Below are 70,940 nucleotides of genomic sequence, written 5' to 3' on the forward strand. Positions count from 1 at the left end.
GCTCCCTTCCCCCATTTTCTCTCCCAATTCCCTAACCACCTCCTGGCTCCTCTCTCCTCCCCCAGGTCCCAGTTGTCTCCTTTATGCCCTGGTTGCTCAGAGCCAATATTCTGGCTTGGGGTCAGAAATTCCAGTCCTTCAAGGTGGACAGGTGGGGGTGAGACAGAGAAATGGCTGGAAGCCCCCAGTGTCCTATATGAATCAGAGTGGGTCACTGCAGGGCCTGTGGGGCAACTGGTCGCTTTAGGTAAGGGTAAGAAAGGATAGAAGAAAGCACAGGAGGGAATTGATGGGGCCATCAGGATGTATACACTGCAGCATTTAGGACTCATAGCCCCAGATCTGTGGAGGCAAGGGATGGGCCAGGGATTTGGGCCAGAGTAATAAAAGGCTAGGAGACTGAGTGAGAGAGGTTCATTCATTCAATAAACATTTATCAAGTGGCTACTTTGTGCACTGCACTAAGCTGGCTGTGCAGAGAAGGGGGCAAAGAGAGAAGAGTCAGAATATCAGTCCCCTTGTAGAGGCCAAAGACCTTCCCCTTCTCCATAGGATTTTGTTACTTGCCCTCCCAGTGCCTTTTTATGGAGTCAGAAGTGCACCCCACCCCCTATTCATGTGTCTGTCCTGTGAGAGGGAGGCTAGAGCATTTCCCTTGGCAAGCAGGGCTAACTGGGGCATCTGTCCTTTCTTTAGGACAGACAGCAGGACAGAGCTTTTCTCTCTGGAGGTGAGGTGTTCTCCCTGTGTCCAGTGTGGGGGCCATGGCCAGGCAGGGCTTGCTTGGGCTGGGGCTCATTTGCTGGGCTCTCCTGGGTGCTCCTGTGGCCCCCCAGCCTGGCTCCCCAGTTCCTGGTGCTTTTTTAACAACCTTGGCCCCACGCCCTCAGAGTGAAGCCTCCATGCTCTCTCTCAACCTGGGCCTCAACTTTAAGTTTCATGTTCGGGGACCTGGATCTGCCTGGGGAGGACTTGCTACAGAGACCCAGCCTCGAATCCAAGTTCTGGACCAGGGGCCCGATGACTTGGTCGATGGGCTGAGAACGGACACTGTCCCTGAATTGTTGATGAGTTCCCCAGAGTGGGGGTCTGCCGAGGGCAGTGCGGTCTCCAGTACCTCCACCCTGCCTTTGCAGTCCACCTCTCCTGACCCTGGGCCCAAAGATGGGCTTCCTCTCCTGGGCACGCTATCCCTGGACACTACCTTCCAAGCCACCGCTCCTCCACCCAGCACCCCATGGCCCCACAAGGGTGAATTGGAGCTGAAGTTTGATGTGGCGCTAAGAGCAGGGGCAGCACCCACACTTGGGCACAAGATGTTACCTTTGCTACCTAGTCTTCGAGCCAGCCTGGCAGAGATAGCAGGCCGCTTGGGTCCTTTTGGTGAGTACTGTCATCCTAGCCATGGGGATTTCAGAGATGGGATGTGGCAACCACTGTTGGGCTACCCTAGAGCCAACTTATTGGAAAGAGGACCACAGTTATTCAGTTCACTGCCTCTATACATCCAAACTCTTCCCATCCTTCTAGAGTGCCAACTACAATGAACTGTGGTTGTCTCAACCAGTGGCATGTAGACTATTTGCCAAATGGCTAGTGCCAACCCTATCCCATGCATTGCATCTGTCTTTCACCCCATTAACTCCCTCATGGATATGTCTTTCAAGAACACCTACCTGATTACTTAGGAATTGTGTAGAGGAGAAATTGCATGTCATGGATGGGTTGTGGTGTAGAAGAAAGTCAACTCAAAACACCTTTATTCTGATCTGAGTTCTCTGCATGAATTAGATCAAGTAATGTCTCCACTATTCCAGTTTTCTCGTCTCTAAAATGAAGACATTGGGTTAGATGATGTTCAGGGACCCTTCCTATATCCTATGCCATATCCTATGGGCCTCTGGGGCTTTCTCCCTAAGTCCTCTTGAAGTACTCTCATGAGGGTTTATGGGAGAGAAAGGCTGGTTCATCAGCCATTCCTGTCCCCTTTGCAGGATTCTTTGGCACTACTCTGTCCTCCCAGCTGGAGCCTGTGCAGGATAACCTCACAAATAGCACCGAGGGCCCAGGCTCCACCCCAAGCAATGATTCAGTGGGGAGTGAACCTCCAGGTAAGAGCTCGATATGCTTTCCTCCTCCTCCTCATCAAATCAAGCTATCCAGTCAACATGAATTCTTTAAGTACATCCAGGAACTGTGCTAAACTGGAGGACAAAAAAAAGCCAAGACTTTCTCTGCCCTCAAGAGAAATTTAATGGGGGAGACTTTATTACTGCTTCCTTTGTTGCTGTAGGAAGTCACATGGACACAGTACCTGCCTACTAGGAGTTTATAGTTTTAAAACCGGTTGTTATTAGGTCGTTTCAGTTGTGTCTGACACTTTGTGATGCCATCTGGGGTTTTCTTAGCAAAGACACTGAGGTAGTTTGCTATTTCCTTCTCTGACTCAATTTACAGATGAGGAAACTGAGGCAAACAGGGTTAAGTGACTCGCCCAGGGTCATATAATTAGGAAGTGTCTAAGGCAGGATTTGAATTGAAGAAGATGAGTCTTCCTGACTCCAAGCCTGGTGCTCTATCTACTGTGCCAGCCTAGCTGCCCTAGTTTAAGATTGATGCCATGAGGCAAATAAATATACAAAGAGACAAGTCGGGCAGCCAACTAAGATTTCTTATATTAGTTATTTCTACAGCTGCTGTACTCCCCTCCCTCTCCTTGCTTTCTATTAACACAGGCTGATTCAACAAATTCAATGGATACATATTAAGAAGCTACTGTTCTTAAGGTCTGTGAATCACCAAGCCTCAGTAGGTAGGGTGCTGGACTTGGAGTCTGAAAGACACGGATTCAAGTCCTGCCTTGGACATTTCTTAGCAGTGAGATCCTGGGATCATAGATTTAAAACAGGAAGGAATCTGAGGGAAGGAGGATCCCTCATCTGAGGATTGGAAGAGGATCCCTCATCCAAGGGTCACATAGGTACTAAGTATCAGAGGCAAGGTTTGAAATCTGGTCTTCCTGGTTCCAACTACAATACTCTACTCATTGTGGCATCCTTGGGCTTTATATTGGGCAAGTTACTTAACCTCTCTCTGATTTAGACACCTTTCCTAGATGTATCTACTAAATTCTAGCTGTTTGAGACCTGCAGTGATTGGAAGGGGTTTCTGTGCCAACAAAGTCCTAGCCCTTTGATGTATTGTCAGGCATCCAAGGCATAGTCTTTCACAGGTTCTAAAGCTGTGAGAGTCCCTAGAGATCCCTCTTTCCTCAGATAAAGGCCCTGAGGTCCCCTTCCCTCTTCCCTCTACCTGGTGTGCCATTGTCTCTCTCCTCTCTGTCCTGCTGTCTTTTTTTGCAGTAGGATCTGACATGACATGCTGTCAGGAGCAGACAGAGCTTGGTCCCTCAGGGGAAGGACGTGAGAATGTAGACTTGGAGCAAAAACAAATAACATGTGTGCACCATAGCATAGGTGGAGAACCTCAGAAGATGTGGGAAGCCCAGGCTCCCTTCTCCTTTCTTACTCCCCAGGAAGTTCATGACCTAGTCCTGGGGTTCAAGGGTAGAAATATCTCATGGCTGTGCTTAGACCTATGTACCTAGTGTGTACTTACTGCTTGTTGACTTGTTGTTGAATTGTAGCCAAGGTCTTGTGGACATGCACATTGCCAGGTCCTGTGTGTTCTGGTCTGTCAGTCCATGTGCACTTATGAAATGCCTCCTAAGTGCTAGGTGTTGTGCTAAACATTGGGGATACAAAGAGAGACAGAAGATAGTCCTTGCTCTCAAGGACTTCACAGCCTAATGAGGGAGATGACCTGCATATGACCAAGTCAAATAGATAAGCACAAGATTAATCAATGACAACTAAGGCATTAAGGGGTGTTGGGAAAAAGTTTCTTAGAGAAGGCATCATTTTAGCTGGGACTTGAACCCTCCAGATTACTGCTATGCAGTGATATAAACTGTAAGACATGTAGTGAAATGGCCTTGGGCCCTTTGAGATGAGAGATGAGGATGAGAGAGTGCTCCTTTTCTTGTATGTGCTGGGCAGGAAGATAGCCAGTTCCAGGGAGATCAACACTTGATTCCTTTGAAGCACTGACTACGGGTGTGGATTCTTGAGAGTACTTTTTCTTTCCTTTTGGAGGCAATCAGGGTTAAGTGACTTGCCCAGGGTCACACAGCTAGTAAGTTTCTAAGGTCAAATTTGAGCTCCAGTTCTCCTGACTCCAGGACCAGTGTGTTAGCTACTGCACTACCTAGTTGCCCTTTGAGAATACTTCTTAAAACTGTCTTGGGTACAGAAACCAGTTCTGAGGAGGATGGCATTCACTCCATGGCCCCCCAAGAGTGAGCTGAAGTTTGATGTGGCGCTGCACTAATGCTGGTTTTTATGTTTCCTGCTTTGGTCAAAGTCATAGAAATCCCCCTCAGGTGAGGTGCCAGCCAACACCAGTCTCCTGGTGACACCTTCCTGCTCTGTCCGTATGGGAAGGAAGAGCCCATCCTGAAGGTGTCAAGGAGGTATCTGTGGCCCTTAGGGTGGGAGATGGCTTGAGAGGATGCTGGTTGGCAGCCTGTCAGCCCAGGTGACAGCCTTTACCAAGATTGGCCTAACAACTCTGGACAGTCAAAGGGAGCTCAACTCAGTTTAGTTGGAGAACTCCTCCTCCTTCCCCCACCCTTTTCTTCCCTTACCCCTTCCCCTTCCCTCTCTCTCCTCCTCTCCCTCCTCCTCTTCCTCTCACCTCCCCCTCATCCTTCTCCCTCTCTCCTTGCTTGTGGCCCAGGGGAGCTAGTCTCTTCCTGTTTCCCTGGGACAGGCTCTGGATAGTTGGCATCTTTGGGAGAGGACAACTCGGATGGCTCAGGCGGCCAAACCCTTGCAGGAGAGGATGAATCCATTCTGATTCTCCCTAGGTCTTTTGGACCTTTGTGGGATTTGTGGATTGGCCTATGACTGTGTGTCCTTTTCTCTAGATATCTAGTGGGAATTTAATATCTCCTTGGATGGGGTTGGGGTGGGGATTATAAGGAGCTCCAGCCTCCAAGTCTTAAGGCCAGAGCAGCCCTTTCCTTAGTCCCTTTATCTGGACCACCTCTGGTTAAAATGGAATTGGCTTTTTCTCCAGACAAACTGCCTGGGTCCAGCTCCTGTCCCTCTCACCTCTTAAACTGTTCACTCGTGTTGGTAGTTTTTCCTTCCTCCCCCCACCGCCTTATCCACTGGAAGACTGGGCAGGAGGGAAACACCTCAGGGTAGAGTGAAGCAGAGGAGTATTGTGGAAAGAATTTGGAGGCAGAGAACCTGGATTCCAGTTCTGGGTCTGTTCCTTCCTGTCGGTGTGACTTTGGGAGAGTCACTTTGACCCCTTTTTGTGTCTCCATTTCCTTCTCTGTGATATAAGGCAATTGAACTAGATGATTTCTAAGATCCTTCTAAGCCAGGGGTTCTTAATCTGGTATAAGTGAACTTCTTTTCTTTTTTTTCTTTGTTATAATTTGTAAATATTTCTGTACCCTTGGTTTCCTTTGTATGCCTATGTATTTTATTCTGTGCATTTAAAAGCATTATTTGAGTAGGGATCCATAGGCATCTGCCAAAGGGGCCCATGACACAAAAAAGATTAAGAATCCCTGTACTAAGATCTCAGTCCTAGGAATCCATGAGATTCTACTCAGTGAACCTGGATAGGAAAAAGCAGAAAACTCCATTACCTTTTTTTTTTTTGATTTTTGAGGCAATCAGGATTAGGTGACTTGCCCAAGGTGACACCGATAGTGGGTGTCTGAGGACAGATTTGAACTCTTGACTCTAGGGCTGGTGCTCTAACCATTGTGCCATTTAGCTGCCCCCACCCCCTTTCCCTCTCCACTCCCTTTCCCTCTCTACCCCCTTTCCTTATTTCCCTTTATCAGGAAAGATGGGGAAGAAGGCCAGAATTTTTAAGATGCCCCAGGCAGGGTAACTGAATTCTGGCAAGAAGAAGGCTTAGAGACTGACATTAAAGTTACATCTATTCTGTGAGAGCAGAAACAGAGTTTTGTCTCTCTTTTGTAACTCCCCCACTGTTCAGGCACGAGTGCATACACATCAATAATACCTAGCACAATGCCAGGCACATAGTGGGTGTTGAGTGATGTTGATGACTTGAATTCGGAACCCTGGAGCAGTTGTGGAGGCTGAGCTTGCCAAGTAGAATTTTTTGTGCAATAATTTATGCAATTTTATGCAATAATTTCTCCCTCCTTCTTCTCTGGTGAGCTATGTCCCTGTTTCAATGCTTCTGAATCTGCAGAGGTTCCCTGTCTGTGTATGTGTATTGGGGATGGAATATCAAGGAGTTGGGGTGTGATGTTGGCTACATATTGGCATCATATCTGCCACCATTTGTATGGTACTTAAGGTTCATGAAGGGTGTCATATACATTATCTCATCTGAGGCATCGCTTTAGTGGGGATAGAGTTGGGCTGGCCTTAGACTTGGGAAGCCCTGGGTTCAAGTGCCACTAGTCTCATGTACTTACTGTGTGACCATGGGCAAATTACTTACCCTCTCTGAGCCACCATTTCCTAGTCTGCAAAATGAGGATAATACTACCTGTAGCATGTACCTTACACGGTTGTGGGGAGGATAAAATGAGATAACATTTGTAATTTGCAAACTCCATGTAAATATAAGTTGTTATTTTTTATTATTGGAACTTAGTAAGAACCCTCTAAGGTACATTCTATGCTGTTTTTTAATGTAATAGAATTCTACAATTTAAGGTTTGTCAAGTAATAAGCAGAAAGTGCCAGTATTTTTATTCCCATTGTACAAATGAAAGAAATGAGATTCAGATGAGTCAAATGATTTTTTCAAGATCAAAAAGTAAGAGGCAGAGGCAGGGCTCAGGGCTGGGTCTTCTTTTTCTAAATCTGGTGCTTTCTCCATTATATAGAGGGTTGCTGTTGGTGGTGATGGTTGGTGGGTTGGAGGCTAGACTTTTGGAAAGGATGCATTTGACTATGATAATGAAGGGAGAGAAGAGCGGTGAGTAGTTACAGGGTGCAGGGCAGGACCCAGAGCTCTTAGTTACCTAAGGGCCTGGTTTCCCAGGACATCCTAGTGAAAGGGAAGAATGGGGTCATTCTATTTCTTTTGGGGTCTGTCCAACCTGGGTTAGTTTTTTGGATTGTTTGATGTTCCATTCGAGGGAAAAGGTTAGTTCCTGTCCAGCTGCATGGTCATGCCCTCAGGACTAGGAAAACAAGATTACCCAGCTGATGGGAGCAGACGAAAGAAAGTGTGGGGGTTTTAGGGTTTCCTTCCTGTTCCTCCCCACAGCTTCCTTATGGCTTTTTCAGTGTTGTTGGCATGGGGGGGGGCCGCGGGGGAGGCAGGGAGAATGTGCTTTGTAAACTTCTAGACCCTATACAAATGTCTTTGAGCTGTTACTGAGGATGCTACAAGGTAGACTGGGGATGGTGTCCAAGAGAAAGCTTTATAGAAGCACTGGATTGGACAGAAAGGCAAGAAGAAACTGAAGAACAGGGAGGGAGGCCAGAAGAAAGAGAGACAGAGACATACAGAGAGACAGACAGAAAATATTTGCCCTGACTAATATCTAATAACCAATGAATATACCTCACTGATCAATAAATTAGGATCATAAGAGCAGGAAGGAACCTCAGAGGCCATTTTTTATAATTCCAAGATTTCTTCTAGCCCTGAATCTATGGTCCCTTCATTTTATGGAAAAGGAAACCCTAATAAGTTATGTCACAGCTGTCCTTCACCTTGTCCTCATTTCTCAGGTAATTAATAAGCATCCTACTATGTGCCAGGCTCAGAGCTCAGCCTAATGACTTATTTATTCACTAGATAGCTGAGATCTTCATTAAGGACTGATAGCATATCCAAATTGTTGGACTCAGTAAAGTGAAGCATTGTGTTCATGTTTGTTCATTATGCTAATTGGGATAATAGCTTTAAAGTAGAAGTGACCTTGAAGGTTACCTAGTCCAATCTGGTTTTTTTTGAGTTGAAGAAACTAAGATCTGTGTCTGTTGTCCTTTAAGTACTTTAGCTAACGGTTAATTTAGTCAGTAAGCACCTGTGCCTTCATGTTAAGCACATCCAAATGGTATTGGTTGAATTCAGTAAAGCCATGTACTGTGTTCACATTTATTCTTGATGTTAATTAGAATCATGAGATCGTAGCTTTAGAACTTGCAGGGAGCTTGGAGGCCATTTTTTTTTTGCCTCTCAATTTTAATATTTCTTTCTGCAATGTTGCATCCAACAAAAGACAAAGTAACTTTTTTTTAAAAGAAGAAGCAAATATATTCTTAAAGAACTAGATAAAAACATAGGATATATTTCAGTGTTTAAGTGATGTATCATTTGCAATTTTGAGAACTTATCTTGAGCAAACATCAGGATGGGGCAGAGAATTTTTGTCATGTCATTGTAAATAAAAAAAATCACATGTTTTGAGTTAATAGTTACTAATTTTCTGTGAAATATTAAATTAAGATGAAAAAACAATCCTATACCTTCCTTCTTCCCTTTCCCTAGGTTTTTTTTTTGAAAGTGAATAAGAATTTGCAAGTAAATAAGAAATAAAGTCAGCAACTGAGGTAGACTGAGGATCTCTCTTCTCCAATGCAAAATGCAGGAGTCCCAAAGTAAATACCTTAGGGGTCCTCCCTCTCCTCTGATGAGGGAACAACCCTATCTTTTTATAGATCAGGAGACTGAGGGTTAGTGACTTTTCCAAAGTCTCATAGGGAATAAATGGCAGAGTCAGACTTCCAACCCAGACCCTCTTGACTCTCAGTTCGGTATTCGTTCTTCTGCCTCCTGTACCTTTTGGAGGTGCTGAAAACCTTTTTCTTCTTTTCAAAAACAGCCTTCATAAAACACTAGAAGCATCGGTAAAGACACAAGGTACTGATTTTGCTGATGGATGATGAATATTAGACATTTTATAGATTTAAGCCCTGACATATATATGGCAGAGGGTGAGAGTAAGTTAGAAAGGGGGAGTGATTTAGGAAATGGGATTACACAGAGATCCCAGAGGACTCTCAGTTTCCATTGTGCAGCTGGAATTGAACTGTATGTATTTGCCCTTCTGATCTCTCCAGCTCTCACCCCTCCTGACCCCTCAATTCCTCTCCCCTCCCACCTGTCCAGCTCTCTCATTTGCCACCCACCTTAATCACCTTTCTCCTGACTTTTCTAACTCTTACCCCTCTCCTCTAAAAACCTCTCCAGTTTTTCCCCCCTTCTTCATTCTTCAAGTTCTTTCCCAGATTCCTGCCTTTTCCTTTCCTTTTCCTGAGCTCCCCTGAGACTGGATGTATACCAAGAGCTCTTCCTAGAGCTGCCTTGAGTGTATTCTTGGGGCTTTTCTTGGGTCGTCCAACTTTGACTTAGGAAGGTAATTGATGTCTTGAGTCTGGTGGTCAAGTTGCCCCTCCCCCTTCCTATTCACAGCTGCTTCCTGTCTATCCCACACTATCCTCCCTCCCTTCTCAGAGTGTCTCTATCTCTCATCTTTTTGGACCATGGTACAGCTGAGCCTGCTGGGTTGATGGGTGATCACAGATCCCAGTGCCCCTTCCTGACCCCTCTCCTGTTGTTGAATTGCAAAAATCTCTATTTCTGTAGCTTCTCAAACACAGCTCTGCTTCCTCCTGAACCTGGGATTTCATTGATGTGGGCATCTTCTCTAAGACTTTCATGTCTTTATCTAGTTCTATCTTCTCCAAGATACTACCCCAAGCACATAGTCACGAAACCAGTTTGAATCAGAGGCTGGACTCCAACCTAGGTATTCCTGATTCTAAGACCTTGATGCACATAGTAGGCACTATATAACTGCTCATTCCCTTCCCTATTCTTACCTCCCAAGAATTTGGGACCTGAAACGGGAACATAAGATAGGTGCTGAAGGGGAGAGTTTGTCAATTTAGAAGAGATTAGGAATTGAGACTCCTATTCCTTCCCATATTCCCGCCCCCTAGAAAAACATACTGGGGACATGGAGGAGTCTTCATCTCAGTCCTCCTCTGTAAAATGGTTCCAGTTCTGTTAGTCTGCCCTGAAGGGGACAGCCTAGCAGACTTTCCAGGATTTAGCTCCATTGTCTTCTAGTGGTTGCCAGGAAGACTTGGTGAGACCCTTGGGTGGTTGGCAGTTCAGTGGGCCCCAAATGAGAGTGAGGAGGTTGGGTTGTTATTGGAATGCCCTGGGGAGGGGAAACAGCTATCCATCCCAGGCTTATGGGGAATGGCAAGCAAGGGGGAGTGGTGGGAGAATGAGGGAGCTTTCCTGAGGAGATAAGGATATTGGGGGAAGGGTGGGGAAAAGGATGATCTATACTCTTGGGATAATAGAGAATAAGGGTTGAGAAGAAAGCAATTGGAGCAGCTAGGTGGCTCAGTGGTAGAGCTTCAGCCCTGGAGTCAGGAGGACCTGAGCTCAAATCCAGTCTCAGACTAGTTGTGTGACCCTGGGCATGAGATACAAAAATTGCCTCTAAAAAAGAAAGAAGGCCATTATGAGAGATACTCTTCTAGGGTAGAAACTACTCCCTATGGAGATCCCAGAAGACTTGGGTTCCAATCCCACCTCTGCCTCCAACTAGTGTTTAACCTTGGACAAGTCTGGTCTGGGCACCAGAACTCAGTTTAGTTTCTTGAGCTGTAAAATTAGGGGAGGTGGGAAGAAGGATTGGATTGAGAACCATCTCTGAAGTTAGAGAATGTGGATTCAAACCCTGCTTCTGACAATTACAATCCTGGAAACCTTGAGAGAGTGATTTACCCCAGAGGTGTCAGATACTCCAGCTCATGAGGCTTCTGAGTACAGGTCTAAACAGATTAAAAGATAATTGAAATATTTAATGTAATGTAAATTTTATGCTCATGTAAATGAAATACTTAATAAAATAAATTTAAAAATGCAATAGAACACAGAAAATTTTAATACAAGGCACATGGTCCACAGGGATTTTTATGTATGGTTTAATGGCCCCTGTTTTTGTTTGAATTTGATATCCCTAATTTAACTTCTTTGGCATCCAATGCCACACTTAGAAAATGAGTACCATTCTAGCCTTAGAGTTATGATCCTTGAAAGTCCCATTCTTCTCAAACATTTTAGGTTCCACGGAGGTCACAATGGGCAATGACAAGGTCAAAAATCTGAGGGGATGAGTTTGAATGTGACCTGGGGGACAAGGATTTGGGAACCAAGGCAGAAGTGAGACCTGAGGAGTAGACAGTGGACCACAGGGCAAGACAGAGCATGGGGGAGGAAGGTTTCATTTTTGATCTTGTTGTCTCCATGGCTTTGCACAGTGCTTGGCACATGGTAGTTAATCGATGTTTGCTTGCTTGTGTGACTGGGGAGTAGTTCCAAGGGTCTGATTTCAAGGGAGGAAAAGGAAAGGTCCTGGATAGACTGACAGACTCCTTCTGTCCTAGGGATGGGGAACCTGGGGTTTTGAGGCCACATGTGAGGACCTAGAGGGTACCATGTGACTCGAGGCCCTAGGTTCCTCACCCCTAGATTAGTGTGAAGTACCTAAACTGGGTGCTTAGTGGGCTGGAGGTCTGTGGTAGGGTGGCTTTACTAATTATCTATTTCCTGTGTCTATAGATATCACTCCTACCCCAAATGACCCTTCCCCAACCAGCCTGAGGAGCTCATCAGCACAGCCAGAGTGTGTGTCAGAAGCCTGTGGCACCATGGACCTGCCTGGACCTGAGAATCCTCCTCCAGTGGCCCCATTGCCCCCAATTTTTCTGAACCTAGAGGCTGACTGGGCCTCTGCCCGAGCCCGGTGGGGTCTGGCATGGGAGGCCCATGTGTATGGGGTGGGTGCGCTCTTTGGGCTGGTGGCCTTGTTGGCTCTGCTGAGTCTGGCACTCCTCCCCTGGCGTTGCCCACCGGGAGCCCCTTGCTTAGCTCTACTCAATCTTCTTCTGATCTCTGCTGGAGCTGCCAGGGCCTTTCCCCTCTTCTATGATGCCTACGGGCACAGAGAGAGGCTGCCCGCATTGATCCGTCTGCTCCTGCATGATTTGTCTTTGCCCTGCCTCTCTGCCTGTCTGGGGCTGGCCTGCCTGCTGCTGGCCCGCCCCCACCCTCCCCGCTGTCCCTGGGGCCTGGCCACCTTGCTCCTCCTGGTGCTGGGCCTCTCTGCTGGGGCCACTATGGCTGGAGCCGTCTCCAGGCCACTTCTTCCCCTTCTGCTAGCCTCCCGGGGCCTTGCTGCTCTCTTGGTGTCCCTTTTCTCAGGACTCTTGCTAGCTCTCTCCTGCCGGAGGAGCCGACAGAGGCCAGGGGTCCCTCTGGGGGGTGTTGGTCTCAAGGGCCCCACCCCAACCCCACTGATTCGGGGTCCTTTTGCCCTGCCCCAGTCATGGCAGAGGGCAGCCCGTACAGCCCCGGTGGCAGGGGCCTTTGGCCTGCTAAGCGGGGGTCTCCAGGGCTACATGGTGTTGTACACTTTGGGCTATGGAGGCCAGCTGGGCCTGGCAGGGCCCTGGCCCTGGTGGGCCTTTCAGCTGGGTGTGCGGCTGGGTGAGGTTGGTGTGGCACTACCGTTAGCCCTGTTGGGGCTCTACCCGGTACTCTGCAGCCCCCACCTTTCCCAGAGATGTTGGGCCAAGCTGTTCCGCTTATCCCCAGGTCATGGGGCCCCACTGTTGCCATCTGGCTGGGAAGCAGGGCCCCAAAACAAGGTGCCTCCAGGAAATGCCATTGAACAGGGTGAGGCCGAACTGTTGCCTCTGTGTGCCCTGACTGGGCCAGGTCCTGACCTTCTCCCCCCAGGCAGTGGCCTCCTAGGCATGGAGGGGGTGGCTGCCAACACAGCACCCTCAGCAGCTTCTTCCCTGGGCACCGGCAGTGACTGCACTGTGGACTTCTGCCCCCCCTCTCCAATCGACCTGCACCGGAGCATTGCTGAAGCCCTCTGCAGCGAGGTCCTAATCACTCCAAGCTTTTTCCAGGGTCCTGCCTTTAGGGATACCCTGCCAGGGCCTAACCTCTCTGGAACTAGCTCCAGTGAGGAGAGTTCTGGGACTGGGCGGAGTGGGGTAAATGGACAAGAGCTGAGCTCCCCAGCCCCTGTGCTTCCCTCCCCAGGGGCCTGGTTGGTGGGTAGCAGTGCCTCCTCAGGCTCCCTGTATGGACTCTCCAGGGATAGCTCCTCTATGCTGCTCTGCTCCAGCCCTGAGAAGCCTCCGAGATCATCTCTGGCAGGAATCTGCAGCACCCCGTGCCCTTCAGGAAGTGGCTGCAGTCCCCCTGCTCCCGGGTGCTACAGGGCTCTGTCCCTGCCCTCCTGCAATTCTCCAGAGAGGTCAGAGCTGGCCAGGGAAGAAGCCTTGCTCCAGAAGCAGTTCCTGGATGCTTGCCGACAGATTGATGAGCTCAGCATCAGCAGTGAAACCATAGACCTGTGAGGGTTCCTCCAGGCACTTGCACTGCCCATGACCTGTACACTGTAACCTTTCCCCAATCCTGCCTGGCTCAAACACCCCTTCCCCCCTGTTCTCTTCCCTCCCCTGGGGATGAGTGGGTTGGGGCTTAGTACCATGAATGGGGCCTACCAGAGGTAGGCACCAGAATGGGCTCTTCTCTGCAGCCCTGGGTGCTGATGCCTAATGCCCATCCTATGGGCAACTGCAGCCTGGCAGAGTCTGACTCTCCTTGGATTCACCAGCAATAAAGTTCCAAGGTGCTCCATTCCTTTTGATGACCCTGGGCTCCACTCAGGGTAGTAAGTGTCGTGGGGGGGGGAGCTGCTCTTTCAGAACCCCTGTGTCAGTTCTTACCTCCACCTCTGCCTTCCCAGGGATTCCATAGCTTTCGTGTGTGTGACATGGAGTCCCACCTCTTTCCTGCTCTTCCTTCCCCCCTGGATGGCACCACTGACCCATCTGGTGACTGGGAAGAAAGTGGCTACTTTTAGAGTTAATTTATCAATAAAATATTTTTCTGAAGAGATGCATCTGATTAATTGGGAGAGGTATGAGGGCAGGGATGGTGGTGAGAGAAGAAGCATGTGGTGAGAGAAGAAAGGCAATTATTAGTTTTATCCTGGACCCTGGCTCTGACCCTCTTGACTCCTGACTTCATAACTGGGTTTGGAGCTTCTGGTGGCCCGAGCTGCTCCTGGAAATGCCTTCCTGAGGATCTGATTAACTACATGGGGATAACAGTGTGGGGGTCATCTACTTTAGCTGCCCCATAGGATCTAATTCTGGGAGATTAATTTCTTGTAGGAGACAAAGATATGATCCCAATCAGCATGGGAACTGAGAGATGGGGCAGAAACATAGTTCTAGAAGGCTATGACCCTCCTTCCTGGGACATACATCATTGCTTAATATAGGGCTTCACCCAACAGGATCTCTGTAAATACCAGGAGGTTCTGACAGTCTATCCTCAAAAGCACTCTGAGATCAGGAAAGAATTAAGTCCATGGGTATCACCAGAGGGCTCAATAGGTTTGGGCTGGGACCCGTTGCTTCTGCTACTTGGAATCTCTAATCTGTGAACTCATGGATTTGAAAGGTCCTCTTCCCCCTCAAAGAGACAGATATCAACTTATTCATGACTGTCCATCCCTTGTGAAGCTCCCGTGAAGTTCTCCACTTGGGACCCAAGAAACCTTCTTTGATTTCTCCTGACATGTTGAAGACACCAATTTATCCCTTGTCACAACTGTTCTTTTCTCCCTAATGGCAGCTGGCATTTTTGTGGGACTTTAAGGTCCGCGAATGATTTTGTATGAGTATTTCTCATTTGAGTTTCATAGTGATTTTGTGAGGTATGGTTGTCCTTGTTTTACAGATGGGGAAACTGAGGCTTGGCAAGGTTGAGTGAATTCTCCATGGTCACAAATCTAACTGGAGGCGAGGCTTCAAATGTGCTCCCTCCTAACCTTATTATGCCATGTGGCAACCAGTGTATATACGTGTCAAAACTAAGTAACTCACATCTGTTGTTATATCCTTTACATGCCAACAGTAGCACAAGCACCAACATGGGGACGCCCTTTCTTCCTTCCCTCCCACCCACATGTGTAATAGGGGATCCTGGGAACATTTCTCTACCTGTCTCTCAGGGGCAGCATTACTCTCTCAACTTCCTTTCCCACTCACCAATGAGAAAGAAGTCATAAGGCTGAGAGACACAGAGGCATGCAAATACACAACTGCCAGGCATACTACAATTTCTATATTTGCTAGGAGGATCAGTTTTTGGGGACAAGGTACACCTGGCATTTTCCTGAAATACAGTAACAAGGACATTTTGACTTGTTTCTTCAGTGCATTGTAAATATAGTTGATCTGATGACATTAGAATTATGGATCAGGCATGTAGCAGGATTTCAAAAGCTAGCAATGCTCTTGAATAAATGCTTCGGGCTCAGGTCCAGCCGAAATGCATAGACACACAACACGCACGTTTATAGTTTTAGTTAAGGCCAAGGACTGACTTGTAGGGTGCATCCATAGGGACTTGAAATGTGAAAAAAAAAAGGAATTCAGGTTTTTTTCCTTCCTGCAGACTTTGAGAAATGGAAGAAAAGAAGAGGGGGAGGAGGGAAAAGAGAGAGAAGAGAATTTCCCTAAAGTGGAGGAATGAGATTAAAGAGTCAGAGCCCTGATCTCAGCAGATAAGGATCTGCTTTGAACAAGGGGTGTGCAGAACTCTGGTCTGGTTCCTTCAGGAGGAGGTGTCAGCAAAGGGGTGAACGCTGAGCAGCAGTGCTTGGGGGTGGGGATGATACAGAGAGGGATGGAGGAGGTGGGGGAGTGAGAGCTGTGACTGCTCCATCACCAAGGGCTTGGCTCAGACATCCTGATGCATCTTTACTTTGGCCTATGACCCAGAGAGCAGCCAACCCCTGAATTATAGACATTTCTCACCCCGACAATAGCAGAGGCAGAACAGGGCTGCTGGCTTGTTTCAGCTGCTTTTGATTAAAAGAATGGATTTTGAATTAAGAGAAAGCTTCTCTGATGTCCACTCGTGGCCTTCCTCAGTTCTCCCCTTCTCTTCCTGCTCTTAACTCCTCACCTCTGGTCTTCTCCCAGGTCCTATCTTGGTCAGTATCTTTTCACAAATAAGTGCACTCCTCTCCAAAGTTTAGGTATTTGGGCATTCATTCACTTTTTTTTTTTTTAAGCAGGAAGTACTTTTTTCTCTTGCTTATACACAAATTCAATGATAAGCACCTATTAAGTGTCAAGCACCCTCTAGAGGTTTTGGATGAGATACAAAGAGGAGTAAAACAAAACCCTATCCCTCAGGGAGTTTATACTCTAGCTGTAAATTTGATTACATACATCCCTGCCCTAGTCATACAAAGAGATAGAAGTTCTTAACTTGCGTTAAAAAATACATTTTGATAATTATTTCACCAAAATTCATTATTTTGTTTTGTGTATTTTAAAACATTCTGAGAAGGGGCCCATGATGCAAAAAAGGTAACAGATGATGGGTGGGGACAGTGATACAGGACAGAAGAGGCAGTCCATGATGGAGGCACCAAACAGTATGATACTGATTTAAACAAGTTAGTTAACTTCTCTGGACCTCAGTTTACTCTGAAAAAAATTAAGAGGTTGGACTAAAAGATTCCTGAGATCCCTTCTGAGCTCTATGAATCTCAGATCTTTCTGTCTGTGTATTTTTTTTCCCCTGTCACCTAAGCAAGAACTCTCCTAATTTCATTGACCCCAACGAGAGGTAGAAACACTTTGTTCTGCCTCCCTAAACTCACCCTTTGGGCCACATTCCCAGTTTCCTGCCCAAAGCAGCTTTTCCAGAGGAGTGTCTGATTTGTTTCCCAAGCTGGACTCTTTTGCCCCAAACGTCTGGGACTTAGAATGTGGGTCCAATCAGCCTAAGTTTCCAAAGGGGAATAGATAGAGGTTTATGACTTTGAAGATGATGATGGTTGGGAAAAGTCTCTGCCAGTCCCTTCTACTCCTAGATGGTGATGGATGAGAAGGTAACTCACTGTTTATTTCCCCTGGCAGCCTGGTGAGAATTGATGTGAAGCAGGAGTATTGCTGCTGCTGCTGCGATTTAATAAAAATACCCTGCATGTGTCCTGAGATTTATGAGTGAATATTCCCACCTGAGTGAGCCTTGTGCCCTGCCAGATCTGAAGCAGCAGGGGAAGGGTGAGACTAAGCAAGAGACTTTGAGGTCTGAGATGGAGAGCTTGGCTGTCCTCAGCTTGACTCGGGAAATGCAGGAAGAATTCCATTGGTTGTGATGTGTCAGTCTGTCCAGTACTGTGGGTAGCCACTGCCCTCTGGTGGACAATACAGCAAGGTCCTTTGACGAATAAGCAAGCCAATAGTGTCGATGGTGGCTTTATGCTCAGCACTAAGAAGAGGGAATAAGTGCATACAATATGCCAACTCATAACCATTTTCCAGGCCTGATTCTGGCCTTTAAAGTAGCGGAGTCTAGAGAGAAGTCACCGTGCTGGGTTTGAGCTTCTAGGCTTCAACCCACCACCACTACTTTGGTCATCCTCTCCCCTCAAGCCCTGATGGATCCAAGAGCCTTGGGTTGATATGGCCACTTAAACTATCAGACCTGCTTCCAGTTCATCTCCCATAGCCATCGCTTGGCGGTGAAATCATTGTGGAGAGGTGGTCCATCTTTGCTTCATCACCAGCAACAACTGTTGACTGACCTTCCACCAAAAGGCAGCTAAGCATTAGAGCCCCAAGAGAAGAGGCTACCCCAGAGCACCACTCCTGTTTCCAGCCCAGTTGTCACAGCCAGCATCTGGATGAGCAATTCTCCTGTGGAGATGAGTTGAGATATCCCCACCAATGTGTGCGTGCACACACACACACATACACACATACACACATACACACACACACACACACCAGTCCAAACAAACTAGCTAAAACAGTAAGTAAGTAAAGCAGTAAAGCAGAGTGGAAGCAGCATGTGCTTGGTAAATCACCACCCTCTCCACCTTGATCAGGATCTCCCCTCAGACCCCGATGGGATAGCCCAGGATCCTGAAATCAAGAGCTTTGTGACCAGTAATGCCCTCAACCATCATCCTGGAAAGCAACTTCCGTGGAGATGCTGTCTGGTAACCGCTCCTGTAGGGGCTACAGTCATCGCTGCTGAAGACCCAGAAAAGTTTTTGCTATCAAAGTCCTTGGTGGGGAAGGGATTAAGCATTTATACAGTACTTAGCATGCTTATTCATGAAGTGCTTTCCAAATATTATCTCATTTGATCCTCCCAGCAATCCTTGAGGTAGGTGCTGTTATTATCCCCATTTTGCAATTGAAGAAACTGAGGCACAGGTTATGTAACTTGGTCACACAGCTAGAAGGGGTCTGAGGTCAGACTTAGGTCAACTCCTAACTCCAGTCCCAGTGCTCTACGTACTGTGCTATCTAATTGCCTTGGTACTGCCAAATGGTTCAACACCTGCAGATTGTCTGACTATTTGTTTATTGGGGTGTATGGGGTGCTCAGGAGGACTAGCACCTCTGATGTGAGGGCTGCTGAACCCTTTTCAAGGCTGCTTATCCACCTTTGGTGTCCCCCTGCCACCCAATTCTCACCTGTGGCTCCAAGAAGCTGTGATGTACTCAGCAGCCACACCCCAATAAAACCATCATGGCAGAAGGGTTAAACCAGGTTGAGAGTGGGTGAGTTGTGGGGGTGTCACTCCAAGTGTGTGAAGAATGAGCAAATAAGAACAATTTGTTCCAACGGCCACAAAGGCAGCTGAAGCAGGCATTGTAGAGTGCTTAGAGCTTGATCAGGCCTTGAGGAAGCCAAGGTCAACCATTCATCCCAGGTCTCTTGCCTTTTGTCCTGCCTCTGGACTTTGATGACTCTGCAAGAGAGAGTGAGGTCAACTACTTTGGCCAACTCTGCCTCATTTAAAGCCAATTTATGCACAAGTCAAAAAAAAGCTATTTATGAGACTCTAAACTGAAGTATTTGCTTGTTTGGATGATTATCTTTGGTTCTTACATTCCCTATGATTTGACGTGATTTTATCAGTGGAAATGACATTAAAGAGGAGGTATTAACATCTGCCTTGCTGTGGCACAATCTGACTCGCAGCTGAACCCAAATGTGAGCTTCTGGAGAGCAGGGACTGTATTTTGTATTTGTCCCTCCATTACTTAACACTCTGCTAGAACTTAACAGATGCTTGATTCCTTCAGTGCTAGAGGGCTAGTTGACGTGTGTGCTGGGGATTTCTTATGCACATAGAATCTCTGGCTAATCCCATCTCCTCTATCAGACTCAAATCCACGTCTGTCCATCTCTTCTGATCCTGATTGTGACTATGTCGATTGGCGTAATCATCTATTTCACACGTCCTCTGAATAGATGGCATCTGAACAGAGGTTTGGTCATAGGATCGTATACTCAGAACGAATCCAGGGATTCTTAACCTGAGGGCTAGTTTACTTGTTTAAAAAACATTTTGTTAACTATTTCAGTATACTGTCTTCCTTTGTAAAGCTGCGTATTTTATTTTCTGCATTTAAAACCATGATTTTGAGGAGTTCATAGGCTTCCCTTGACTGCTGAAACGGTTCCATGACAAAAAAAGGTTGAAATCTGGTCTCTTGTGCGATCCCGGGGCAAGTCACTCAACCCTGATTGCTTCAAAAGAGAAAACAGGTTAAGAAGGAACCTCTGGTTTCGCTCAATCCCCTCGCTTTACAGAGGAGGAAACTGAAGCCGAGAGGTCTGCTTTTATTACATTTTAAACACTTTGGTTCAGAGCATCTCCCTTCACGTGTAGAACACTGAGTGTAACGGTCAACCTAAGGGATGCAGTTTAGTTTTCCTGAGCTGCTGCGTATTTTTCTTTTATCTTATTCTGTCATGAGGCATGGGGAGGGGGGAGGTATGTTGGAAGAGGTAAGGAACGTAAAAACCCCAAGATCCCGATGCAGACCTTCGAGGCACCAAACACGCTTCGTGCAGCCCCATGAACAGCCAGACAAGCTGCGGGCACCTGCGGTAAGCGAGTCAGCGCAGCCGGGATCGGAGGGCTGTGCGGGGCCGCTGGGCCCGGGGCGGGTGTGTGTGTGTGTGTGTGTGTGTGTGTGTGTGTGCGTGCGTGTGTGTCTGTGTCTGTGTATGTCTGTCTGTGTGTGTGTCTGTGTGTGTGTCTGTGTGTGTGTGTGTGTGCGTGTGTCTGTGTCTGTGTGTGTGTCTGTGTCTGTGCGTGTGTCTGTGCGTGTGTCTGTGCGTGTGTCTGTGTGTCTGTCTGTGTGTGTGTGTCTGTGTGTGTCTGTGTGTGTGTGTGTCTGTGTGTCTGTGTCTGTGTGTGTCTGTGTGTGTGTGTGTCTGTGTCTGTGTGTGTGTCTGTGTGTCTGTGTCTGTGTGTCTGTGTGTGTGTGTGTCTGTGTGTGTGTGTGTCTGTGTCTGTGTGTGTGTGTGTCTGTGTGTGTGTCTGTGTGTGTGTGTGTCTGTGTGTGTGTCTGTGTCTGTGCGTGTGTCTGTGCGTGTGTCTGTGCGTGTGTCTGTCTGTGTGTGTGTGTCTGTGTGTGTCTGTGTGTGTGTGTGTCTGTGTGTCTGTGTCTGTGTGTGTCTGTGTGTGTGTGTGTCTGTGTCTGTGTGTGTGTCTGTGTGTCTGTGTCTGTGTGTCTGTGTGTGTGTGTGTCTGTGTGTGTGTGTGTCTGTGTCTGTGTGTGTGTGTCTGTGTGTGTGTCTGTGTGTGTGTCTGTGTGTCTGTCTGTGTGTGTGTGTCTGTGTGTCTGTGTCTGTGTGTGTCTGTGTCTGTGTGTGTCTGTGTCTGTGTGTGTGTCTTTGTGTCTGTGTCTGTGTATCTGTGTCTGTGTGTGTGTGTGTCTGTGTCTGTGTGTGTCTGTGTGTCTGTGTCTGTGTGTGTGTGTCTGTGTCTGTGTGTGTCTGTGTGTCTGTGTCTGTGTGTGTGTGTGTGTGGGGTGTGTCACAGCTACAGACAGGGGATCTCAGGCCCAGTTTTCTCCACCCCCCACGCCGCGGCTACCCCGCGGACCCCACGCTCCGCTGGATTTTCTTGGGAAGGGCCCTGGAGTGGCTTCCCATTCCTGAACGTGGGAGTCACAGGACCCAGGGTGGAATCCACGCTCTGCCCTTGGACAAGACCACAAGACCTTTCTGGGCCTCAGTTTCCCCTCCCGGGGAAGGGAAGGTTGACCTATAAGGCCCTTTCTGGTTCCTCCCTTGAGCAGATGCCTGTGAAGCGGAAATACACGAGCCGTCCATTATACAGGTAGCGGGGAGGGTGTCGGTCCCAAGAACAGGCGAGTTACGACTGAGTTACAGAAAAAAAGCTCCGATCCGACAGGGGGCGCCCTCGCTGGAGCCCACCAGCGCGCCTGCGGCTGGAACAGCTCCCGGCGCCCGGTTAGGTCAGCGCCCCCTCGCGGCGGCCTAGGAGCCAGCCCAGGCCTTGCCGGAACTGCTTTCTCTCGGGCGCCGCGCTTCCACCCGGACCCTTTTCTTCCCCGCAACTTTCCGGGCCGGCTCACGGCCCAGATGGTGGAGTGGGCACGCTGAAGGCCGCTCACCAGGCGAGCGTGCTCCCCGGCTCGAGGCTCCCCGGCCCGAGGCTCCCCAGCTCGAGGCTTCCCGGCCCAAGGCTCCCCGGCCCGAAGTTCCCCGGACGGTGGTTCTGAGCAGGCGCGGCGCCAGCTTTTGTGCCCAATGGCGGGACAGACCCTGTTCGTGGGCCGCCTCCCGTCCTCGGCCAGCGGCCCGCAGCTGGAGCGTCTCTTCAGTCAAGTGGGGCCGGTGAAGCAGTGCTTCGTGGTCACGGAGAAAGGTGGGGAGGTGCGGGCCGCCTCGGGGCTGCAGGGGGTGCCAGGGGCTCGGGACAGCTCAGCTCCTGGGGGGCCTGTTAGGGGCAGGGGATGGCCGGGCAGGGAAGGCGTGCGCAGATAAACCGGAAGTGGGGGGGTGACGAGAACGGAGCAGGAGCGGGGCTGCCACCCCCGGGCTGGGTAAATCCTGGGCGTTTGGTTGTCCAGGCTTAGCATATCCTTCCGGAGACTGGCGTTCCCAGAAGCTGCAGAAACGGGCTTCATTTTTCCTGTTCTTTGTGTATTTGTTTTACTATTAGGATAACTTTTTGGGGGGGGGAGGCAATAGGGGTTAAGTGACTTGCCCGGGGTCTCAGTACGTGACAAGTGTCTGAGGCTGGATTTGAACTCAGGTCCTCCTGACTCCGGGGCCGGTGCTCTACCCACGGGGCACCCGGCGGCCCCCGCTCCCATGATAACTTGGAAGGGGGGAATTGGCGCTTGTGAAACAGTGGGTCTTGCCTCTCGCTTGGGGCTTGGGCTCCGTTTTCTTGCTGCACCTGGTAAGGAGTGGAGCCTCTGACCTTTGGCCTTTAACCTGTTTACCGCGTATACATACGTATATAGAGAGGGAGAGAGACCGCTAGATATAGCTACGCACAGCAGCGTGTCTATATACGTGTACGTATGTGTGCGTATATATACATGCACACATCCCCACGCACCCCAGGAAATCCTCTGTCCAGCCACGGTCAGTTTCCTCTCTGAGGGATTTTTTTCCTTTTCCAGAAAATCCTGTAAGACAGTGACCTTGAACCTAGCCCAGTGCCTAGCACTTTATAAGTTCTTAATAAATGGATCTCAGCTAGAGGTTGGAAACGCATGCCCTGTGGCTAACTTGTTTTTCCCCCCATCTTACCCCCCCCTTTTTCTTTGAACCAGGAAGAGTAGCCCATGTGAAGGAGAATAATTCTTTGATCCATCTTATATATGGGGCAGATTTCCCATATTAAATATCAGACCAAAAGCCTCAGCAGGTTCTCTGTTCCTTTTTCCAAAGCCATGAAACTCCTTGAATCAAGCTCCTGGACGGCTCCCAGCATCCTCTTTTCCTCTGTGCTAAGTGCAGCAGGCTCTGATCCTCCTGATCCTGTTTCCTTAATGGTGAACAACTTAACATGTGAATGTCTTCACATGAAAAGGAAACAAACTCTTATGTTGTGCTGCCAGGTAGGGGATTTAATTGGAATATGGGCTCCTTGTCCTGTTTGCAGGGACCTTTTATAGGATAAGCATGTAGTGCAACAGAAAAGGAAGTCGAGCACCTTTGAATTCTGTTTCTGCTCTTGAGGTTAGGCAAGATTGATGTGGTTTGTACCTTTCTGCCAGAGTTGACCTTTGGACAATATGATTTTTTATGCAGGTATTTAGAAACTTCTTCAATCTTCTTTTCATCGTTTTAGAGGAAAAGGGATGGAAGCTTATCCCAATTTAAAATGTCAACTACAAATAGGAGCATTTCAGTTCTTTCAGTCCAACTCTTCATGACCCTGTTTGGGGTTTTCTTGGCAAAGATACTGGAGTGGTTTGCCATTTCCTTCACCAGCTCATTTACGGATGAGAAAACTGAGGCCAGAAGATTTAAGTGACTTGCCCAGGGTCACACAGCTAGTAAAAGGTGTCCTTGACTCTAGACTTAGCACTCTGTCCCACGTCTATCACTCTGCCCCTAAAATATGTCATCTTTAAAATGACATGCAATATTTAGCATATTGATCACCAAAATTAATTTGAAAATTGTGTGTGATAATTTGCATGAAACACTAGTAAGTGTTCCAAAAAAGAGACAATGGTATTTAATTCCAGAAGAGACCTTTGTGATTATGTCACCTGACTCCCTCCCTCCCAACGGACCACAGAGACTAAATGGGTGGCTCAGGGCCATATAGAGAGACAATGGTTGGTATTCACACAGAAGTCTTCAGACTCCACATTCAGTTCTTTTTCTCTTATAAGACATAGATGTCTTCCTCTGCTTATCTCTTACGGTCCCCTTCTGAACCAGATCACTGAGTTAGATGCCTAACAGAAAGATCATGGTCCTGTCTGTCACGAGCTCACTTTGAAACCTCCGTTCTACAGGTCATTTATCCTTTCTGTTTCTTATTTGGGGCTAATTGGAAAAAAAAAAAAAGCTACCCAGTTTTCCTGATCTCTTCCAGCTGGTTCTTCTCCTCCTCAGTTCTGAGTCCAGTTCATCCATACTTGTTCAGAGTGTACATGCTGACTTCTAATTCATCTGGTTGCTTATCTAGCTTAATGTAATAATCTGGACAATGTATGCTTTTAATCCATTTTATTTTTTTCATAATGATGGATAGATACTTTTATGTTTTTAATGATTTCATTGAAGGTGATTTATAGTATTCAGAGTTTACAGAGTTAGGAGGCTGTCAGTGTAAACTGAAGAGCTTTGCTGTTAGTAGGACATCTTTCCCTTTTCTTGACTTTACTGCATGGGATCATGGGTTTAGATTACGTAATTATTTAGCCCTTTCATTTTGCAGATGAGGAAACTGAGCCCCAGAGTGGCTAAGCGACTTTTCAGGCTTGCACAGGTAATAAGTAGCAGAACTCAGGTCCTCTGACTCCAAATCCAGCATTCTTCTACTGTATTAAGCTGTCTGATGATCACCTTTGAATCTATATCTCTCTGTTTAACTGCTTTGATTGATAATGGTACTTCGTGGATAATTGAGCAGAGCAGTGTCTGTGTTTTGTGATGGATTCTTCTGTGATTTTGGTGAGAGGCATGATGGAGGAGAACTTTCAGTGCTGTATTTTGCATTTCTACTGTGCAGTTGTAAAAATTAATGAAACCATAGAGTAGGGTCTTATATTCTTTGTATGTCTTATTTGTGTAATTCTAAAAATGTGATATGTTTTCAAAGATTGCCAGAAAATTTCCTTTCTAATATTTCATCAATGATACCCTGAATATGTGTGTAAATAATTTTAATAAAGATTTTATAATACTGAGAAATTGGTTACATGGGTTAGAAATTGCACTGGTGTCTTCTTGTTTATTTTATTTTGCCATCTTTTCCTTTCTTTTGAAGTCTTCATTTCTTTGATATAGCTTCAGAATTAAAAAATGTTTAATTTTCACTGATATCTTTTTAAAATACAGTACTCTACGTCTGAACGTTTCTCTTTTCATGCAGTGAGCTATTCTTTGTAACAAAGGATTAAAAAAAAAGTTTGGCAAAACTGGCCAATTCATTAACTGAGTCTGATGTGAATGTGAAATGTTCCTCACCCATAGTCCTCTGCTTCTGCAGAGAAGGGACACAGAGTATTTTCTCGTTTCTTTGGGGCTGGCCTTGGTCATCCTAATGACATCCCATTTAGTGTTGTTGTTTTTTTAATTCTTTTTATTTTTGTGGTCATTGTGGGTTTTGTTTTCATGGTTCTGCTTTCTTCCTTCTGTGTTCTTACAAATCTCCCTTTGGGTTGTTTTTAAATACATTTTGTCATTATGTGCTTGGTCAGATCTAATTGCTCTTCTTGATTGTTAGGAATTCTTACTATTTTATTCATGTAGTCGTGCACAGAGATACTTTCATTGATTCTATCTTAAAGAGCTTACTGCAGATGTTCATTTCTTAAAAAAAAAGTTTTGATTCATTTTGTTTTGGTTCAAATGACGCTATCCAACAAACACTTTGTATCTCCTGCACTTAGTACAGAGTAGGCGCATAATAAATGCTTATTGACTGACTTATTCACCTCTCTTGTGAGTACTGTCTCTGAGAAAGTTAGTTACTAATAGGAAAAAAAAGATGTCTTAACTTTAATAGTATAGTGCTAAAATTGACTTATTTGACTTAAAGTTTTTTTTACCCCTCTGTAATGAATTTTTAAAATGCTGTTTAAATCCTTAAGTGTATTGTTCTTCTGGTTCTCTTTTCTTTATTCTTTGAAGATCTGTATCTTTCATGCAGATCTTCCTTTAGTTCTCTGAGTTTTTCATTTCTATCATTCCTTTTGGCACAATAGCATCCCATTACATTCATAGATGTGTTTGTCAGCTAGTTTCCAGCCATTGGGTACTCATTTTGTTTCTAACTTTCTCTTATCACAAATAGTAAAACACATTTCTTTAGCACAGCACTCTTCTGGCAATTCTTTATGCCTTTGAATCATAAAACATAATTTCTGAAAAATTTTTAAATAAGTTTATTTAAATAAAATGCTTGATTTGAAGGGAAAACCAGGCCCAGTTTCTTTGGAGCAATTTATCCATATATAAACACAGATTGCCCAACATGTATTACCTATGTACTAAGCATTATGATTTTATATTTGATTTTACTATAAAAGAAGAAGCCGAAAATTGTCCCATCAAGGAATGGAGGAATGCAATGGTTTGTTGGGTTTTTTTTTTTTTGCTCTGTTTTTGTTACCCATGAGAATAAGATAATTTATTGGAATATAAGATAAAAGCTGAATGGACATATTACTGATGGAAAAAAGGTGTATTTGCACAGATTCAGTTTGTTTTTCTCTTATCCCATTTCCATTTGATGGTTAAAATCCCCCCTCCCCCTAATAAGTGGTTCTTTTTTTCTGATCCCCACCTCCCCCCCACCCCACTACTGAAAAAAAGGAAAAAGCTTAATAAATCTACATTAACAAGCAAAGCAGATTTTTCCTTTGGGCATGTCCAGAAATGTAGGTTTCATTCTGCGCCTTGAGTGTCTCCCCTCTGTCAGGAGGCAGGTAGTGTGCTTCATCTTGAGTCTTTCAGAGTCTTGGCTTGTCATTGCATTGATCAGAATTCTCAAGGCTTTCAAAGTTGTTTTTCTTTACAGTGTCATTATTCTCTCGATTCTGTTTACTTTACTCTGTGTCAATTCATACATATTTTCTTAGCGTTTTCTGAAATCGTCATTTCTCATGTCATGGGACAATAATTTTCCTATTAAATTTATATACCAGAATTTGTTTAGTTCATTCTCATCTATCTGATTTTGCTTAACACATGCCATTGGCCGTTTAGTTAAAAAATAGCCTATAAGCATTATACCTGTACACATACAGCAACTTAGCATTGTGCCTGTGCACATGTAGCAATTTACTTTATGTACAATAAAATAATGAGATCAGAGAAAAATCAAAGAAGAGATAAAACTGTATTGGTGTAGTTAGGATATAGAAGAACCAGATCTTGTTTTTATAATTTCAAACATATCGTTTTCCTTGGGAGCAGAGTTTTGGGATGAAATAGAAAGTTGGTTTATTTGATTGTTTTTTTTTTTTTTTTGGCAAAAACAACTGTGTGCTGCAAGGACACATTGATTGGACCTTTGTCCTTCATTTCTACCTGTTCAGGTATATTTATTTCATTGTTTGGCTGCCTATCAAATTGGAATCTAATCTACCTTATTGACAAACTCTGTTTGCCATAGACTTTCATTAATTCATTAAGTATATGTGTTTCTTAAATTTAAATTGAACCACAGAGCCATCTTGCTGTACTCCTTTTAAATTCATTTTGTCTTGACTTCCTCTTCAGCAGTCACCTAAGAGTAGACTATTCTAAGTTTAGAAAGATTTAGAAATACAGTTAACACAAGGGGTAATAGAAAGGTGTGTGGTGGCTTTAAACAGGCTACAGCATATTACCAGCAGCAACTAGCATGCAAGAAATGGCACAAAAGATATTATCAAAGCATAATTGGATAAATGATCATGTAAGAATAAGAGGCCAGCAAGTGGAGTGCCACATTGGTATTTCCTGAAACACAAAAATACTAAGAGGAAGACAACATGGTACAGCGGGAAACTGTTGAATTTGGATTCAGAAGACCTGAGTTTGCAGAAACCTTCATCTGCCTCTATCTTTGTGACCTTAAGCAACTTACTTAACCTCTCTTGGTCAAAGTGCCCACTTACTGTGCACCACCTTAAAAGGAAGGGGGTTGGATCAGATGACTTTTGGAGTTTCTTCACTTCTAATCTATGGAACCTTGGGGAGATTCTTAATGGAGTCTTTATGGGAAGGTAAGCACAAGTATCCTACATGATGAAATAAAAAGGGGATGAAACAACTGCATTGATGAAGTCACGAATCTTCCAGAAAGTCAGAGTAGAATACTTTATTCATCTCCAGGACAGAAATATTTTTTCTTTTCCTTTTTTTTTTAGAATTTAGTTACTGCTTTGTCCATCTCACAGGTTTGTGTTAGAATAAGGCAGTAGATATAAATTGACATGAAAATGTTAAAAGTACACTCTAAAGGAGCTGTTAATAAGCATGCACATGATATCCCCTGTTGCAATACAGGGAGTTTATTTTGAGGGGTACCCTAAGAGAAATTGAGTGTTATTTATTGTGAGGGAACCACTCCTCAGTCATCATTTGGTTTTTATAAACAGTCTTCCAAATGCCTCTTTTCCTGCCTTCCTGCTTTTCCATTTTCTTCATAATTCTGGCATGTATAAAGGTTATGCTTCCTGTGATATGATTTCTAGCAGGTCTGTGGCCTTTTTATGAAGATGTTCCTGTGGCTTATAGCTCCCTTTCTCCTCCACCCTTTTGCCTTTTAGGCAGTAAGACATGCCGTGGCTTTGGCTATGTCACTTTTTCCATGTTGGAGGATGCTCAGAGGGCCCTCAAAGAAATTACCACCTTTGAAGGTTGCAAAATTAACGTGACTGTTGCCAAGAGAAAACTAAAGAACAAAACAAAGGAAAAGGAGAAGAAGGGTAAGTTATAAAGGGTGTCAGTTACTGTTTAGGATGAAGGGAAGTATTATGAAATGAAGAGCGGTATTGGGGCTTAGGAGAGTCTTTGGTAATGTCTCCAAAACTATCTCTAATTCACCCAGGCCTCGTTGGCTACCCACATTATTCCTTCATTCACTCCTGAAATTGAGAAGTCCAGTGTTCTGGGCATAGGCAGCTTCATGGAAGGTCTGTTCTGGTTTGATGCTGTCCTCAGTAGTAATCTGAGCTTGGATTTTGGTCTTGATTTCTCCTCAGTATGTTGATCATGCCTCAGTTACCTGTAGCTCCAGTGTTTTAGTGTTATGGTATTCATTCCTTTGACAGCTGTCATCTTATTTTCTCTTCCCATATTACCTTGTGCTTGGAATCCTCTGGTTTGTTTTTTTTTTTTTGTATAATCAAGGGCACATATTTGCTTCTTCCCTTTTATTTTCCAGAATCTTCAGTGACTCCACAGGAAGAACCAGAACAAGAACCAAAGCCCAAGCCTAAAAAAATGAAAGTACCTGACAAAAAAGCTAGACTGATCATTCGGAACCTAAGTTTTAAGGTAGGAGTGAGCAGCTGAAGAATCTGAGAGAATGTGATCTGTAAAACATATCTGTTGTCAGTGTACCATCTGCCTGTGATGGTGTTGATCACTTCTTTTCTTTTTAAAAATGAGTCTTAGCTCTAATGATGTCAAAAAATGGATCTGTTTAGGTGAGAATCTATAAAGAGCACTGAATACAGAAGAAGGACTACTTTGGAAGGACTTCACAAATAAACCTTCCATTATTTTTCATCCTTTCTGCCATAGATTCCTTGATGAAACACCCCCTTTCCAAAAATCTGATTTTCCATCCTCTAAAACCAATATTAGTATAGTATACTAATATATATTAGTATACGAAACCGTATATTAGTATACCAAATTCTCAAGAGTTGGTTTGCTTCTGTTTTGTTTGTGGTTATACTCCTTTCAGCACTTTGATTTTTCTCTGTAGTGTTCAGAAGATGATCTGAAGAGCTTGTTTGCTCAGTTTGGTGCAGTCTTGGAGGTGAATATCCCTAGGAAGCCAGGTACTGGTGAGCTTCTCTGCCCATCTTATGAATCAGAATGAAGTTTTAAAAATGTTTAATTAATACATGACTTCTTAATGTTAGGCACTGTCCAGAGCACATACATGAGGTTTTTACCTTTTCCTTTGGCTATTTCAAGATAGATTAGATATATTATTAGTCTTAGGAATATGGTTCTAAAAGATGTATCATTTGTCTTGAACTTGGGTCAAGGAGCCACACTCATTCTGGTGGGGGAAGTGCCATTTTAATCTGGAGAGAGGCCAATTTAAAATTCTAGTCAATTTAAAGTTCTTTTTCCATCTTTGTAACTTGTGTTTCTGTGTCCTTACCTTCTAACACTAATTACTCAGTTACTTGACTTTCTGTGTAACTATTTACAGATGGAAAAATGCGAGGCTTTGCTTTTGTTCAGTTCAAGAATCTCTTAGAAGCAGGAAAAGCCTTGAAAGGCACGAATATGAAAGAGATAAAAGGTTGGTCTGCTTTGCCTTCTTTGTCTCCCAAAGGCCTGGTGTTTAGGTAAATTGGCATAATAAATAAATTTTTTTCTACTTTCTGAAAAAAGCAAGGTTTTACATTAGTTAGTTTTCCTCGTTGGTGTTACTAATCAGCTTGGTGACATTTTGCTGACAACAGTTTCTCTTAGGGTTAAACTTGAAAGTACCTGAGGTTGCTATAAATATCTTTTCTCCTGCTTGTCCTCACTTCGTATGTTTTTAAAACTTTGGCTGGGTAAAGGACGTGAAACAGTTGGTGATGGATGAAAATTGGCATTGAGGTAGGATGGGAGTTTTCTGTTTTTCTCTTTAAGTTGATCTAATCCAACTCCCTTGGTTTGTTGTGAAAATTCAGATTTATTGATGCTTATTTTATCATGGTCATTTCCATGTATACCCCTACCTCTTAATGAGCCCCCCTTGTAAGAGGAATATCCCCAGATTATTAAGCAAAAGCAATTGACACAATGATGTCTCATTCTGAGTTCTGGCTCTAGGAGTGCTATCCCAATATCCCTGTCCTATTAAATTAACAGTGTACAAACACTGAAGACATTGATGATGATAATAACTCACATTTTTACAAGAATTTGAGGTTTATAAAGTACCAGCTACTGCGTGAGATTGCGATTTCAGATGTTATCCTTTGCCAACTCCAGGTCAGAGAATTGAATTGATTTGCCTAGGGTCCAAGACAGACTTCGAACAAATCTTCTGTTAGTCCAGTGTTATTTTTCCCCCCATTTATTTTTCTTTTCTAACATTTCACTTTCCCCTTTCCCCAGAAGCCTAGAGGTGTAGAAGGTGGGGAGGGGTATGTGCAGTGATGGGAGTAGGGACATTTCTGATTTCCTATAACCCTTTTTCTAGCCCTCATTGGGCAGCTGTTGTTGGAGGGTATATTATGTTGTTAAAACAAGGGTAGACCAATTCTAGGAGTTTTCTTCAGAGGGTGGTACTTCTCTGGGCTGGCACTTCTTGTGTCTGAAGGCTGGACCTTGGAGCCCTTAAGGAAGGAATAATTTTAAAGGAAGAAAATATTCTTTCTAATGTCCATTATATGTCTCACAGGGCGGACAGTGGCTGTGGATTGGGCTGTGGCCAAAGATAAATATAATGCAACACAGTCTTCTGCTTTTGGTAAGGCTTTAACCATTCTTTGGAAAGGGATGCTTTGAATGTCCTTTCTTACCCTCTCAAAATCCTGTTTAATTTCTGTCCATCTTTTAAGTACCTCCTTTTTTCACCTCATTACATTGCCAGTACTTTGTTTAATCTACTTACTCTATAATGTTGTGTAGTGTTGTACTTGTGTTTTATCTTTTCTCATCTACTTAATTTACAACATTACTGGGTAAGTGGATTAAGCAAAATGCTGGTAATACAGTGAGATCTGGGGATTAACAGACCACAACCTGAAGATTGCACAACAAATACCAGAGGGAATGTGAGAAAAAGTTACATTAATGCACTATTTACTGTGTTCCTGAGGTTTTTAAACTGTGCCTACTGTTTGACTCAGCAATACTACCATGACCTCTACACTCCAAGAAAAACAGAAAAGGAACCATATGTGCATAAATATTTCTAGTAGCTCTTTCCTTAGTGACAAAGATTGGAAACTGAGAGGATGCCTATCAGTGAGTAACAAGTTATGGTATGTGAAAGTGAATGGAATATTGTTGAGCTATAAAAAATGATGAAGGGATATGGTTTCAGAGAAACCTGGAATGACTTTGTATAAACTGATGCACAGTTAGCAGAACCAGGAGAACAGTTTTGACAATAGCAGCAGTATCATAAAAACATCTTTAAAAGACTCAAGAACTAATTAGTGCAGTGACTGAACTATTGATGAAGCTTATTGGCCTTCTCTTGACAGGGTGGTGACAGGACTTAGAGTACAAGTTGAGGCTTTTGGTTTTGGACGTGGCTAATCTGGGAATTTGTTTTAAGTATGCGTGTTTGTAGTGGGTCTTGTTTTTCTTGTTTTCTCAAGAGGGGTGGGGAGTAAGGAGGTGAAAGTGAGATAAAGCAGAACTAAAAATACAATAAAATTCAAAGAAAAAGAAGGGATAACCCAGAAAACAGAACTTGGTGCTTGTCTTCAATTTGGAAATAACATTTAAAATTGTTATTGATGCCTTTGGTTTTTACATCAGTAAGCCATACTATGTAACAAAGAATTCAAAAGAAAGAGCAAAAAAAGATTTCAGCAAAACTGACTAACCTATCGCTTGAGTCTGATAACACATGCAGTGTTCTAGACTAATAGTCCCCCTCCTCTGCCAAGAAGGAGAGAGATGTGTTTTCTCCTGTCTTCTATGAGGTCAAGCTTAGTAGTCAGAATTAATCACACAGCTTTCACTTTTTTCAGTCTTTTTTGTTGTTGTTCTTTCCATTTACACTGCTCTTATCGGTGTGTGTTGTGTTTTCCAGGTCCTGCTTCACTGCATCCATTTTGCCAGGTTTCTTTGAGCTTTTCATATTCATTTATTCTTATGATGTCACAATCACAGTGCATTACTTTCATGTTCCACAAGTGGTTTAGCTGTACCCTATTTAATGACAAAACATGTGATGTTCATGAGCAGCTTCAGAGAGCAGATTTCTTAGGGGAGTAAGTTATGTGACTGTGGTTTAGGATGGTGGTCTTTGGTTTGAACTTTGTATCAGGCCAAATAAGCTTTTTGATGTAGACCTCTTTTCTTTAATGTAAGCAGGAATAATCAGTATTTTGGTAGGAAGGGGTAGCTTTTTAAAACTTGAATGATGAGCCTCATTTTCAGTTTAGTTATTTTCTTTTCTTTTTCTTTTTCTTTTTTTTTTTTGTGATTTCAGGGTTGATTTAACACAAAAAAGATATGTGCAAAGCTTTTTACTCATTTTCTTCACTCCTCAGTCTAGCATTTGGATTGGTGACCTTGATGGCAAGCTGAACTGCTCTCTCAACAATGACTTTCCGATTCTTAGAGGAAACATTGTGAGCAGTCTCAGCACAGTAAGATCTGTTGCACATCAGAAGCACTTCTAGCTCTTTGACATCGTGCACCAAAAGCTTCCTGAATCCACTTGGTAGCATGTGTTTTGTCTTCTTATTGCTTCCGTAACCAATATTGGGCATCAAGATCTGGCTCTTGAATCGTCTTCGCACCTTGTTTCAGTGCCTCATGGTTTACGCCAGTTTCTCTTGATCTTGACATATCTGTCAGACTGGTGCCGGATGAACTTCTTCATCCTCTTCTGATGATTTTGGGCTTCACCAGGGGCCTGAGGGTGGTCATGGTGCCAGCGAAGAGAAAGTGGCTCCTCTGTGGGAAGGCCAACAGAGAGAGAGAAGGAAAGCCATTTAGTTATTTTCTTAGCAAAGAAAATAAACACTGAGAAATCTGCAGAGCTCACCGGGATGAGGGCTTTGGCATTGGTCTCTATGTCTGACCTAGCAGCAGCTTGGCTTTTTGTGCCACATCATCTCTACTTTACTTCACAGGTGAGCAACAAAAACCCACTGAACCCAGAAAGCAAGATGCAATTCAAGAGGAGAGCAGTGAGGATGAGGATGAAGAGGATGAAGAAGAAGAATTACAAGCAACCGAGTCATCGAAGACTCAGAAGAGGTGAGCAGCGAAGCCTTTTGTGAGCATGAAGAGGAGGACTCTAGTTTGAAGGTTCACCAACTATCTGTAGGGAGAGGAGGTGCCTCTCTGATGGTTTTGGAAACAGAATTGACTAAGGTGGTGGAGCCAGGAAAGGCCTTGTGGCTGGCCTTGATTCTTAATTGCTGATGGTTCACTTTTCAGGAATGGCAAAAGACCACTGACTTTGGCTGCAGAGAGCAGTGAGGAAGATGAAGACAGTGACCTGGAGGAAGGAAGTAGCAGTGAGGATGAGGAGGACCAAGATCTGAATGAGGAGGATTCAGATGAAGAAGACCAAGGTTTGCCTAGTAACAATTGAGTAAAGACTCATTAAGAAGTTAGGCCAGTACTTTAGGCCCCACTTTAAATAGGGCCTTCATATTTGTATAAAACTTACTTTAAGAAGACTATGTCCTGTTCTCTCACCTTCTTACTCAGGGCTCATTTTTAGAGATTGGAGTGGTAAATATATATGTTGGAAAGGTGAATATTCTTCCCTAGTGAACTGAAAACCTAAACTAAAATAAACACAATCCTACGTAAGTGAAATATTCAGGCAGAGAATCACAGCATAGACAATCAAAATGTTTCCCTGTACCTGCTGCGATAGGTGATGCACTATACCACATAAACACATATAACAGGCATTATGAGACCTGTTGGAACACTTCTTAAAGCTGTACCTGTATTTCCTAAACATGTTAGTGAGAGCTAGGAAGATATAGTGAATAAAGGGCTGAATGAAAGCTGGAATCAGAAAGACTTGAGTTCAAATCTTAATGCTGATGTCTACTGGCTCTGAGATCCAGGGGAGGGTCACTTAACCTCTCAGAACAAGCAGTTGGTTGCAGAGTAGTGGCTCATCTACAATGATAAGGGAAATTTCCTCACTGAGTATTTCCTACTCTAAAGAAATCACAGGTCTGGACCCCTAACAAAAGGCCAATACCTGTTATAACATTTATGTCAGATGCCATGGGAAAGTCCCAATCAGTTGAATTTAACCTTGAAAGCTTTTTTTGAAGGAGGCATTGTAGGCACAAAAGTTGCTGTGGAGTCAGTAGCCATGCCTTGCTTTTTATAGGGGAAGTGTTTTAATGGCAGCACTGTCCACCTCTCTTCTTCTGTGCTTGTGAGGTCAGGCTTAGAGGGAAATACAACTTGCTTCTCCACGAGGGGATGGGAAAGGAAGAGGAGTGGCCAGTACTGACCCATGCAGGCTGAAGGGTAATGAGACCCTGTTCCAATGCCTCATTTGTCTTTAGATATGGAAGTTCCAAAGAAGAACAAGAAGAGGAAGTTGCCATCTGATGTGAATGAGGGGAAAACTGTGTTTATCAGGTAGGCCATATTTCTTCAGAGTGGCATCATGTGGAGATCGGTGCTACAAATGACCCCAAAGGGTAATGCCCATGGGACTCATACCCCCACCTGAAGTCATAGGAACATACTGAGAAGTGAAGGAAAACAGAGGTTTCAATAAACTCGAAAGGATTTGTAGAGGTACCTCACATTCACAGTTATTTGTTAACATGCCTGACTTTGGTACCTGGTTTTTCCCTTCTCTCTCATCTGTTTTCAAGTTTTTCCTCATTTTTTCCCCTCCCTCTCTTCCTACAAACATTCTCACTAAGCCTCGAAAGCCTTGCTGTGGCCCTTCTGCCCCATCTAGCTCCCCTCCTATTTCTCTCTCTTTGCTGCTAAACTTCTTGAAAAATTTTTCTGCACCCAAAGTCTCCACTTCCTTACTCCCTATTTTTTTGTGTCTCCCCTTGCTGTTGGACTTGCACCACTGTGAGGTATGTATAACCCCCAAATCCACTCTCCTTTTTTCATGACTTATATTCTGACCTCCCTAGCTTTTGGTATCATTTTGGTATCATATCCTGCTAGACACGCTACCTTGGGTTTTAGAGATATTTGGTTTTCTTCCCACTCCTTTGAACACTTAACTCATTAGAGTTGCCACAGTGCACAGAGTGATGGGCCTGGAGTCAGGAAGACCTGAGTTCAGATCTGGCTCAGACTGGACTTCACCCTCAGATGCATGAAGTTCTCAGTTTCTTTCAGCTGTAAAATGGGGATCTAATAGCTTCTGCCCCTAGGGTTGTTGTGAGGATCAAATGAGGTGATATTTGTAAGAACATGGCAAGCACGGTGCTTGGCACAGAGTAGGTGCTGTTTGAGTGCTGACTCCCTTCCCTCCTTGCCTGCTCTAGCTTACAGATCCTATCATGTGGGTGTTCTGCAAGACACTGTCCTCATCTCCCTTTTCCTTTTTTATCTGCACTTTTTTCCTTTGCAGCCTCACTCCCACAGCTTTAACAGCTACCTTCCTACTGATGATTCCTAAAAATCATTGTCTCTAGTCAAGGCCTTCAAATTGGCCACAGACCAGCACCTAGTCAGTGGTCAGTAAACATTTATTAGGCACCTATTATGAGTCAGACACTGTGCTAAGTACTGGGGATACAGACATAAAAAAGACAGTCCCTGTTCTCAAGCTCACATTGCAGTGGGAGAAGACAAAATATAAAAGGGAGCTGAAAAGTAGTCGGGGTGGAGTGAATGTACGGATAAGATGTGGATAGCAAGGCTGATGGGGTCTTAGGAAATGTTGAAATTTCCCAGTGATGTTTACTTGGGTACATGGTGGAATAGCCAGAGAGGTCCAGAAGGAGTGAGTATGGCCCGTGGAGAATGAGGGAATGTCTGGGGACTTCTGGGAATGCTTATTGCCTTTCTCTTTAAACCTGCTTTGACTTCTTACTTGATCATTTCTCTCTATGATACCACTATTTACTGTGCCTCTCTTGTTTGGGTTATTTTTGACTTCTCTTTTAATCTGTCATATCCCATCTATACCAAGTTCTTCTGATCTCTCATCTATAACATCTCTGACTCTTTTCCCTCTGTTTATTTTTAAAATTACATCTTATTGTTTTGAACTAACAAAAATCCATTTTGCCCCCCTCATGTTCTAATAAAAAGATACAGAAAAACAAAACCCTTGTAATAAATATGTACGGTCAATCAAAACAAATTTCTGAATTAGTCATAGCCAAAAATATTTATACATCTCAGTCTGCACTTTGAGTCCCATCACCTTTCAGGAGGCAGGCAGCATGTTTCATCATTAGTTTTCTGGAATTATGGTGGTCATTGCCCTGGTAAGTTCTTAAATCTTTTAAAGCTGTTTTTATGATATTGTTATTGTAGAAATTGTCCTGCTCATTTCACCATGCATTAGTTCATATACATCTTCCCTGGTTTCTTTGAAACCGTATCCTTTATCATTTTTATAACTCAACAGTATTCCATCACTTTAATATACTATAACTTTTTCCCCATTGATGGGCATTCCCTCAGTTTCCAGTCTTTGCCACAACAAAAGGACCTGCTATAAATATTTTTCTTTGTTCTCCTTGGGGTGTAGAGGTCATAGTGATACTGCTGAGTCAAAGGGTGTGCACATTTTAAAAACTTTGAGGGCATAGTAACAGTATATTAATGTACTTGTTTTCCTATAGTTCCTGCACCATTTGTCATTTTCCTTTTTTGTCAGCTTTGCTAACCCAGTGGATGGGGGTTAGTATCTCAGAGTTGTTTAATTTGCATTTCTCTAATTATTAGTGATTTAGAGCATTTTTCTTATGACTTCTGATGACTTGAATTTCTTCCTCTAAAAACTATTTGTTCATATCCTTTAATCTTTTATCAGTTGGGGAATGACTCTCCTTATATATTTGAATCTGTTCCCCATTTATCTCAGACATCAGGCATTTATCAGAAGCTTACTGCAAAGATTCCCCCCTCCCCCAATTTCATTTCTCTTGTAATTTTAGATGAATTGGTTTTATTCATGCACAGATGCTTTAATTTTATGTAATTAAAATTATCCATTTTACCTCCTGTGAGTCTTTCTATCTTGTTTGGTCATGAACTCTTTTCCTTATCTATAGATCCGACAGGAAATTTTTGCCATGCTCCTCTAATTTGTTTATGATATCCTTTATGTTTGTGTCATGTGCTCATTTGAAGCTTCTCTATGTGGTATGTGATATGATATGTTGCACTCTATAACATCTCTGACAAGTTTCTACCACACTGTTTTCCAGTTTTCCCAACAGTTTTTGTTAAATTGTAAGTTTTTACTGCCAATATCCAGGATCTTTAGGTTTGTTAAATACTGGGCCACTGTGATTATTTCCTTTTGTATATTGAGTACCAAATCTGTTTGATTGATTGACCTTTCTGTTTCTTAGCCAGTACCAGATCTTTTTGATAATTACTACTTTGCAGAAGTGTTTGAGATCTGGTATTTCTAGGCCCCTTCCTTTTTTGCTTTTTTTCAGTATTTCCTTTGAGAAAGTTGACATTTTTGTTCTGCCAACGGAATTTTGTTATTATTTTTTTCTAAATCTACAAAGTAATCATTTGATTCCTTGTTTTCTACAATTGCGTTGCTGGAATAGGCCCTCATTATCTGATTTCTTTACCTCATTATGTGAACTATTGCAATTACCTTTTTATGGGTCTTTCTGCCTCTGCTCACTTGTTCCAGGCTATCTTTCGTACCAGTTCCAGGTAATCAACAAGCTTTTATGATGTACCAGGCACTATGTTAGGCACATTAGGTTCAAAACCAAAAATGAAACAGTCTCTGTCCTATCACAAATAAAAGGAGGGGGAGACAACATGTACATGTAAAAGTTATCTAAAATGAATGCAAATCACTTCCAGTCACAGACTTCTGTTTTTATTATTACTTGAGACTTCCAGGAGGGTAATTATATTGTCACAAAGGATAGCAGGAGGAAAAAAATATCCAAAGTCAGAAGTTAGTGCTCTCAGAACCAAGGAGACCATTTCTTACAAATTCTCAAATAGTAAATAATATGAGAAAGTAATCAACCAAATATACAAAGCATAGAGAGAATAGGGAGAGAGAAAATAAAGTGTGTCTCAGTATGGAATGCTGTCTGACACATACATCTGGATTCCTCTGTGTGAAATAATTGTGTGCAGAGTTTATGGTAGCTACTTAAGGAGAAAAAGTCATACTCTGTAGATTTATATTAAAACCCATTTTCTCTATTCCTGGAAGGGTGTGGACAGCTGGGGAAATAATGGAATTTTAATATTGTGTTGAAATATTAGAAAACAAATAATGGTTTCCAACATTCCTAAATCTTATCTAGAAAAATGAAGGGTTTGTAACAATTTTATTTTCTTTCAGTAACCTTGTAAATATCTTGTGTTTTAAGTCTGGAAGTTTATTATGTTGAAGCTTCTGTTATTTTTCAAAATTCCCACCAAAATCTGAATTTTTTTGCAGCTGCAACCAGATAAAATTGATAAATTCTGTCAGTTGCAATCAGATAAATCATAGCCATGTGAGAAACATTTCAACCAGTGCAGGTACACAGGATCTTGCATTTGTGATGGATCACTCTCTCATGACTTCTGATTGTCTTTTATAGAAACCTGTCCTTTGACTCAGAAGAAGAAGACCTGGGGGAGATCCTCCAGCAATTTGGGGACCTTAAGTATGTCCGTATTGTCCTACACCGAGACACAGAGCATTCCAAAGGTAACTAACTCTTGGCAGCTAGTTGGGCCCTTAAGAGATCTGGAGCCTACTGCTATTGCTATTAAACATATCCAGCTTTGATTGAATATCTGCTATGTCCAGAGTATGTACAAGTTGCTGAGAGAACTGCAAAGAAAAAGAAAGGCAGATCTTTGCCCTCAGTGGTGTTTTAGGATATTGTCATTTGAGGTCTTTTACTAAAATCACATTTTAAAATTTTATTTTGGTAGCATGTCTTATATAACATGACCCTATAAAATATAATTTTAATAAAATTATCTTATATGAGACCATAAGAAGTGCTGTTACGTGTCAGATTAGTGGTTTACTCCATGTTCTATCTTTAACAGAGGCACCGAAGGTTTTTTTGTGGTTGCTTTTCATGAAACTCATTTGGTATTTGTTACCAGCTGCCTATTAATAACTTATGAAGGGGTTCTCATCCATAGTTTTTCTTTCTGCACTGGATTTCTTAGTGTAACAGGTTTAATAGATTTACATTATTCCCATTAATTGAAAATACAGAAATATCTCCTGTATTTTGATAATTCAGTTGGTAATCTCATCTCTGTGGATTTGCTTTCTGGCAATGCAGATCAAAACCCATTCATACCTTCTTATTCTTTGAGAGTCTTGTCCAAGTCTTACTCAGCTTCCATGGAGTATCTAACTAGTGTTAGTAGAGGCTTTCCTCTGTGTCAGGGGCCCTTTACCTTTTTTACATCCAGGAACCCTTCAGCAGTCTGGTAAAGCTTATAGATCTCTTTCTCAAAATAATGTTTTTAAATATGTAAAATCAGGTACATCGTATTGCAAAAAAGAAATCAAAGGTTATTGAACATCAAGTTGAAATTTTTTTTCCATCCAAGTCCATGAACCTCCTGAAATCTATTGATGGACTGCAAGATAAGAGTTCCAACTAGATCTTTTAACACTTTGTGGATATTAACGTAACTGTTTGGTTGTCTGTTTATTAATCTGTGGATCTCACTACATTACCAGCTTTCCTCTTTTTCTGATCATGTATTTCCTTGTTGATATCTTTTCACTACTCCTTGTACCTAAGCAATTGCTGTCAATATGCTGCCCACTGTGCTTCTGTCCATTGCCCCTTCTAGTCACCTAAAGTTTTGATTCTTAAGAGATTTTGATGTGATTCATCATGTATGCAGAATCATCAGTAGAATATTGGTGTTTAAAATATGGACTGTTTTGTCAGAGGGCAGCTTAGGATCAGTGAAAGTACTGTATGACTTCTGAAGTGCAAGCTCCCTTTTGATTTGGAGCCTAGTTATTGTCCAATGACAACTCAGGAAAGAATGGGAAAAAATAGCGTCTCCTGCACGTTTTAAAAAATGTTTTATCGTTGCTTTTTCTTTTTAATATCAGTCATTTCCTGACATTCCATGGCCATAGAACTGTCCCTTTTAACAAAGGAAAGTAGTTCAACATTGGTCTGGTCTGCTAGTATATACAGTATTCCATATTCCCTGCTTCTTTGTTGAGAAGAGGAAAGTATGTTTCATTGTCTGTCTTCTGTGAATAAGACAGGTCATCGCTTTTAATCTGAGGTCATCTGCCTTTGAGAGTTGTTTTCACTACCATTATAATTATTATGTATATTGTTCTTCTGGTTGAACTTTCTTCCTAAATCAGTTCATATAAATATTCTTGGAATTCTTTACATTTGTTATTTTTATGACATAATAATCCAGTATGTTCAAATACTTCAATTTACTTAGTTATTCTCTAATTCAGTCCAATTCAGCAAGAATTTTTTGTAGTACCCACTTCTTGCAAGGCCCTTTTCTCATGTGGAGAAACAAAAGACAAGTGAAAAACAATCTCAAAGACAGAGTTGGCAGGATACAGCACGTAAACAGATAAATCTGTGTGATTATTTGGAGAGGGAGGGAGCACTAATCAAAGGGGTCAGGAAAGGAATCCAATAAGAGATGGCTGAACTTTGAAAGAAACTGGGGATTGTAGGAACTGAAGGGATTCAGGCCTATTCGATGGCATAGACTGGAAGATGGAATGTTGAGCTTTGGAAACAGCAGATAGGTCAGTTTGGCCTGGAGTGTAGTGGGGGAATGGGGAGTAATGTGAAATAAGCTTGGAAAAACTGGACTGGAGCCAAAATGAGAAGAGCCTTAATGAGGGTAGTGACATAGTCAGACTCGTTTGGGAAGATTATTTTGGTGAGTCCAATGAGGAGATTATGGTAAGAGTCTAGGTTAGATGGGATGATGGTCTTCTTTAGGACATTGTCAATAAAGAGGAAGAAATATTTGCGGGATAAATCTGCAGAAAGAATTGATAAGCCTTGGCAACTGATTGCATATAATGGAGATTAAGAAAGGAAATGGAGAGGAGGAGGGAGAGAGTTGAGGATGACTCCAAGGTTACCCTGAGTGACTGGAAGAAAAATAGTTCTGTCTGTAGAAGTTTGGAAGAAGATCAGGTTTTGGGGGGAAAGTTTTCAGCGTGTTGAGTTTGGGATTCCTATGGGATATCATCCAGTGTGAGAGGCTCACCAGACAGTTGGATTATAATTTCGGAGAGATGTTAGGGCTGGCTATATAGATCTGGGCATCATATACTCCAGGATGATAATTAAACAGGTGGTAGTTGGTTTTATTACCAAGAGAAAAGGTGTAGAAGGAAAAAAGAAGGCAGTCAAGGCCAGAACCGCTAGCTTAATAAGTGATTAAGGGATTTTGGTCCTAAGCCTGTCTTAAAACTTGGTCAAAAGAGATCATATGGGGAGTATCATCTGATTTCTGATAAGACTGAGGTTGTAGGTTATTGATTTATAAACATTTAAAGAATCATACCAAAAAACTGGGATCACGTTTCTTGGCTCAGACTTTACACTGTGTGGGCCCAACCACCCTATCCTATTCACCTGGCTTGGAAATGGAACCACCTAAAATATTTTTAATGCAAAAATTGATAAGAAGGTGAGAGGAAAGAAATGTACGGTACATTTTTTTGTTTGTGTCTATCTAAATATCAAGTGTCCTGGAGAACCTATACATCTACAGGACTGTTTGGACATTATGCAGCTGCCTTCTGTAAGAAAGGAAAATGACAGGATGGCTTGGTTGTAAGAGACTTTAGGGATACTGCATCCCAGCACTTCATTCTGTGTGCCAGAGTGAAGACAACAACATGGTGTAGGAGCAAAGAAAGTTTTTTTTAGCCAACCTGGATAAGCCAGCAGTTCTCTGGATGGAGAATGTTGGGTGTAGTTTTTAACATTTGTAAAAATGATCTGGAACAGAAAGGGCACGTAAAAATACTTATGCAGATGGCACTTATCTCTTAGAGGTAGTATGATGTCTCATCAAAAGGCATGGATTGCAGGAAGATTTCATCAGGTTGTGTGAGTAGGCAGGCAGAAAAGTAGCAGATGAGCTTCAGTGTTGGCAAGCGAAAAAATGCCATTTTGAGAAAAAATAATTTGAGTTATACCTATTAAGATAATCAGTTTCAGCTGTCAGGTACACCTTAACAGAGGTATCTCTTAGTCATTGTAGATTGTTCCCTAAAGATAATCTTCTACCCGTAATATTCTTGTAACTAAAAAGTTCAGAAAAATCAGAAGGAATGTTAGAAACAAAGCAGAAAGAATTATTTCACTTGCAGAAAGATAATGAAGTTTAAGAAAGGTCACAGGGAAGCAGATGCTTACTGTATTAAGTTTTTTGCTCTTAGTTGTCTGCAGACTTATCAAAAGATAAGACTTTTGAATAGCATGGTGTCTAGAAATTAGAAGGTACTAGAACAAGGAAGCTACATCCCGCTGGCTCCCTCATCTTTTGTTAATCATTTGCCATTTGTGATAGGCAAAACAGGTTAGCCAAAGTAGCCCAGCAAAACATGTATCAGGTGACTGCCACCACCTTGACCTTGCTTCCCCTCAGAACCTGGTAGTGACAGTCCAGGACCCCTTGCCCAAGAGCACTGGGAATTACAGGGCCTTCAGTTCCCTGGCCTTTCTTCCAGCTTGGCCCCTGCCACCCTGTGGCTCCCTCTGCAGGTGCTGCAGCCCATGTCTTCTCAGTAGCCACAGCTACTGAAGACCCAGAGACCCTGACTCTGTCAAATGATTAAATACTGGAAGTGTATCTGATTTTAATCACTGGAAAGAATGCTAAAAGATGTGTTACTGTCTGCTCTGCTACCTAGGGGTCAAATGAGATAGTATTTGGAAAGTACTTGCCTCACACATAGTAGGTGCTGAAGAGATGCTTGTTTCCTCCCTCCCCCCAGTCTTCCAGCCTTTTTATCTGACTTAAAGCTGAGCCTTTCTCTCTCTGTTAGCATGTGAGCCCCATGAGAGCAGGCATTGTCTTGCCTATCTGTGTATCCCCGGTGCTTTACAAAATACTTTACTCATATTAAGTACTTAATAAATGCCTCTTCAGGCATTTATTCATGTAAAAGATAGTTTGAACATACATGTAGGGAGCACTAATTTATACAGCAGAATCCCTCTATTAAGTCACTAATGGGGTCTAAAGTTTTTCTGATGTCTTCCAACTTTGAAAGGGGCAGTTGGTAAGTGACCCATTAATCTCATTCTTTCAGAATGATGGAATTAGCAGTATCTGTGAATCCTGAAAAACCACTTGGAATTATTCATGAAAAACTACTAAGCTGTTCAGCATACCCTTTGACCTACCAGTCCTCTCATGGGCATATACCCTAAGGAGGTCAGAGACAGAAAGTTTTAGATGTACACCACAGTATTCATGCCAATCCTTTCTATGGTGACAAAAACTGGAAATGAAGTGGGTAGGCCTTACTTGTGTCTCCCAGGCCATCTGCTACCCCTTTTCACACTCGGCAGTACTGAGAGACAGACTGGTAGGAGGGAGCAAAGAAGGAGAGATGGGACAAAGGGATGTGCCATAAGAGGCATCACTGGCTCAGTTCACTTCAGCCTCCACAATGTATTGGGCTTGACTTCTTGATGTGCCCTAGGAAGATGTTTCATTTCTGTTTCTTTCCAGGTTGTGCATTTGCCCAGTTCATGACTCAGGAAGCAGCTCAGGCATGTCTTGCAGCAGCTTCTGCAGAGACTGAGGTAAGACATTTTCCTTGACCTATAATTTGATAGAGTAAACACCTTTGATGATATTGTCAGCTCTTGGTTATCTACAGTAAGATGAAGTGCAGTGGATAGAGAGCTGGCCTGAGGGTTAGGAAGACCTGGGTTCAGATGCTGCCTCTGAAACAGACTGCTTGGGTGACTCTGGGCACATCACTTAACCTCGGTGTACCCTTGCAGCTTTCTGATAGGTTCCAGATGAGGTGCTGATTTTCATCCATAGTGAGAGTTTCCACATATACATAGATGAAATCTTAGCTGTGGACCTCAAAACAAGTATAATAAGTAGGATTCAAGAGACTCATGGTCTGATGGAGGGGGGAGAAGGAAGGGTTAAAACAGACACTAAAAATACTGTAATACAAGGTTGTCTAGGCAAAGCACTTATAAGGAATTTGAAGAGAGAGCTCACTTTCATTTGGGGTGGAGAGGTAAAGAAAGTTTCATGGTACTTCTACGCTGGAATTGAAGGGAGAAGCAAAGGATTACTTATCAGGTTTGGAAGATGGCATGAATAAAGGCAGATGATCCACTTTGGGAAGTTGTGTTATCCCTACCAGAATCTTCAGTCAGCAACATGCTTAGTCCAGGAAAGAGTTGGTGTCATGTAGGTGGGACTGTGTTTCTGATGGCGTTCCAAAGCTGGATGATTTATTGATTATCTGTTATTTTGTATCACCATGATTTCTCTTCTCATCAATAAAATGTATCCTCATTTGTTCTTATACGCTAAGGACTATTCAGAGTAATTACTAAGTAGTGGTTTGCTGTATTCAAGGTTGTGTTTGTCATTGGTTCTTAGTCTAGAAAACAGTACGCCTTGTTACCACCGGATAAGAATGTCCTGAAAGTGCATTTTAGACAGAAAGATTTGGATTACCCTTTCACTGTAGTGCTTGTTAAACGCTCAGTTACTTTTTCCTATCTGTCTATGTCTTTCTGCCCAGCTAAAGAGATAGAGGATTTATTTTATTGTAGGATGGAGGGCTAAAGCTGGATGGGCGGAAGCTCAAGGTGGACTTGGCTGTGACCCGGGACGAAGCTGAAAAATTGCGAACCAAGAATGTAAAGAAACAAACAGGAACCCGAAACCTCTATCTGGCCAGAGAAGGCTGTGAGTAGGGGGAGACATTGTGCACAATTCCATGGTCTGGGAGAGTGCCATATCTGCAGTGAGCTCTCAGATAACCTTTTAGTTGATGGATTTTAACAGCTTCATTCTCATGTCTCAGAAAAGATTTGGCAGTAATATATATTCTGGGCAAAATTTTGCATTAAAATCAAAAACTATTTAAATTACGTGAAGAGATTCATATGGTACTATATAGCTGCTAAGATTTCTTTGAAGTTCTAAATCTTGTGACCTTCAGGCCCTATTCATGTTATTCAGTTCAAAACCATTTATTCAGCACCTTTTATATGTTACTCTGGCTTTGCAGATAGTCAGCTTTGATTAGTGAGGAAATGACTTTTCCATGTTGTGGGGTCTTGTATCATCTTTGTGAATCTGCATTTAAACATTCTACCAGAGGGTGGGCAGGAGCGAAGAGGGAGAAGGAAACTCAAACCAGAAATCTTATCTTCTTGTCATCATTTCCACTGAAAGGTTTGGTGTGGGCCTCTAGTTTTGAACCAGTCACTAACATTATAATTTTGGATTCTTGATTCTTCCCTTTTTTGTTGTTTTCAGTCTGGACCTGTAATTCTAGCAATTTAGGGAAACTCTCAATATGAAAACTTCCTCTTCTCAGGCAGATCAGCAGTTCACCGGTAACCTCAGGTCTCAGAGAGTTTCCTGAGGGCATTTAGAATTTTTGTCTTTACAGTCGAACAGCTCCCAAATATCACTGGCAGGACTTGACTCCTAGGTTTCCTGACTCAATTGGCCCTCCTTGTCTTGAACTCTGCTGCTTCTCATCATTACAAAGGCAATGGAAAGTTGTCTCTAAAAAGCCAAAAAGCAACATTTCTAACAGCAGATCACTGCAAACAAAATCATGAAAACCCTCAGAAAAATCCAGGACTATTCCCAATGCCATGTTCTCCAAAAGCCATGGTTTGGACTTTACATTCTTTAATATTATCTGCTCTTGTTAGTTCCATATTTGGACATCTTCATGAATGGCTTTTGCTTAACTCCTCAGAGTGAAGACTAGCTACTAATTGATTTATTTGTGTACATGTATTCTTCCTATGTAATGTAAGCTCCTTGGGAGCAGGGGTTGCTTTCATTTTTATCTTTGAATCCCCAGAACTTAGCACAGTCCCTTGCACATAGAAAGCCCTTAAAAGTGTTGTTGAGTTTAACTTAAGTGAATGAGTCTGTCTCACTCTGTAGGTGGTAACTCCATAGCAGGGGCTAGGGAAGTTTGCTAATAGGTAATCTGGGTAGTACAAATCTTTGGGCACTACTTCCAGGCATCTCCATCTAACATTCTCCATACATACTCACCTCCCTTGTAGAAAGAAGATGTTCAGTGTTTTAGACACAGGGACAGTTCTGAGTCCAGAGAATTGTACCCTCTGGGTCTTGAATGCAGTTTGCATCATTTAGAAAATATTCCTCTGATTGCTCAGTGAAAACTCCCTTGGTGACCTCCTGGCCTTTTGCCCTCTTTTTTACAGTGATCCGTGCTGGGACCAAAGCTGCAGAAGGTCTGAGTGCTGCCGATATAGCTAAGAGAGAACGGGTAAGTATACCTGGAACAGACCAGCTTTTAGGTGCTGATAATCAGAAAGTGTTTGAGTGCTTACTATGTACTTAGCACTTTAGAGTATTAAAGAGGTGAGTATAAGGCAGTCCCTGCCTGCAAGGGGCTGACACTCGGATAAGGAATATATGTGAACCAGTTAATTGGACAAGTATTTTATTTATATTTACATATATCTGTATTATACAGCATCTCAGATGTTTGGGATTTCATTGGTGTATCTTTTCTCACTAGCAATGCAGGTCACAATTATGTGGTTTTTACCTTAATTATGTGATCTCCTGATGGCTATCTTAGGACCTACCCAAGATTGTTCTTTGCTTAACTTTCAAAAACCTAGAGTCATTTCTTCACCATGTTGAATCATTAGAGTAGGTCTTTAGTGGAGGGCCAGTTTTATATCTTAATATAATAAAGTACTGAATTGTACTGTAGTACAGAGAGTAGGATAAGATATAATCAGATTCTAACTGTGTAATACAGTTAATAAGTATAAAAAGAATTAGAGAAGATAGACATTAGTGTAGGCTGAAATCATCAGGGAAAGCTACTTGGAATATGTGGATCTTTGAGCTAGGTTTGGAATCTCGGTATTACAGGCACTAAAACGTATGAGGTGGCAACTGTTCGGATGTGTGGGGTAAGGGAATGTGAGGAGTTGAGGTTTAACGTTGATGTTATGAACCTAGGAATCTAGAAATGTCATGTTGCCCTCAATAGACATGATAAAGTTTGGTAGAAGTTTAATAGGAAGGATGAGTTCTGTCGTACACACAGAGGTAGAATTTGAACCCATGCCCTTTGACTCCAAAATCCAGTGCTCTTTTTACTATCCAACTATACTTGTGTTCAGTTCATAGCTTTCCATTTTGCCTATGATGATATCCTAGGTGGTATTTCACGGTGTGCTGGAGCTGTGTCATACTTGTTCACTAGAGCCAACTGTTAAAATTTCACTGTGAGCGTTTACACCTCAGAAATTAGCAAATCCTACAAGTCAGGGCTTGATTTATTGTTTTATTGGTAGTCTTAAGAAAGTGATGATGAAAATATTAATAATGCAGATTAAATTTAAAAGTGTGTTGTCAGGCATTTTTTCTTTCCTAGAGAGAAGGTCGTTAAACATTTACCAGCACACTCCTGAGTATTATGCTATGCTTTGCTGAAATCAAGATGTATTGTGTTCATGATAGTGTGTAGGCTAATGACCCCATCAAAAGAAAATGAAATTAGTCTGGCATGACTTGTTCTTAAGGAACTCATGCTAATTTCTGATGATCTTGTCTTCCCTTTCAAAGTGCTTTATAGACTCTCCTTTTAATAACCCATTCTAGAGTTTTATCAGAGATTTATGTTATAGGCCTATCGTTTGAAATCTCCATCTTGTTCCCCCTTTTGAAAATTAGGACGCCATTTGAAGAATGATTGGAGAGTGCCAGGGAAGAAGTGATGTCTCTTTCTTTATTTCCTTTTCTCTGGGGTGAATGGACACTGGATCACTCTCTTATCTCTCAGTGACAGGATTTTTTAATTGCTCATGAGATTATGTGATTTAGGAGGTTACTTAGTTGAGTGAGTTTGAGCAAGTCATTGTATCACTCAGTAAGCATTTACTAAGCTCCTGCTTGGTCAGGAACTGTGCTTGGTGCTGGGGAGGAAGGAAAGGGGAAGTAGGCAACTTGTATATCTATAAGATTGTGCGAAAGAAATTTAAGTACTTTTGGTGGGAGGAAGGGCTTCATATAAAAAGTGGCATTTTAGCTGAATTGTGAAGGAAATGAGATTCTAAGGGGTGACGAGGAGAAAGGAGTGTACTGTAGACATGGGGACAAGTAGTGCAAAAGCCTGGGAAAGGAAAACAAAGTGTCTGTGTATGAGACCCAGCAAGAGGGCCAGTTTGCCAGGACTGCTGAGTGCAGGAAGGGGAGTAATGCATGACAGGGTCAGACAGATAGATTGGAACCACGTTGTGGAGGACTTTATATTTCATCCTAGAGGCCCACTGGAAAGTGGCTAGGCTCCAAAAAAAAGATCTTAGTATAACTAGTAGTCTGAACATTATAAGCTGAAAATCAGTTGGGATAATGTAAAGTCTTACATTTGAGTAAAAAAATCAGCTTCACCAAGTATAAGATGAGAAGATGTAGTTAGCTCCCCTCAGAAAGATCTGGGGGTTTTAATTAAATGCATACTCAAGGTGAGTCATTGATATGGCAACCCAAAAAGCTAATTCAATCATGGGCTAAATTCAGAGGGGTGGGCCTCTTTAGGAGCAAAGGGGTACTAATCCCATTGTATTTTGCCCCCATCAAACCTCATCTGGAATGCTTTTGGGCAGTACAGTTTAAGAGAATGTTTGGCGATCAATAGCTAGGATGGCCAAGGGCCCTGGATTCATATCATAAAGAGGATTGGTTAAAGAACCAGGAGTATTTAGCTTTGGAGAAGAGAAGTCTCTGGGGGACATGAGCTATTGAGTATTTGAGTATTTGAAGGGCTATCATTTGGAAGATAGATAAGATATGTTCTGTTTGGCCCTAGAAAGCAGAACTCAGAGCAATAGACAAAAGTGGAAAAGAGGCGAATGTAGGCTTGGTGTCAATACAAGCTTGCTAATATTTAAAGCTGTCCAGAAGTACAGTCACTTCTTCTCGAGGTAGCTTTCCTCCTCCCTGGAGGTCTTCATGAAGAGCTTGGGTGACCATTTGTCAGTTATGTTTTGGTTTTGGATTCCTTTCAGCACTGGGTTGAACAATATGGCCACTAAGGTCCTTCCAGCTTTCAAATTCTGTGATTGTATGGAAGGTGCCACTGGAGTTTATTTAGTAGGGAAATGATGACATGGTCAGAACTGTGTGTTTAAGGAAAGTCTTTTGAGTATGGAGATAGAAGATGGATTTGAGTGACATGAAACTTGAGTCAGGGAGACCAATTAAGAGGCTTTTAGGATAGTCTAGATGAGAAAGAGATGAGGGCCTGAATTAGAGTGAAAGAGAGATGGGCACAGTATGACAGTGGATACAAGATTAGGTAACTGATTGAATGTGTGTGGTTCAGAAGAATGAAGAATCGGGGATAACACCACGACTATAAGCCTGGGATGTTGGAAGACTTGTATTGCCCTTGACAGAAATTGGAAAGTTTAAAAGAAGGGTGAGTTTGGGAGATAGATAATAAGTTATGTTTTGACTTGTTGAGTTTGAGATTCCTATGGGACATACACCTTGAAAAGTCAAGTGGATGGCTGGAGCTCAAGAGCGACACATGATCTTTACTCATAAAGTTTATTTTCTAAAATTCAGTTTTATTTTATTTCTGTTTCCACATTCTCTCATTGAGAAGCCAGGAAAAGCAAAAGCCATTACAGTTAGTTATGTATAGTCTACAAAACAAATTCCATCCTTAGCCACGTTCAAAAAAGGGGAAGAAAATAAAAATAAAAAATAAAATAAAATAAAATACGTTTACTCTATCCCCTTTCTCTCTGGAGGCAGATAGCATGTTTCATCATGAGTCCTTTGGAATTGTGGTTGTTTACTGTGTTGACCAGTGTTCCTGACTCTTTCAAAGTTCATTATTTATACATTGTTGTTATATAAGTTGTTCTCCTGGTTCTTCTCCCTTCACTTTGTAACAGCTCATACAATTTCCCCAGGTTTTTCTGAAACCATCCCCTTCATAATTTCTTAGAGAATAATTTTCAGCAGGATAATATTCCATCACATTCACATACCATAACTTATTCAGTCAAATTTACTTTAAAAAAAGACACAGCTCTAGGAGAACTTAGGTTGGTATACATGCTGTATCATAAGCCTAAGTTAATGTTGCAAAAAGCGATGAGCAAATAGATGAAATTCGGCACAGCATTCAAATACAGAGACTGTAACTTGTGTAGTCAAGTAGCCATACAGTACGGTTCTGGTGATGTGATTTTAAGCACAGACATTCCTTTGCCTCAAGATGGCAGAGTTGAATTTCCTTAACATCTCATCATTTAAGAAGATGTCTTGTACTTTCAGAACAAATCAGCTAGCATAGCGAAGGAAAGAACGCTATTTGCAACCAGGGTTTGAAGCCTGGGTTTGAGTCCTGGCTCTGTCACTTATTAGCTGTGTGACGTTGGACTCTTTCTCATCTCATCTCACGTTGCCTCACCTCTGATCTTTACCTGTAACATACTTGTACTGCCTTCTTCACAAGTCTCTCTTGAGAATAAAATGAAATTATGTAAAGTACTGTGCAACATGATGACTAAATGTCGTTAGCGATCCTCCTCGTTATCATTAATATTCTTTCTTGTCAGATTCTAAGTCTGCTGTTCTTTAGGCCAACTTGAGCACTACCAGTTTGTTGTTCGTTGTTCTTACAGTTTGAGCTGCTCAAACATCAGAAGCTGAAGGATCAGAACATCTTCGTCTCCATGACCCGATTGTGTCTCCACAATCTTCCAAAGGCGGTGGATGACAAACAGCTCAGGAGGTTGGTGCTGACCGCGGTGGGAGGTGGAAGGGCTGTGCGCCTGAAGGAGGTAAGAGGGTGCTCTTTTCTCCCTTTTTTCTTCCTCTCTTCCTTTTCTTTTTAAGTATCCCTTTGGTGTTCGGACACATTCATAGGTGTGTGTGTGTGAGGGGGTGGTTTGTGCCAAGATCGGTGACTCATTTGGTTAAGCATTGTATGCTGTGATATAGGCAGGGTTTGGGGTTCAGTCTCAGCATTGGTGAAATAGCTTTCCTCTGTTCTGTGATTTTAGACTACATTCCTAAACCTAGCCATTCTTTTGTAAATAAGTGCTGTTGGTCACAAGAGGGGTTTGCTGGGACTAAATCGATCCCCACAAATTTATTTCATTATCCTCAATGACTAATAGTATTGACTACCTGCCAGATATAAAGGATAGCATGTGGTTATGATTAATGCATTTTTAATTCGGTAGGTATTGAGATAATAACAGTGGATGCTTCTATAACGATTTAAGGTTTGTAAAGCACTTAGAAGCATCTCATTTGTTCCTTGTAACAACTTGGTTTCTGGTTTTACCTGTCATTTCACTAGATGCAAGGAATTTCTCATGTGGAAATTACCTTCACAGATCCTGATCAGCAACCCTTTTGTAGCTTAGAATCTTAGAGAATTCCCTGGAACCACTGAAAGTTTATGTGACTGGTCCATGGCCACATAATTAATAATATGAAGCCTAGTATTGGGACTCCAGAGTCAGTAGTCTTTCCTATTAGCATATTATTATTTGCTGATTTATATCGTTATTTAATTGTTTTGTGTAAATCTTGCCTCTTCATCAAGATTGTAACATCCTTGAAGTCAGTGACCATAGACTTTAAAGCTCCCAACAAGGCTTTGCACAATGCTAGGCACATAGGTCTTCAGCATGTAGGAATCCAACATCTTAGTGTCCTGAGATCGTAGTCCTTGCCATTATTTGGCTGTTACTTAGTATTATTTGCGTGTTGTTATCCAAAAAACTAGGAATGCCTTAACAAAATTTGAACAGAAAAAAACAAACTGAACTCTGAACCACACTGAGTCCTCTCTCCATTTCTCTGTGTCTTTATACTCTTCATGTTCTTCCTACACCTAGAATACCCTTCCTGTTCAAATCCAGGAGGCCACACTCCTTTCCTTCTTCAGAAGGGTCTTCAAGGGAGAGAGAGGTGTGGACATGATACAGTCCTGCAGTTTTTTCCACCTTCAAACACATAAACACTGAAGCTGACCAAGGTTATATGCACTTTAATATTTCAGCAATCTGTAATTTCGTCAGTGTGGATACTCGTTCTTCTAATGCAAATTGCTGTCCTTCTGGGAATGATCTTTAAGAGCTGACTGTGGCCAAAAAGCTTGATCACCCTTTTGGCAGCTTGATGATGAGCTGGCTTCCTTCCTATCAGTAGTCAAGGCATCTCTTATCAACGCTGTTCTTGAATGCTTTCCTACCTAGGAAAACTTAGAGAATTTGCACTCCATTAGCATAATATTTTAACAACCAAGTTTACCTGTAAGCCAAGACAAAGCTTTGGTGTAGGGCACTAGTAAAATAAAGGACTACCTATTATTGAATTGTTGTTGTTCAGTCATGTCTGGACTCTTCATGACATTGTGCACCATGGCAGCCATTACTGTCTATGGGGTTTTCTTGGCAAAAATACTGGAGTGATTTACATTTCCTTTTCCAGTGGAATAAACAAACAAAGTTTAAGTGACTTTCCCAGGATCACACAGCTAGGAAGTGTCTGAGGCCAGATTTGAACTCAGGTCTTCCTGATTCTAGGCCCAGGGTTCTATCCACTGAACCAATTATTGACAGCTTATTTCTTTTTGTACTTAACTATCTTACCTTTCCTTTTGTATATAAATTTGATTTTCATATTGATGTATATTTTTAGGATATAAGTTCCTAGAGGCAAGGGAACTCTATCTATTTAACTCATTCTATGTGTGCACAGCAAAGTGCTCTGTTAGGTTGATATTGACCCAGATGAGGATTGTTTTTCTGTTTTAAGTTGCCGGAGAACTTGGTGTTGTAAGAGCCATTCATATAAAAAATCTGCTTTAGGACGGAGAATATGTTTCTCTCTCTCAAATCACCATTATTCTTTCTCCTGATTATCCTCAGTGTCGTGTGATGCGCGACCTTAAAGGTGCACATGGGAATGTGAAGGGTCAGTCCTTGGGTTATGCTTTTGTGGAGTTTGAAGAACATGAGCATGCACTGACAGCCCTTCGTCACATGAACAACAACCCTGAGATCTTTGGTCCTCAGAAGGTGAGAGGTTGTCTTGCGGAGAGACATGGACTGCCCAGGCTGGGCCTCTTGGTGTCCATTGTCTCCTTGTATTAGAATAGAGAGATGAGAAGTGTTAAGAACATGAAATCAGAGGGCCCGGCATAAGGGGAATTGTAATTGGGACAAGTTGCTTGCAGAACCAATAAAGCTTACCACTGTTTGAAGTAAGTAAATAGCAGGGCCTGACTTGTGCTACATATATACATGGCCCACTGTACACATAAATTAAGATATTTGATGAAAGCTTTCTCTTTCTCTTATACAGAGACCGATAGTAGAGTTCTCTTTGGAAGATCGAAGGAAACTAAAGATGAAGGAACTGAGGGCTCAGCGAAACCTGGTAGAGACCTGCTTGTTTGTGTAGCTGTGTTGTTTGTTCTGCCACATCCTAGAGCTCAGATCTCTGTTCAGAGCTTTCCATATCCTTAACTCTTAGTTATTTGAGGACTATCAATTTATAGATTTTTTAGACCCTTTTTCTTCCTGTTGTTTCATCTCTTGATCATTGTACTTTTATGTTTTGATAGGTAAAACTACACCATGGTAGAGAGAGAGCAGGGTTCAGGAGAGAAGAAACTCCAGATTAATATTACTGGTTAAACTTTTGGTTAGGATAGAAGCTAAAGCTAAGATTAGAATTTTATATTAAATTCTACCTCTATTCTCTATATTTTTATTGCCTTTTGGTTTACTACACAATGTAAATACACTATAGTTGTAATCATCTATTCATATATATATATATGTGTATATATATATATATATATATATATACACACTCATACACATGAAATTATTGTTCTTATTTTAGCTTTTGCATTTATAACAATTTTTTATCATACTGTCTATTCAGCATACTTTTGGGGTGCAAATCATTTATGTGTGAAATCTAAATAGGACAGTGGACCTGGCATGGAAAACTCGGGAGTGTAAATTTAAGTGTTGTTTAAGGACTCTTTTGATGCCCTATAAAAAGTAAATGTGCAATTATTGTCTAAAAATATTACTGTGTTATTGCTTTGGAAGCAGTTCTAAAGTTTTTTGCTTTTAGATCCTGAGTGTTTCCTTTTCTCCTTGTCTTTATCAGAGGTGGAGAGAAGACTGAGTGTCCTTTCTCCTTACTCTTTATGACAGCTATGGTGCATGTCAAATGCCCATTATTGTTTTCCTCTTAATCCTCATAGGTTAGGGGAAACCGAATTATCCTGTTTTCTTTCTTCTAATTCTCCCCACTTCACATAAAACCTATATTCTGCTGAGACTTGTCAGCAGCCAGGCTTCATAGAGAAACCAGGTGGGAAACTCACTGTGAACTCTTGGTTTATGCAGCAGAAAATGAAATCAAAGCCTGTAGCTGATGGTCCCCCAAAAGACCAGCAGCAGCAGCCTGGGAAGTTCCAGAAGCATAAGGCTGCTCATAGTCACACACAGGTCTCCAGCCAGCTGAAACCAAAAGGGGCTCCAGGTTCATGGGCAGGATTCCAGACCAAGGCAGAAGTGGAGCATGTGGAGCTGCCTGATGGGAAGAAGCGGAGAAAGGTCTTGATGCTCCCCTCACATCGAGGGCCAAAAATCAGGTAGGAAGAAGCTCAGGGCAGCAGGGGGAGGATGGGAGGGAAGGAGGATGCCTAAGCCAGGTTCATTGTCCTCTTTGTGGACAGATAACTGGGACATTTAATGATGCATTAGCTTGTTTGGGAGGCCGCTAGGTCTAGAGTTAGGAAGACGTCTTCATGAATTCAAATCTGGCCTCAGACACTTGTTAGCTGTCACCCTGGGCAAGTCACTTAACCCTGTTTGCCTCAGTTTCCTCATCCATAAAATGAACTGGAGAAGAAAATGGCAAACTACTATAATATCTTTGTGAAGAAAACCCCAAATAGGCTTCCAAAGAGCCAGACAGGACTGAAAATGACTGAAAAACAAAACCTTGTTTAGACTATCCAGAGAACCCATCTCTGCAGTAGTGTACATGCTATTGTCAGGCTTTGTTGGGAGAAAGCACATGTAGGCGTGTGACCTTTGATTTGGGGATCCTTTGAGGGCAGGGCTTCATATATTTTCTGTCTGGTTTATGACTGTGGGTAGAGAAGCCCCATTATAGACATCTTACTTTCTAAATGGGCCCTTAGTATTTGCTGAGACTTGTCTTATTGAATTTTCTCTTCAGTTAGTGAAGGATGCTTTGGCAGGAGAAGATTTATTTTATGTAATGCCTAATATCATTGATACTACACAGTGCTGTGTCATGTCCATGTACTCAGTAAGTGCTCAGTAAGAATTTGTGAAATGAATGTATGAAAGTGAACTGATAAATGAAGGTTCTGAAGTTTGGCTGAAATGTGACACCATTGGGTTAGTTTGTTGAACAAAACAATACAAAGATGGAATCAAAATGCCCTGCTATAACGGCATTTTAAAAATTAGTTCTGTCAACTATGAGTCTAGTGATGTGCATTGTTTAGCCTGCCACTCTGTAAGATAGGCTGTCTTTTTGATTGCTGGATTCCTGGCCCATGTGGCCCTTGAGAAGTGACCCAGACTGAATGTTTGACTCTTTTTTCAGAATGCGGGACAAAGGCAAGGCTAAAGCTCCTCCACCCAAAAAGCCAAAAGTCCCAATGAGACATCAGAAACAGGAGAAGCGACGCTCCATGTCTTTGCAGGTGAGGACGGTGTGACGGCTCCACCTCCTGCAGACACATTCTTGTCACTCATTATCTTAGTCAAAAGCAGTTCTTCCAGTGGCTGGGCTGCAGCCAGTCCTTTCTGGGTGTTCTAGGGGAAGGTGAGTGAGGGGGCCCAGGCCCAGGAGTTACTGTGCTCCTGCCAAGCTCACTAAAAACCTCCTCTCTTTACAGAAACTTGGGAAGGGTGTTCCCTTCAGACCATGGCCGGGCTCTGGCCTGACGTTGCTGAGCTGATAAGGTCAGAGCCTCAGCTTCCTAGGTTTGCTGTCTGTGGGTATGGAGCACTCACAAAGATCATCTTTTTCTCAGTAGTGCAGAGAGTTGATAGAGTGTTTTTTGAGGAATCCTGTCTGAGATTTCTTGAATGGAGGTTAGCTTGGGAGAACTTATTGGTGAACAAGAACTTTGAATACATGCGTCCTTTGGATGGCTAAATAAAGATGAGATTCACATTAATTCCTTTTTGCCTCCTTCCCTTTCTCCTGTAGGTGCCAAAGAAAAAGGCTAAGGGAAATAAGTCAGAAATTCGATTCAACCAGCTGGTCGAACAGTACAAGCAGAAAATACTAGGACCGTCAAAGGCATCCCCTTTTGGAAAGAAGAGCAAATGGTTTGACACTTAACCTTGGCAGTGCATGGCCTCCTTCGCTGCATTGCAGAGCATCCTGTCTGGTGTCTTGTGTTTCTCTGTAGGAAAGAGATGAAGGACTGCTAAGCGAGGGTGGGGTGGGAGGGAGCAGAGCGTCTTTTTTAGCCCTGGGCAACAGGTCCCCTCTCTCTCTGAGGCCTGATAGGCACAGAGAGAAATGTCACAAAGATGAGATGATCATTTTGTATTTATATCCAGATTGTTCTCTGGGGCTGCATCTCCTTGTTCCATATTTATTCTTGTTTCTTGAGTGGAAACAATTGTAACAAATTCCTTCTCATGATGACTTTTAATATGTCTATTTTGATAAGCATCCTGTCTCAAGGAAAAACTTCTGATATTTTTAAAATAACAAATCATCATGCTATTCATGAACCATCATATCCTTGTGTCTAATTGCGCAGTCTTTGTACACTGAATACATAGAGTTGGCCAGATAAGAGTCAGAAGGGATGAAAAGTTGAAAGCGATGCTTTCTAATCTGTTAGGATTGCCCTCAGTATGACTATCTTTATCTCTAAGTGAATGCAGTGGTCCAGTAGGCTTATCCTGCTTATTGGAAGTGTTGCCTTTCCTGACACTCTTCAAGGCACCTTTTTGTGATGCACTTGTAAAGCATATGCCACAGCTTTTCAGTGTATATTGAGAGGGACACATGAGGCACAAACTTGCTACCTTGGGTTGTCCCAAATCACATACGTGTGTATCCCTTAAAATTGTAGTAAATAATCACGCAAAAGGGGAAGGAAAGGAACAATATTTTGAGAACTATATCTTCAGAATCCCAAAGTATGGGAGGAATTCCTAATAGTCTGGGGCAGGGGAAAGAGATAAAGAATGTGATAGTGAGTTTAAAAAGTGCTTCAAATATTGGAAAATGCCCTAGAAGCATTCCTGGTGCCCAAGATACTTCAGATTTAGCCACCATCTTAACCTCTTACAATCTCCAAGTTTTCACCTCAATCTGTCAGGGAACATTTTCCATGCTAATATGTTTTTATTTTATAATGTCAGTGGGAAAGTTGGGTTCATTTTTGGGAAGTTTAATTTGTAGCTATCTTTGCTGGAAATGATTATTCTTAACGTAGGAGAGAGCTGTATTTATGCTCTAAAAGGTGCTGAAAATGAGCGTTGGCAACTTTTACCCTGAATGAGTGAAGAAGGGAGTTTGGTTATGTAACATGAACGTATACTCACATAAATACATTGTCTATTTTTTTTAAAAATTCTTTTCTGCTGAGAAAACAGACCTTCCTGCATTGTTTGTCTACCTTGACCCTGAACTTTCTGCATTCCTTGTCTACATTGGATTCTACTTGACTCAACAATTAAGTGACTTGAAGAAGTCAGCTGATTTCAGATGTTTCCTATAATTAAGATTTGTATCCTTGCCAGTGCCTAGCATAGTGTTTTACACACAACAGTCCATTAAGTGTTTATTGAATGAGTGAATGACTCTCTCCTTCTCCATGACAGAGCAATATTTCTACACCTTGCTCTCAGGGCTTGTTTTATTGACCTGTCTAATGGCCAGATCAGGCTGGGGTGGGAGCAGTGGAACTCCTGCTCTGCTCCTTCTCTCCAGCGTCAGATCCTAGACAAACTGATGAACAACTCTAATTTTATTTTCAGGCCAACATGGAAGATGTTTAGAAAGTAAAGAAAAAAGTTCAATTGAACTATTTATAATAATGATTATTATTCTGTCTCACTCTTTAACCATGTCAAAGCAAATTAGCTGGGAAAAATAATCTCCAAATCACAGCTTTCTGTGGGTAGGCTAAGAATGGAGAAAGAACAAAGGGGAATGAGGCCGTAGGGTAGGCAGTGGTGTATCCTAGAGGACACACCAGCTTTCATGAGTTACTTTGTGGCAACCCTTTTTATTATGTTAATAAAATATATCTACTGAAGAAGTTGGCCTTATTTTGTCAGGCAGTTAGATGGCGTAGCAGATAGAACACCAGACTGGAGTATTTGAGTTGAAATCTTGACCTTATACGCTGAGTGATCTTGGGCAAGTCACTGAACCCGTCTGCCTCATTTCCTTCCTCTGCAAAATAGAAATGATGATACTGACTTCTTCCTGAGGTTATTATGAGGATTAAATGAGGTAATAAATACACGGAAGGTGTTTCGTAATTCTTTAATTGCTATGGAAGTGCTATTATTATTTGTAAAAGGTTCATTCTCAGGAGAAAAAAGCAGGATTTCTTAGGTTTGTAGGAATGAAAGAGACTTTGATCCTTTTTAGTTCGTGTTTCCCATTTTTGAGCATTTCCTCAGCCTCCTTCCCTCAGTATTCTGTGTGTGAGAATGTGTAATCCTAAATGGTTGCATCTGTTTTTGAGGAAATTTCCTTGGGTCCCTCCATAACTTTTTCAATGTTTTTCAGTATTTCAGTGTAACTTTTCAGAATGGCCCTTAAGTCACCTTTAACTGAGGCAGTTTATCTTCATTTCTGGGGGCGAGGAGAAGGGGAAGAGCTGAGGGGCAGTGGGCAACAGGACCCAAAGTGTTCTGAGAATAAAGCCTTTAGAGAGTCCAGTCCAGTGTTCTATATCACGCTTTTGGAACCATTTCAGGCCTAGCAGTATGGTGTCAGAAGCCAGTGAAAATGTTAAAATGACCATGACAATGTGGAGGAGGGGTAGAAGAGTTCAAACTTCAGGTAAGGGAGGCCAAGAGACCAAATCTCAAGGACAACCCTGGAAATGTAGGAGAGTTGGAGCATTTCAAATCTCAATGTATTGACATTTATTTTGGCTTGGGTGCCTAGGAGGGGGCACACAACTCACAGGATGTAACATTCTTTATGGTGAGAGGTCATCTGTGGATTATCAGGGTCATCTTCAACCTACTTGTGGGTCCCTGCTGTTTCACTTCTTGAGTTATTCCATGGCTGGTCTGTGTATCTGTCAGCAGGCGTTCTCCTGACAGTGAATGAAAAGAATTTGCCTCCCTACTGTCCCCCCAGTTTATCTGGGGACTGGATTGGTTCATAGTGAAGGACATGGCATATGCTGCTTTGAGACAGTGTGTATGAAATCACACACACACACACACACATCCTTGTTATTAATGCCTTCTCTAAGCCTCTTCTATCTCAGCATCAGTGGTCCTAGGATTCTTTTTTCCTCTTTTACCATAACCATTTTGTCTCCATTTTTACCTTTATAACTTCAGTCCCCATGGGTATTGCTTAGCCCAGTCTGATGATGCCTTTTGGAGCTAGAGAGGTTGCTAAATTGTCCTGTTGCTAACAAAAGGGCCTGTAGCCCCTGTGCTGCACACAGATGGGCCATGGAGTCCACTGGCATTAGAAGCCTTGTCTGTAAGAAAGTCACTGATGAAAAATCCAGCACTGAAATGCCCTTCTGTCCTCTTTCCTGTCCCTCTCCTTTTCTCTCTCACTGCCTGTGTCCTCAAGCTGACACCCCATCACCAGCATGCTCCTCTTAATTAAAAAACCCTTTTAAGATCCTTTTAATGAGATTTTTTTTCCCTTCTGATGCCACTGTGGAAAAAAAATCTTACAACTCCCGTTCCAGGGTGTGGAAAACTTTGCACGCCACACTGAACCTCAGATAGAGGCAGGAACCCAGAACAGCTTTCCAGTGCCATTCTTGCTGTTGGGGAGTTATGGAGACTTGCTTTTCAATCAGAAAACAATAATAATTTAAAAACCCCAACAAACCCTCCTGCGGTTACTGCAGGAGCAGTAGTGATTAGGCCCAGCAGGGGGTAAAGCCTCACGGCACTTTCTCCAGCAGGGCCCCTGGAGAGGAGGACAAGCTTGTTTCACTTCAGAGGTAAATTAAAAACCCAAGTGAGACAAGAGCTAGGTCTTGAAAATGAAGTGTTTATGTGCTACAAAGCATGCTAAATCTACTCAGGTCCTGAGGTTGAATCCCGCTCTGCCACTTACGTGAGTGACCTTAGGCAAGTCACTGCCTCTTTGGGTCTTAGTTTCCTTGTCTATCAAATGAAGGGGTTGGACAACTAGATTGTCATAAAGCCCCTTTCAACTCTGAGTCTATGATCCTAAGGCACCGACTGACTGTTATAGATGGCAAAAAAAAAAAAAAAGTCCAATAAGACAATTAACAAGCATCTGGCACTGACCGGGCATTGGCAGTTCCCCTTGGTAATTCCATTTTCCTGTTCCCTCAGGACAAGACTTTGCTGCCTCTGTTCTGACTCTAGGACCCTCACTATTGCCTTTCCCATAGACTTCCTAACCTTCCTAAACTTTTCTACTTGTCCAACCTTCTTTATTCCTTAGCCCCGTCCATAGACTGGGATCTAGAAGCACTGGTTTTCTTGCAGTTCCTCTCACAAGACCACCCTAGACTTTTTTGCTGTCTCCTCACCTGTGTCTCCTGGCTTCCTTCCATCCCACATCCCCATCTGCTAATGCCCCTCTTCTGAGATGACCTCCCTTCTACTCTGTCTATATCTTGTATGCATGTAGTTATTTACATGTGTTTCCCCCATTTAAATATATTTTCTTTGAGGCGGGGACCATTTTTGCCTTTCTCTGCATCCTCAGACCATACCACAGTTCCTGGCACAGCAAAGCACCAACGTAAATGCTTATTTACTAACTGTTGACACTAGAATCCAATTAAAAATTGACTTTCTGGCTCTTGCAAATACTTGTGAAAATGTAGAGAGTTTTGGTGCAAGGAGTATTATATATAAATAGGATGTCTTGGGATCTCTGAAAACACTGATCCTTCTTGTGATGTATGATCAGAACCAAAGAACTGGTACTATGCTCCCCCAAAGACCTCCTGGATGGTCTCATAAAGCTAAATGGTCACCTTATATGTAACTAGGCCCTCATCTTGTCTCCATGTAATTGCAGGGTGTTGAATTTACAAAGCTTCTCATATAAAAGGAGAGTTGCCACTATGGAGAATGAGAAAGAAACTGGGTTTTAATGATCTGGTTAGATCTGGGGGTTATGGGGGTTTCCTGCATTTTGATTAGCCCATGAGAGACCAGGGGAAAATCTAACACCAATCTTATCTCAAGAGCTACATCTTTATTCCTTTTTCCAATCACCCACCCCATATACAAGCACAGAATTGAGGGAATTCTGTGTAAGAGATGGGATGTGGGAGGAGATTGTCTTCAGGGGATTGTGTAAGGGGAATGCCAAGTTCTCATGTGTTATTCCGGCTCTATCTCCCAGTCGCAAAGGAATGTAGAGAGTCTTTGAAGACAGAACAGTCTGGTCCATTCAAGGGGTTGGGAGGAGAAGACTTCTGCAGGACTGAGGGAAAGGTTCCCTGTGGGGAGCAACAGAACCACAAAAAGGGAGAGGTGAAGCAGTATCTAACCTCCCATTTGCTTCCTAGCAAGGCCCCAGGGCCCTGGTGGATGCTCATGCCTAGAGAGCCAAGGAAGAAATAGATTTCCAGGCTTGGACTATGTTCACCTTCTGGGAAGGTACTCTGGTTTGGAAAACTCGCAAGTAGTGAAAGTCTCAGTCTTTTCTGAGCTTCTGGCTCTAAAGAAGACAACAAATCATGATAAATGAAATCCATTCAAAACAGAACCCATTTCCTTCAACATCATGCCCTTTTTTTCCTTTCTCCTCTTAACCCGCAACTCTCCCCATCCCCTGCCCTCAACAATTTGACACCTACCTCAACATTAAGAAATCCTAATCTGTTTATTCAGTGCCCTACCAACTATCCATCAAAAATTCTTTTATAGAGCTAGAAAAAATAAAATTAATCTGGAAGAACAAAAGCTCAAGGATGTCAAGGGAAACAGTGAAAAAAAATGTGAAAGATGGTCTTGTCGTACCAGATCTCAAACTGTATTATAAAGCAGTAATTACCTAAACAATCGGTACTAGCTTAGAAACAGAGTGGTGGATGAGTAGAATAGATTAGGTATAAATTACATTATAGTAAATGACCGTAGTAATGTAGTATATGATTAACCCAGAGATACTCATTATTTGACAAAAACTTCTGGGAAAACAAAAATAGTATGGCAAAAACTAGGCATAGACCAATATCTCACACCATATCCCAAGATAAGGTTAAAATGGGTACATGATTTATATATAAAGGGTTGTATCATAAGCAAATTAGGAGATCATGGAAGAGTTTATGTCATATTTATGGATAAGGGAAGAATTTAGGACCAAAGAAGATATAAAAAGCATTACAAAATATAAAATAGGTAATTTTGATTATGTAAAATTTGCAAGTTTTTGCATAAACAAATCCAATGCAACCAAAATTATAAGGAGAGCAGAAAACGGGAAAAAATTTGCAACAAGTATCTTTGATAAAGGCCTCGTTTCTCAGATTATAGAGAACTGAGTCAAATTTATAAAAATACATATCATTTCCGAATTGATAAGTAGTCAGTACAGTTTTCAGATAATCAAAATTATTTATAATCATGTGAAAAAAAATGCCCTAAATCACTATTGATCAAAGAAATGCAACTTAAAACAACTCTGAGGTGCCATCTCACACCTATCAAAGTGGCTAGCATGATGAAAAAACAAAATGTTGGAGGGAATGTGGAAAAACTGGGATGCTAGTATACTGTTGGTGGAGTTGTGAACTGATCCAACCATTTTGGAGAGCAAGTTGGAACTATGCCCAAAGAGCTATAAAACTGCATATCCTTGGATCCGGCAATACCACTGTTAGATCTGCATCCCAAAGACATCCAAAAAAATGGGAAAGTACCTATTTCTACAAAAAAGATTAGTAGTAGCTCTTTTTGTGGTGGCTAAAAGTTGGAAATCAAAGGGATGCCTATCAACTGGGAAATGGCTCAACAAGCTATGGCATGTGATTGTAATGAAATATTATTGTGTTATAAGAAATGACAAGCAGGATGATTTTAGAAAAACCTGGAAAGACTTAATGAACTGATGCAAAGTGAAGGGAACAGAACCAGAGAGTATTCTACACGGTAACAGCAATATTGTTTGATGAAGCATTGTGAATAACTTAGCTATTCTCAGCAATACAGTGATCCAAGGCAATCCTAAAGGACTAATGGTGAAAGAACTGATACTGATTGAATACAGACTGAAGCATGATATTTTTCATTTTCATTTTTTTTAAATTTGAGTCTTATTGTACAAAATGAATGTTTTACATGTGCCCATGCATAACCTATAGCTGATTGCTTGCCATCTCAGGGAGGGAGGAGGGGAAGGAGGGGTTCAATTTGGAACCCCAAACTTTAAATAATAATGTTGAACAGAAAGAAAGAAATCCTGAGCAATTCTGAATGCTTACAGCCCCTCCTTCTGTAGTAAGCTTGGTTACGTCTATAGCTGCACAAAGAGAAGTGGGTAGTTATCTGGTTCTTTAGAATCATATGGCCGAACTCTGTAATCATGTTTCCCAGCTAAGTTCTTTTGGAGCCATGAGGTTTTCTTAAACTTAGGGTCTCTTGAAGTGAGTCTGGTTGCTAATATTAATGAGGGAATGGTAATGAGATTCACTAAGGAGTTACTGCTTAGTTACTGTCTTTTTCCCAAAAAAAAGTCATAGAGAAAGAAAACCCTCTTTGGAGGCTCATTTTGAAAGTAACACTTCAGATTCTATTGTGTAGACTAGGTTTGTAGAGGACGAGGGTCAGAATCCCAGCTGCCGCTAGGTGGTGCAGTGAACGTAGTACTGGACCGCTGGGAGTCAGGAAGACCCAAGTTTGAATATGGCCTCAGACGTTTACTCTCCATGGGACTTTGGGCTAGTCAATTAACCTCTGCCTACCTCAGGTTCTTCATGTGTAGAATGAAGATAATAATAGTACCTACCTCACAGGAATGTTGTGAGGATGCAATGAGATATAATATCTGTAAAGTGCTTTGCAAATCTTAAAACTAAATAATTGCTAGCTAAAATTACTGGGCAGTTAGGTGCTGCAATGGATAGAATGAAGTTAGACAATTCAAATCCAGTGTCAGACACTTATTAGCTGTATGACGCTAGGCAAATCACTCAGCCTCAGTTTCCCCATCTGTAAATGAGCTGGAGAAGGAAATGGCACACTACTGCAGTTTCTTTGCCAAGAAAACCCCAAATGGGGTCATGAACAGTCAGACATAACTGAAATGACTGAAAAATTATTATTGCTAGGTATGATGTCAGATAAGTCTTCTTTGGGCTTCAGATTCCCTGTCTTTAAAATTAAGAGGCTGTACTAGGTGATCTTCTTAAGGGCCCTGTCAGATCTAAATCCTATGATGAGTCTCCCACTGGCCATTTTCCCTACTGCCTTGGTTTTGTAAATTATGGGGCCAAAAAAAATGAGTTCTGGAACCAAGAAGGGCATTCATTTGATAGATAATTCAGTTGGCCTAGTTTAGATATAGCCTATTGATCCAGCAATTCTTGAGTTTGATGACTTTGGATTTTAGTATCTGCAGAATTTAGTGTCTCCCAAGGAAGAATTCAGCAACTCCAGACATTAGCTTTGAATCTCCTCCGTTGCTATTTGAGCAAACTGTCCTCCCAGCATTTCTTCTGTCTGCTCTGTCATCCTAACCTCTCCCTTAGACAGTGTGCTGGGCTCATAAGCAATTTTTCAATCCCTTGGAACGTCTTTATTTTAAAATGTTCTCTTCAGGGCCCGAGAGATTCTTCCTTAGGGAGGGTTAGATGTGCAAATTTCAGTTTTTAAGAGTTCAGCTGTTTCTGAATCATTTAGCATACCAGAAAGAGAAGGGGGAGAAAGCAAAGTTGTTTTGAAAATAGAAAAAAATACTTTTTTTTCCTCTGCTAGCTCTAACACTGGAACGAACTGATTGATTTGGCACAAGCTTTCTTACCAGAGATGGCAAATACAACCCCAAAGAGATTAGTTGGGGAAGCTCTGAGTGAGAGGAAAGGAAGCTGGCTCTGACTTTAATTAATGTTTATGGCTAAGTGGGTGGAATAGACAGTTTTCTATGTGACATAATCTAAAGGGGAACAGGAAAGGTTTTCACCTCAATCTGTCCAAACTGATAGCTGCAATTTCACTTTTAGAGATTGGTTTCTTTGGATGATGCCTTTAGAGATTAGGTTCTTTGGATGATACGTTGTCCTCTCTTTTTCAAGGAGCATGTTATCCACTTGCCAACATTTTAGTTTGTCATAAAAACCCAGGATGAGCAGGGACCATGAAAATTTAGTCCATTTCCCTCATTTTACACATCAGGAAACAGATCTGATCAGAAAAACTTTTTCTATGAGAATGTCAGTGGCTTGAGTGAGAAGACAACTTTGAAGTGGACAAACGAATAGACAAAATGGAGACTTTTGTCATCATTGTATTTTTGATGTGTCCTTACATGTTCAGTTTTTCCTGAGTCTTAGTTGGAAACACCTAGTTGTTCTACAGATGACATCATCTAGTCATTTTACAAATGCAGAAACATGTCCAAAGTGGCAAGCGACCTGCCTGCCAAAGGTCCCTAGACTAGAACCCAGATCTGATTTCTCTTCCTGCACATCATGCCCCATTTTACAGATGAAGAAACTAAGACTTCTAAGTCTTAAAAAATGAAAAGACAAAATGACTTGCCCAAGGTCACATAAAAGATAACAAAGCAGTCCTCTCCAATTCTAGTATTTTTCCCATCGTACATGCTTTCCTAGAGATGCTGAAACTCCAGCAGAGTATGGATGGCAGGGGAAATACTAAAAGAGATGGTTTGGTGTTTTAAATTTGGTCTAAGTGAACTCAGTGACTAAGAACTAAGTTTGCAACCTACAACCTTGGTGGTGGCTCTTGGTCTATGAAATCCTCTTACTTCACAGTGACATTTGGAGAAGTGCTTGCAGGCAGTGTATCTGTCTGGCTGTGGGGACATCCAACAGAAAGAGTTGGATACAATTGAAATGACTGAACAGCAAAGCCGCCTAGCTACAGTGTGTTACTGGTGTCCCCAAGCACTTCCTTCCTCCAAAAGCTCATGATACGGTCCTAGAAGAGTCCCAAAGAGTTTTCTTGACCATTAATTGAAAATGTATGGCTGGGCATAGTGGGTTATCCCTGCGATCAGGAAAGTTGAGGCTGGTGGAGTTCTCAGGAGTTCTGAGCTGCAGTGGGCTAAGTGGATTTTCTGGAAACAGAGCAGGTCAAAATACCTGTGTTGATCAATATTGGGATTAAATTAATTGGGTGAATAGTTGCTGAGTCCAGTCTGGCTGAGATAGGGAGATCCAGTCTCAAAGAGAGAGAGAGAGACAGAGATGGAGAGAGAAAGATACAGAGTGAAAGAATATGTAAACCACAAACCTTAAAGTGTGCTATAAATGCCAATTGTTATTCTCATCACCATTATTGGTGATAATCCATAACTCTGTGGCTGACCTAGGGATGAAATTAAAATTTGGGCTCTGTCTGAGGTTACCCCACAATCCCCAAAGGCTTTTGTAAGAGAGAACATTCTTCTAGTTGTGTGAATACCCAGAGCTTTTGGCATCAACGGACAGCAGAAAAAATCACTGGAATTAGAGTTGGGAGAACCCGGCACAGTGGAGCCAGAGGCCCGGGGTTCGAACTCTGGGTCTGCTACTTCCTGTGTGATCTTGGTCTTGTCACTCTGGACCTCAGTGAGCTCATCTGTAAAATAAAGGGGCTGGTCTCTATGACTTTTAAATCCCTTCCAGCTGTAAGTCTAAGAGCCTATGACCTGAATTTGAATCTTGCCTGATCCTAGCTGTATTACCCTGGGCAAGCCACCCAAACCTCTTTGAACTTCAGTTTCCTAATCTATAAAATTAATATTATAGCAACAGTATCTATTTTATATTTGCACTGATGTGTTCGTACTCTTTCCCCTTACTGAATAGAAACTGGAAGTTTGGCACTGGTTTATTTTTGTTCAACTGTTTTGGATTTATTGGTGCTCGATAAATGCTTCTTGATTGATTGATTCCTAACAGAGCCATTGTGAGGATCGATGTATGTAAAGGCAGTGAATGTGCGAGGTAAGTGTTATTAGGATAGGGCTCGATCTGTGATTTCTCTGGCACAGGGAGCTCCCAGGTGAGAAAACTTCTACCGTCCAAGTCAGTATCTTCTCTGCAATTTATAGATTGCCTAAAACACTGAGAAGTTAGTGACTTGACCAGTGATAGTATCTGTCAGGTGGGACTTGAACTCAAGTCTTCTAGGTGTCCAGGCTGGCTCTGTAGCCATTATGGTAAATTCCTCTTAATCTAAATGAATGTAAATGACTCTGGAATGTAGAGAAGGACTTTTACTCCAGACTTTTTCTCTGTTGTTGAGCAGGACAGCTAAAAGGTCAAAGATGATTGTGATCCAGGCCTGCGTCTTCAGAGACAGCTTTCCTCCAGATGCTAGGGGCTTTCCATAAATCCATCAGAGGATTTTAGGAATGTATTAGGGGAATGAGATTGCATCTGCACAATGACCAGTGAGCAATCTATGATTTAGAGCTTGTAGATTCAGAGCTGGAAGGGACCTTGGAGGTCATTCTGTCCCAAGTTTCCAAATATCTGGATGTTTGGCATGGTGGACACAAAGGGTCTGGATGCTTGGCGGAACTGCCCATAGCTTGTTGCTCACATGGAGTTGACAACAGCTGAAAAGGGATTATAAAGGGCTTCAACTCCATTAAGGGTTGGTTAAGGAAGATCTGACTGGTGTTAGTGGGAAGGTCAGGAGCCTTGGGTTCTGTTCTTAGTTTTACCACTAATTGACTGATGCTGAGTAACAGCTCTGTCTGGACCTCAATTTTGTCTTTAACATGAGGGCTTTGGTAAGCTTCTGAGGAGTGTGTGTGTGTGTGTGTGTGTGTGTGTGTGTGTGTGTGTAGATGTTCATATCTATCTATCTATAAGAACATCTACATCTATCTATAGAGAGAGAGATATTTGGAAGAGACTTTCTTTTTTTAATCCCCTCATTTTACAGATAGGGGAACTAGAGTTCCAGTGACTTTTCTAGGATTGTATAGGAAATAATAGGCTAATGCCATCTTAAACTGCACTGAAAGGCATGGGTCATCTCTGCTCAGATCATCCCTGGTGATGTGTATAGTTTGGGGCTCCACATTTTAGGGAGAACAAAACCCACCTGGGAGCTTTGAGAGAGCCCTTGAGATCATACCCCCAGCTGAAGGAAATGGGAATTGTCAGACTAGAGAAGAGAACATTTGGAATGACAGGGTAGCTGTCAACAAATATTTAAAAAGGGATCAGGTCTAAGAGAGTAGACTCGCTCTGCTTGACCCTAGAGGGGAAAACTAGAAGCAACACAGAACGTTGCAAAGAGATGGATTTTGGCTCAATGAAAGAAAAATGTTCCTAATAATTAGAGCTGTTCAAAAGTCCTTGTCAATGTGCCTAAAAACTAAGGCATCCCAAATAGAACATGAACTCTCATGGGCAGGGAATTCTCTTTCACTTGAAGTCTTCAAGTAAAAGCTGGATGACATTTGGCCAGGGATCTTGTAGAAAGGATCCCATGCAGACTTGAGCTACACAAGATTTTTCAGATTCCAAATCTATTGCTCTTTCCATGCTGTTTTTCAGATTGGTTGGTAATATTCTTAGAACAAAATTTTCCAAGTACTGTAAAATAATGAATTAATAAATGAATGAATGAAATAAAAAGCACTTATTTATTAAGTGCTTGCTGTAATGTTTCTAGCACCCTAGTAAGTGCTAGGGTTGTGAATAAAAAAGAGAGACAGTCCCTACCTCAAGGAGTGTACTAGTGGGTGGAGCATTTTAATTAGTAGAGTCCACATATATAGAGGAGTGGCCACCAGGAAGGGGTGTTTTAGTCTAGGAAGTCACTGGGATACTGGGTAGAGTCACAGGTCAATTGATTGACTTCTACTTTCCAAAGCAGTGAGAGTATTGATTTGGTTACTGTTCTCAAAGATAGAAATGGAAAGGGGGGAATACATATGCCTATGTATATACATGCACACATGGGCTACAGGAGCAATCATTAATCAACTAATCCAGATCAGGCAACATAGCCTAGGATGGGAAGTAGCTCAGTTCATCCAGAACACAGTCTCTGGAGGACACATACATATTAATACATGCATATGCACATTATATTATAGCAAGCATATATATTTGTATATGAATTTGGACAGTATACATGCGCATACATATACATACATAGACACATACATACATACACATATGTCTACACACATAGGAAACATGGTAACAACAAGACCTGGGAAGGAGAAGTTGCCAGTGGAGAATAAAATGTCTGTATGTGTGCATGTACACTCTGTTTGGTTTTTCGGTTTCATAGTGGATTCCAAAAAGATTTTACATAAACGTAATCTGTACTGGTTTATACATTTAAATGACTTTGTTTTATTTTTTGACACTAAATACAATGAAATGAAAAAACCAAATTCTTTTTTAAAAAATCAACTTATTTTTAGTTTTCAACGTTCACTTTAAAAAGATTTTGAGTTCCAAATTTTCTCCTCCTCCCTCCCCTCCCCCCAAGATAGTGTACAATCTGATATAGGCTCTATATATACATTCATATTAAACATATTTT

At 42.2% G+C, this 70,940-nt stretch overlaps 2 protein-coding genes and 1 pseudogene across 4 annotated transcripts; 2 read left to right on the top strand and 1 right to left on the bottom strand.

Annotated features, from left to right (window-relative positions):
- The first annotated feature begins 717 nt into the window (after nucleotides 1–717).
- PRRT4 (proline rich transmembrane protein 4) lies at nucleotides 718–13,972 on the top strand. The gene is made up of 3 exons (XM_072652819.1): nucleotides 718–1,383; nucleotides 1,995–2,111; nucleotides 11,665–13,972. The coding sequence occupies exons 1-3, from the start codon at nucleotides 765–767 to the stop codon at nucleotides 13,476–13,478; spliced, it is 2,550 nt and encodes an 849-aa protein (XP_072508920.1). The 5' UTR covers nucleotides 718–764; the 3' UTR covers nucleotides 13,479–13,972.
- A 7,250-nt stretch (nucleotides 13,973–21,222) lies between these two features.
- Nucleotides 21,223–57,770, top strand: RBM28 (RNA binding motif protein 28). 3 transcript variants are annotated; one of them, XM_072652820.1, is made up of 19 exons: nucleotides 21,223–21,859; nucleotides 28,449–28,607; nucleotides 29,066–29,178; nucleotides 29,615–29,690; nucleotides 30,074–30,166; nucleotides 31,262–31,330; nucleotides 33,681–33,807; nucleotides 33,991–34,127; nucleotides 35,094–35,169; nucleotides 39,312–39,421; nucleotides 44,443–44,516; nucleotides 45,519–45,654; nucleotides 47,166–47,230; nucleotides 51,624–51,782; nucleotides 53,886–54,035; nucleotides 54,322–54,396; nucleotides 55,386–55,633; nucleotides 56,623–56,722; nucleotides 57,235–57,770. In XM_072652820.1, the coding sequence occupies exons 1-19, from the start codon at nucleotides 21,742–21,744 to the stop codon at nucleotides 57,367–57,369; spliced, it is 2,220 nt and encodes a 739-aa protein (XP_072508921.1). In that variant the 5' UTR covers nucleotides 21,223–21,741; the 3' UTR covers nucleotides 57,370–57,770. The 3 variants fall into 3 exon arrangements, with proteins under 3 accessions (XP_072508921.1, XP_072508922.1, XP_072508924.1); XM_072652821.1 differs by having other exon boundaries at nucleotides 55,389–55,633; XM_072652823.1 differs by lacking the exon at nucleotides 21,223–21,859 and adding an exon at nucleotides 27,783–27,902.
- LOC140533273 (large ribosomal subunit protein eL32-like) lies at nucleotides 33,069–33,546 on the bottom strand (annotated as a pseudogene).
- Nucleotides 57,771–70,940: the final 13,170 nt, after the last annotated feature.

The sequence above is a fragment of the Notamacropus eugenii genome, chromosome 3 (genome assembly GCF_028372415.1).
Source record: "Notamacropus eugenii isolate mMacEug1 chromosome 3, mMacEug1.pri_v2, whole genome shotgun sequence".
Lineage (NCBI taxonomy): Eukaryota > Metazoa > Chordata > Mammalia > Diprotodontia > Macropodidae > Notamacropus > Notamacropus eugenii.

Coding starts and splice junctions, on each gene's coding strand:
- RBM28 (XM_072652820.1), top strand. CDS start 21,742: ATGGCGGGACAGACCCTGTTCGTGGGCCGCCTCCCGTCCTCGGCCAGC. Junction 29,691..30,073: donor GAATATCCCTAGGAAGCCAG/GTACTGGTGAGC, acceptor AACTATTTACAG/ATGGAAAAATGCGAGGCTTT. Junction 35,170..39,311: donor GGGAAAACTGTGTTTATCAG/GTAGGCCATATT, acceptor TGTCTTTTATAG/AAACCTGTCCTTTGACTCAG.
- PRRT4 (XM_072652819.1), top strand. CDS start 765: ATGGCCAGGCAGGGCTTGCTTGGGCTGGGGCTCATTTGCTGGGCTCTC. Junction 1,384..1,994: donor AGGCCGCTTGGGTCCTTTTG/GTGAGTACTGTC, acceptor TCCCCTTTGCAG/GATTCTTTGGCACTACTCTG. Junction 2,112..11,664: donor AGTGGGGAGTGAACCTCCAG/GTAAGAGCTCGA, acceptor CTGTGTCTATAG/ATATCACTCCTACCCCAAAT.